The sequence below is a fragment of the Hibiscus syriacus genome, unplaced genomic scaffold (genome assembly GCF_006381635.1).
Source record: "Hibiscus syriacus cultivar Baekdansim isolate YM2019G1 unplaced genomic scaffold, ASM638163v2 tig00000773_pilon, whole genome shotgun sequence".
Lineage (NCBI taxonomy): Eukaryota > Viridiplantae > Streptophyta > Magnoliopsida > Malvales > Malvaceae > Hibiscus > Hibiscus syriacus.
In genome coordinates this window covers 647,148-719,236 of record NW_024061823.1, presented here as the reverse complement: position 1 = coordinate 719,236, position 72,089 = coordinate 647,148, and the positions used below count along the sequence as shown (strand labels likewise).

Below are 72,089 nucleotides of genomic sequence, written 5' to 3'. Positions count from 1 at the left end.
TTATTTTGTATTCTCACTAATCTGGTTATAGGGAAATTACTCGGTTATTCCCAACAGATAATTATCTCGTAATGCTTGGCTCTGATTTGCATTTTTTCGGTGGTCTTTTGATAGTTTAAATTTCTTTGTGTTGTTCTTTGTCGTACTCATTGCTCGAGTTTTTCTAGATGAGATTTTTATCTTTTCCTTGTATGGTCCTTATATGATATTGAGTGGCTAATTTCTTAAAGATTTAGGATAATATCTCAATTATGTACCTAACTTATGATTTTATTGTAAATTTTATTGTAATTTTAGATATTTTCTATTATTAATAAAATTAGTTTTTGTATTTGAAAATATATATATTTCTCGTTCAATATAATTTCATATCAAGTCAATGATGGTGTTCAAGATTCTTAAGAGTAATAATTCTACATATGATAGTTCATTTGACAAAGGAAACCTTATTAATTTGTATCTTTGACCTTAAGGGATAAACAATGATGTACTCATTCAAATATTATTTCAATATCAAGGCAAGGGAATAATTGGTGTCCAAGATTCGAAGGAGTAATAACCTTCTACATATAATAGTGAAACTCAATTATTGTGCATCTTTTATTATTTTATCCCTTATTTTGTGATTAGTTTTACTACATTAGTTGGCGATGTTATCTTAATCAATATTATATTTTGCTTCTTGTATTAAGAAAAGTAGTGTGAAAAATAAAAATACATTAAAGCTTTCTCAATTCAATTCTCTTCTTGACATCAGAGTAGGTTTGATCTCTTTATTTTTTTTCTTTCATCATGAAATCTTTGTCTCTAAATGTTTGCAATGAAAACAAAATCATTGTAGACCATATATGAACCTTTAAATGCTTTGGTCCAAGATATTAAACCTTCGCCATAAACAATGTCGAACATTCAAACCCAACCTATCCAAAATGGATTTCTCAATTGCCACTTGAACTGGTCTATAGCAGCGTTTAAAAGTGCCGCTAAAAATGTTGTCGTCGTAAAAAAAAAGCGTCGTAAAAAACGCCATTAATTCAAACACCGTAACTATTAGTGGCGTTTTCTACTAATAAACGACTCTAAAAGTCAAGTTATGTAGCAGCATTTTTACTAAATACCGCTAAAGGTAGGTTATATAGCGGCATTTTAGTATACAAAGGCCGTAATATGTTCTCCATATAGCGACGTTTTTGGGCACAAACGCCGCAATAGGTTTGATATTTATAGGCATTCCCGCAACGGGTTCGTTATTTAGCGGCATTTTTAGTCACAAACGCTGCAACGTATTTGATATTTAGTGGCATTTTGGGCACAAACGTCGCAATAGGTTGGTCATTTAGCGGCATTTTTACCTAAAAATACCGGTAAATATATCTCCTTTAGTGGCGTTTATACCCTACAACGTCGCTAATCGAAACTGGTTTTCAACATATCTTATTCCTTTTTGTAATAATACATAAAACAACATAAATAAATCAAATTTTACAAACATCCAAGTTAAATATAATGTAGGTCAACATTTTTCAATAACATAAACAAAGCATTAACCTAAAAAACACCTAGGATTAATTCTTCGTTTGATTCTGTTGCATCATCTGCTTCATAGCTTCAATTTGATTTTGAAGTTCTTCATATTTTTTCTGAAATGTAGCTTCTCTCTGCTTCTATTGCTGCTCTCTCTGCTTCTCTCGCTGCTACTCTCTACTTCTCTCTCTCGCTTCAGCTTCGACTTTCATTTGAGTAATTTTCATCAACTTGACTTAGTTTTGTTTTTTAATCGATTAACTTCTTGTTGAGAAGACTACCTGTGATGGCATGTATTGAGACGAGTTGGATCCAAAATATTTGGTTAGAGTAACGAATGATCCCTGACAGCGAACTCGACCATATCTTTCAGGACCGAAAACTTCAGCAATAACTTGATTTTCAATCTCGTCCGCATTAATAAAAGCATGGGATGAAGCCGTAGCTTCATACTCTACCATTTTATCGCTCAATATTTCCTGATAATCAATTAAAAATTTAGAACAAATTCAAACATTATTTAAAATAAATATTATATTATAAATATAACATAATGCAATTTTATTTCAAGTAAATATACTAATTTCTGCAGCTTCAAAGCCATAGAGCCATCTTTTTTTGTATGTGTCATTTCGAAGAGCTTTATTCATCCAAATCTATTGTCGGATGTGATTTCCTACAATGTAGAATATAAATTGATACTTACAAAAAAGTAATAAATAATAGAAAAAAATGTTAATTACTATATGCTACCAACTTAAAATGATTATATGAATAATCATAATTAAAAAAAGAATATATATTCATGAGCTACACGAGCGAAGCTCTTCGATCTAGCAGTGTGAGTAAACTTTTTTTGTTGTTTGCTAGCAATACCAACATGTTCTTGATTCTACAATTTGAACTCCACATGACTTATAAAGCCAATAATATAGTGATATAATATTATTTTTAAAGTGCGTTATACCTATCATTTCTTTTAACTCCAAAACCTGAATGTATCTTCCCATCGAGATCTGAGCATTCGAGGTGGGACATTTTGCAACTTTCCTTCAAGGTTGAGATTGTTCTTAAAATATTTATTTTTTAAGAAACTATTGTGGTATCTCCATTTCTTTCCTAACGTTTGCTTCAAATAATCATTTGAGACCTCTAAAGAAAATTTCTCCTATAAATTACACAAGTGTTGAAAGTAAATATATTTTACTATTGAACTACAATGAATTATTTATTACAATGAAATTATTACCTTAATGCAATCCACAACCTGGTTTTTGCTACTATTCGGCATCTCACGCCATGACTCATAATTGATTGGTAGAAGACTTGAATTGCGTGCAATAATGCCTAGGTAATCTGATAACACGTGCTTCTGTCCCAATAGGTTGACCGACATCGTACTTGAAACTCTCACGCGGTTCCCAAGAGGAAGTTGGTATAATTTCGTCATTATCGTACGTCTACTCTTGCACCTTTGACCATTTTCAGCTACATAAGAAATAATTTAGTGTAGGTTTTCAAAATCAAGTCAATAAGAAAATCAGTCACCATTTAAATAAGAGTCTAACATTACCTTCAATTTCTAAAGTTTCTTCAATTGTATTCGGAACTTCTGTAGATCCAACACCAATCGACTCTTCATTATTTTTTCTTCCCCCTCTTGAGGAGCTCGAACAATCCACAAATCACTTAATTTTCTCCTAGGCATAATATATGCAAACAAACAATAATACTAGTAACTATCAACAACAATATTATTATATATATTCAACGACATAAACATATATAAATGATAACATTATAAATTAATCAATTAAGATATAAAATCTAACTACATTGTTATGTCATACCAATTTTCATAAATATCTTCATCCATGTCATCCCGAACCCATTAGAATTGTGAACTAGTACTAGTAATAGATTCATCTAATTTTGTGCTACAAAAGGCAAAGTTTCTGATCTTGTTCCAACATCATCTCTACTTCTATTCTAAATAATTCCTAGAACTATATTCGGAACTGATCTCTAATTCAAGAAGTAAACTATCAATTAATATATTTTTAATATATAAAAATTGCATTAAGTGGCATTCTTTGGAATCTCAAAGTCTTCAACAGATGCAAACAGAATTATAAGAAAACAAGAAGACCAAGACTATTTTTCAGTAACAGAAAGTTCTTTTGAAAAATAACAAGCAATTATGTGGCAACAATTTATTAAACATCCAAATGCTAACAATCCAAATGCCGAAAAATTGCTGATGCATTGTGACACATGGGCATTGTTGGGAAGATTTGTGGGATTTAACATGTGTGTGACAATTGGTAAATTAACTTCTTCTTGGTTCCCTAAGAAATAGGAGATAAAATCACTTATGTTCCATTCATTAGAAATCCGTTCCGTTACAGTTTCGTCTTGGTTCATTTTATCATCTATTACATTGGGAGAAATGAAAAACAAGAAAATAAATGAAAATCAGTATTATTCAGAGTTACTTGAAATTATATTCACAAAATTGCATCTTCCTGCTTGCATTGAGTTCGGCTGTCACAATGACTCATACAACTAGCCATCATAACATGTTTGTTTGATTGAATAAATTGGAGTTGACATAATGATTAAATGATATCTAGTGTCCTAACTAGTGTGTTTACCGTTTTCGTCTGCTGCTATCATCTTTCCCAAGATGTTTCACCTAGTTTTTGGACTTTACTTTGTATTCCCACTAGTTCTGTCTTACACCAGTTTATGTATCTTCTTTTCAACTGATAGAGTAAGAATTTTCAATTGGAGACTTTTAAAGTTGGTTACAAATTTCATCCTTCATTCTGTCCTGAGGCTTCTAAAGTAATTGTTTTTGTTACTGAATACTTGTTTGGTGTCTTGTTTCGTTTGAATTTTATTAATTTACAAAATCGAGAAGGTGTGGAAATATGTGAACTTGCATGCTATTTAAAATAATTCTGCTTCTCCAGTCTGCTAAGATTAGAGAAATCGAAAAGTTGAGCCACTACAATAGAGTCCATCCCTCTGTCTAAACCTTGTTTTGTTCACTTTCTTAACGCAACAGCCATCCCACGAATTTACAATCAAAGCTCTTTACTTTTGAATAATAGGAAACAAACGCAAAACTCCCAAGTTCAACTAATATTCTATCTTGACATTAGGGAAGCTTGAGTTTTCTCGGAAAAATACCAATAAACAACACAAGTGTACCTGGATTTTGAGCCTTGAGGAGCGACTGGCAATGTGACGGTGGTGACTGGCGGCGCGACGGTGGTGACTAGCGTGCCGATTTGATAAAGATGCTCGCTGAGGATGGAGGAAGAAAGGTTTAGGAAGAAACACTTAGGAATGGGGGGAGGAGATTATGCATCCCAAGGCGGCGTTGTTGCGGAAGACGGCTATTGGATAGAGCAAAATCGCAACTGATAATTTGAGAAAATAAAAATGAAGATAAAAGAGACACAATATTTACGTGGAAACCCCTAAACAGTATAGGTAAAAACCACGGGAAACGGTAGAAGAATTTCACTATGAGAAAAATAGGAATTACAACCTCTCTCGATCTACCATGGAGAATACAATGATAATTCTCTCTTGATAAAAAGGAGAAAACAAATCTCAAAACTCTCTAAATTCTCTCTAGTATTAGAAGAAAGCTAGAAAGCTTGGGATGATTTTGAAGCTAAATGAGCTAGGATATTTATAGTCGAAGTCTTAAGGACAAATTTGTAAATACCCTAAAGTACAATGACTAATTTAAGCTTTTACCATTTTTTTTTCAACAAATTAGTTGAAACTTTTGACAATTTGCATTGGATGAATTCGGTGCATTAATGCACCGTTTTCCTTGACTTTTCAACAATCTCCCACTTGAAGATTTGATTGGAACAATCATATCTTCACACCATTCTTTCTACCTTGTACCTTCATGTTGCTTACATCTCTGACATGCCACAGGAGGATCGACACCAGGTAAATTATCAGCATTAATTGCCTTCGTCATGAAATCTGCTATGTTGTCTTTGGTATGAATCTTCTGCATATCTATCGTCCCTTCTTCCACCTTTTCACGAATGAAGTGGTACTGAACTCGTATGTGCTTTGTCCTTGAATGAAATGCTGGATTCCTTGCTAGATGCAAGGCGCTTTGACTGTCACAAAACAGAGAGACATACTCTTGATTGTGCCCAAGCTCCTCCAATAACATCTTCAACCAAATTGCTTCTTTACTGGCTTGTGTAGCTGCTACATATTCTGCTTCTGTTGTGGATGTAGCCACAACTGATTGCAATTTTAAAACCCAGCTTACAGCTCCATCAGCAATTTTGAACACATATCCTGTCGTAGATTTACTTTTATCTAAATCCCCTGCATAGTCAGAATCTACATACCCATTGATTAGTAAGTTTGATCCTCCGTAACATAATGCAACATTTGAGGTCCTTTGATGTATCTCAGGATCCTCTTTACTGTATTCCAATGCTCTTTGCCTGGATTCGCCATGTACCGACTAACCACTCCCACTACTTGTGCAATGTCTGGTCATGTGCATATCATAGCGAACATTAAGCTTCCCACTGCTGATGCATACGGTACTCGAGACATCTCCATCCTCTTTTCTTCACTGCTAAGATTCATACTGGAGGATAATTTGAAGTTAATAGGAAGAGGGGTAGAAATTGGCTTACAATCTTGCATGCTAAATCGTGACAAGATTTTCTTCAAGTAATTTTTTTGTGAAAGTCAAATCTTCCTATTACTTATGTCTCGGTGAATTTGCATCCCTAGAATCTTATTTTCTGATCCAAGTCCTTCATTTCAAATTCCCTAGCCATTTGTTCCTTCAATTCTTCAATATGATCTTTGTTGGGTCCTGCAACCAACATGTCATCCACATACAATAGCAATATAACAAAATCGTTATCACAAGACCTCTTGAAATAAGCCCAAAGGTCTGCATTAAGTCTGTTGTATCCAAGGCACATAATGAAGGAATCAATCTCTTATACCAACACCTCGGCACCTGCTTTAGACCGTACAGAGATTTGTTCAACCTGCAAACCAAGTTCTTTTTCGTCTTCTTCAAAACCTTCAGGCTGGAGCATAAATCTCTTCTTCAAGATTTCCATGAAGAAAAGCTGTTTTAACATCTAGCTGTTCCAGATGTAAATTCAATGTAGTACATATTGCCAAGACTACTCGAACTGTTGTTAGTCGAACCACAGGAGAAAAAATTTCATTGAAATCAATACCTTCTTTCTGAGCATATCCTTTGACCACCAGTCTTGCACGATACCTCTGCACTTGATCGTCACCATTTCGCTTGATTTTGAAAACCCATTTGTTACCAATTGGCTTCCTTCCTTGTGGTAGTCGCACAAGATCACATGTATTATTTTTATGAAGGGCTTCGATTTCTTCTTGCATCGCCATCATCCACAGTGAAATATCTGAGCTGTTTATTGCCTCCTGGTATGTTGATGGCTCACCATCATCTGTTAAAAGGCAGTAAGCAATATTTCCTTCTATAATATAATTGAGTACCAATTGGGACGTCTTCTCACATGATCTGATTGATGAGTTGTTGGAGCTTCAGAACTCTCTGGTTCTTGTTCATCATGTGCTGGTTCTGCTTCAAAAGAATCTCCTTGTTCAAACTCCTTTTCCACATGTATCTGTGTAGTCTCTGACTTTTCAACGCTATCATCGTCTTCTTTTCTTTGTAGCTTGTCTTCTACAAAGATAACATCTCTGCTAATGATCACTTTGCGGGCAGTGGGATCCCACAAGTGATACCCCTTTACTCCATCAACATACCCCAAGAATTTGCATTTCCTGGATTTTGGATCCAACTTTGAAATTTCTTGGGAGTTGTACATCACGTACACTATACTTCCAATACATGGAGGTTTGAATAATCAGCTGGTTTATCAGTCCACATCTCTATTGGTGTCTTCAGCTCTATTATAGTTGATGGAGCTCGATTCACCAAATAACAGGCGGTATTGACTGCTTCTGCCCAGAATGATTTTTCTAGGCTTGCATCCCTCAACATTGCTCTTGTTCTTTCTAACAAGGTTCTGTTCATCCGCTCTGCCACTCCATTTTGTTGAGGAGTGTTCACCACTGTGAACTGTCTTTTGATGCCTTCTTTCTTGCAAAAGTCATCAAATTCTTCGCTTGTGTATTCTCCTTCATTATCTGTTCTTAAACACTTGATCTTATTTCCAGAATCAAGTTCCACCCGCGCTTTGAATTTTTTGAAAGTTAAAAACACATCTGACTTCTTCTTAATAGGGTACACCCAACACCTCCTGGAGTAGTCGTCAATAAATGAGACAAAGTATTTTGCTCCGCCTAGGGATGTAACTGGTGCTTGCCATACGTCAGAATGAACCAATTCTAGAACATTTTTGCCTCTAGAATTTGACGTGTTGAATTTTAACCGGTGCTGCTTACTTGTTATGCAATGCTCACACAAAGTAAGTGATACCTTTGTTAAGCCTGGAAGTAGCTTTTCCTCCACAAGAACTTTCATTCCTTGTTCTGACATGTGTCCAAGTTTCTGATGCCATAGCATTGAAGAATCTGAACTACATGAGGCAACGAGGCTTCTACTTCTAGCAAAGTCTCTCCCTTCAGCATGTACAAGTTTACAGCTATCTTTCTCCTTTCAGCACCACAAGCGCTCCACAGAACACCTTCATGATTTCTTTCTGTGTTTCAATCTTGCTTGCATTATTATCCAACAATCCGTAGGATAATAAATTTTTCTTTAGGCCTTTCACGTGCCGCACATCTGAACAACTTTGATTGTTCCATCGTACTCTTCAATTTGATGGTTCCCACGCCAATGATCTCTAAGGCATGATCACTGCAACTATACACAGATCCTCCTGAGACAGGTTCATACTGATGGAACCATTCTCTTCTTGAGGTCATGTGATATGTTGCTCCGAATCAATGAGCCATATGTCTGCATATCTCTTTCTACATTCCACGGTGGTTGACGCTTCACAGCATAGAGCATCTCCATCATCTGAAGTGTTTGCAGTATTGCCTTGTGGATTGGAGTTTTTATTTAGACTCCAACAATCATTCTTCAAGTGACCTTCTTTCCACAGTTGTAACACTTTAAATTCTTCTTGCTCCTTGACTTCGATCTACCATGTTTGTGACTGTTGCTTTGGCCACGTTCTGTTGATCTCCCTCTCATTGTTGTCAACGCTTCTGCTTGTTGCAGCTTTACTTCTGTCTTCCTTGTTCTTGCGCCGATTTTCTTCTTGTAAAACAGCTGCAACATCATCGAAGACTAGATGGTGACATTACTGTTTGTCAAGTTGATGATGAGTTGATCGTACGAATCCGATAAACTTTGAAGTAGAAGTTCAACACGTTCTTGTTCTCCTAGTTTACAGCTTAAGGATGTAAGCTGAGAAAATAAGGTGTTCAGTGTATTTAAGTGCTCCGTCACTGAAGTAGATTCTGGCATACGGAGAGTGTACAATTTCCTCTTAAGGAAAATTTTATTGTGCAGCGATGTGGCCTCGTACAATTTGGTGAGATGATCCCATATCCCCTTAGCTGTCTTCTTCTCCTCGATGCTTGACAATACTTCATCTGCTAATGCTAGATGAAAGTTTGCCATAACATTCCCGTCCATCTCGTTCCATTTGATGTCATCTACGAAATCCACCGGCCTTTTATTGATAGCCGCTAGACACCCGTCTTTCCTGAGGATGGCCTTCATCTTCAATTTCCACAATGATAAATTTCTCTAATTGAACTTTTCAATGTCAAATTTTGTTGCCATAGCTTCTATTATTGATAGCTCCCACTATTTCACTATCGTGAATAGTTCTCTAGAACCTCAAAGAATGGTAATACATTTTTATTTTCTTATGTTGGAGGATCCACCTTTTGGCAACCACAAAGACAATAAGCAGATATTACACACTCAAATCTGGCTCGGATACCAATTGTTGCGGAAGACGGCTATCGGATAGAGCAAAATCGCAACTGATAATTTGAGAAAATAAAAATGAAGATAAAAGAGACACAAAATTTACGTGGAAAACCCCTAAATAATAGGGTAAAAACCACGTGCAACGGTAAAAGAATTTCACTATGAGAAAAATAAATTACAACCTCTCTCGATCTACCAAGGAGAATACAATGATAATTCTCTCTTGATAAAAAGGAGAAAACAACTCTCAAGAAACTCTCTAAATTCTCTCTAGTATTAGAAGAAAGCTAGAATGCTTTGGGATGATTTTGAAGCTAAATGAGCTAGGGTATTTATAGTCGAAGTCTTAAGGACTAATTTGTAAATACCCTAAAGTACAATGACTAATTTAAGCTTTTACCATTTTTTTTCAACAAATTAGTTGAAACTTTTGACAATTTGCATTGAATGAATTCGGTGCATTAATGCACCGTTTTCCTTGACTTTTCAACAGGCGTTGTAATAACAAACGCCACTAACGTGCACCTCTACTGTGGCGTTTCAACAACAATCGCCACTAAGGTACGGATCTATTGCGGCGTTTTAATAACAAACCCTACTAAGGTATGCCTCTATTGCGGCGTTTTTATAACAAACGCCTCTAAGGTATAGCTCTATAGCGGCGTTTTAACGACAAACGTCACTACGGTTCGCCTCTATTGCTGCGTTTTAGTAACAAACGCCACTAAGGTTCCTCTATTGCGGCGTTTTTATAACAAACGCCACTAAGGTATAGCTCTATAGCGGCATTTAGTGACAAACGTCACTACGGATCGCCTCTATTGCTTCGTTTTAGTAACAAACGCCACTAAGGTTCCTCTATTGCGACGTTTTTATAACAAACGCCACTAAGGTACGGATCTATAATGACGTTTTATTGACAAACGCCACTAATTTTGACATTTACTGGTGTTTTTTTTTATAAAAACGCTGTTGTATGTGAAATCTTCCTAGCGTTTGCACTATAAACCCGCGAAAAGCACCGTTATAGACCCATTCTGTCGTAGTGTGCAAAATCTAGATCATCACTAAAATTTATTCTCAAGTTAATCCGAAGCCTTTTTTTCTCATATCATTCCATAGCCTTCTACGGAACACAAAAACAACACCGATCACTTGTATCTGGAAACCAACCTGACACCTTCACTTCCATTGGTCGTGGGTTTCAAGCAAAACAATCTTATGGTCAGTCTAAAGATTAGTCAGGTACTGCTAATCAACAACACATACACCGTCACCCGAAAAATGTAGAACGATTACTAAAGAAAGAGATTAATACCGAGATGCTACATGTTAAATTTGTGAAAAACGTAATCATATTACCAAAATTTGCTAGTGATTAACAAAGAAGGCAAGTCACAATCATGAGCAACCAAAAACGCTTGCAGCACTTACACTGGGTAACTCGATCATTGATATAAGATGAACTTTGGGCACTGATGCATCAAACCAAATGACTGGCCAACAAGGTGTGTTAACGCATATTCATAGATATGATGGAACTGATTTCTTCATCATTGGCGATGGACCTTCTTTTTCCAATAATAGATATTGAAAATTTTTCTATCGAACAAAAAAATATGTATTACCTCTTCCTAATGTTCTTTTAGTGTTCAATGTTAAAAAGAATTTACTTTTTTAAGTAATTATCTTCTCAATTTCCTATTGATAGTGAATTTTTTATGTTAATTCACTATAAGCTTTGTTAAGGTTATGCATAAGAATGAAGAAAATAAAATTTATGACATTTATTAATTATCATTGAAAAAGAATGAATAATTTACACACAATAAATTCATGTATAAAAGAATAGAGGGAGAGATTTTTTTCACTGAATTGACCTCCAAGATTTATAAGCAACTTTGAGGTCGACCTAAATCAAATGCTTTTCCTCCAACATTGATAGAAGATGATTGAGCAGTTTTCTTCAAATATATCAAATTGACATATTTTAATCTTATTCCGGTGCATGGATTTGTTATGACCCTAGTATGATTAGAGAAGAAAAATAGACGAAGAAGATAGAAAAGAGATAGAAGGAGAATAAAGATTGAGAGAAAAGAATAGATTCAAAGAAGTTTAAAATTCATTCAATCAAGCATGGCTTTCTCCTCCTATAGTACATGGTTTTATAATTACAGTGTACTAAGGCTAACGATGGCTTGACATTTAGGGCAAATTCTTCACATGGGCTGCCAATTGAATTATTGTCGGGCCTTCTTTCTCTAACTTCATCTTATCTGCCAGCGTATCAAGTTACCTATTTTCTTCTCCTCAGCTTCAGAATTTTTAATCCCTAATTACCTTTTCTTCTCTTTTGTAATCCCTAATTCATTTTCTGAATCCCCAATGCCCCTTCGCCTCGTGCTTCTCCTCTTCTTCCCCAACCATGATAGGATTCTTGGGACTACAATCAAATTTGATAGCTACTGGGGTGGATGATGTTCCTCGAATATCTTGGTATACGATATCATCGACTTGTACTCCAGATATCTGGCATCATTGCAGCACATAAGAAAGCTTATTCCTACCAATTACGGTAAACATAAATTCGGAATAAATAGAATTTAGAATGGCTTTATTGTATACCTGGTTTGGACAATTTAGATTGTGAGGGCAGTAATATGATCAATTACGATGGGATTTTGTACATTTACCATCAGAGAATCCATAAACCGAACCCTTTGAACGAATCCTGTACCAGGTCTAGCCCATGACTTGATCCTCAGCCAGTTCTGAGTGCCCAAAAATATTATCTTAACAGTTTGGACCCCTTCCTCTTTCAAGTCTTTTGCTAAGCTACCAATGCTGCATAGTGCAAACAAATCAATTATATATGGTTTGAGAAGTTAGTAGGATACAATGCTTAGTTTTTATTGTAAAAATTATCAAAAGTACCTAATGCCATGACCACGACCGCAAGTGACTTGTTCGATCCATAAATTCTTGGTACCGGGACCAATGGAGATGCAGTCTTCACCCGTTTTAATGGAGCATTTTATGATGTTGACATTTTTGGATAACTGCACATGGATACCATCGGTGTTGGGGCTATTACCAGCGGCCATGATCTTAACCCCTTGGACGTGCACGTTTTCACATCCATTGATCACGATGTGGAACATTTGGCTACTTAAGGATAATAAGCTACGGATCCTGATGTTTTTGGAGTTGGTAAAGCTTAACGTCTGCTCTCGCACACAAATGAAAATCGGTTTAATGAGAATGAATGAAGGTCTACTACTTTAGAATGATTTACGAATTCAAAAATGAATATTGAAAATAGTACCCTGGCTCCGGCAGGACAGTTGGTGTGGGAATGTTTGCAAGCCCAAAGAGATGTTCCTTTGGCATCAAGTGCACCACCAACGATGGAAACGCCGTTGATTCCTTGGAAGCTGAACCATTCGGTACTTATTCCGAGTACTCGATAATCTAGAGGGGTGACCAGGGTGCCATCAATTCTGAAAGTGATCTGAGGGCTTTTGCAGATACCTCGGAAAGCCATAGAACCGAGCAAGTAACGCCCTTTGGGTACATATATATATATATCATGGTAGAGTCTGCCGAGCCACAGGCTGCTTGCCATGCGATGAGGAATGCCTTGGTGGAGTCTGTTTTCCCATTTGGCTTAGCCCTAAAGTTTAACACATTGTAGTTTTTTGTTGCAGACGTTGAATTTATGGCAAAGAGAATCGCAACATTCCACAAAAAGGTCGAGTGCTATTCATGGTTTGAGACGATGATGTAGATCAGAAAATTGAGTGAATGAAGCTGAAGGTGAGTTGTTAATTAGGTGAATGAGGAGCGTCTCGTAGAAAATGGATATTTATAGTTTTGCAGATTCATGATAGAGACTAAAAGGAGTACGGATGGATTAAAGAAAGCAGCAGCGTTTTGTGTTGGTATGAAATACCGCTGCTTGCTTGGATTCAACTTCAGCAGCAATTACTTACGTTCCTGCTGAATGCATGTACATATATCATCAGCAAGCGTCTTCCTTGTACATCACACCATCTATTGCTTTTTATTCTACAGATGCTTCATCCAACTGCTGAATTAAAAAAATCATATATTTCGAATAATAGGAATAATAATCAATCGAAACTAAAGGCAGGCCCGTTTACTTCATGCTGAATCAATTGTAAAGCCTTTCATTTGTTGCGGAAGACGGCTATCGAATAAAGCAAAATCACAACTGATAATTTGAGAAAATAAGAATGAAGATAAAAGAGACAAAATTTACGTGGAAAACCCCTAAATAATATAGGGTAAAAACCACGGGCAACGGTAGAAGAATTTCACTATGAGAAAATAGGAATTACAACTTCTCTCAATCTACCAAGGAGAAAACAATGATAATTCTCTCTTGATAAAAATGGTAAAACAACTCTCAAGAAACTCTCTAAATTCTCTCTAGTATTAGAAGAAAGCTAGAATGTTTTGGGATGATTTTGAAGCTAAATGAGCTAGGGTATTTATAGTTGAAACTTAAGGACTAATCTTGTAAATACCCTAAATTACAATGACTAAATGTGAGATTTTGCCATGTCACTTTTCAACCATTATTAGTGCCAACTATGAACCATTATTGTTGCCAACTTACAATGTATTATGAACCATTATTATGCATTATACAACTATTATTAGTTGTATGACAACTAATAATTTTGCATGACAACTAATAATCTCTCAGTTGAAGATTTGATTAGAATAATCATATCTTCACACCATTCTTTCTACCTTGTACCTTCATGTTGCTTACATTTCTGACAGGCCACAAGAGGATTGACACCAGGTAAATTTATCAGCGTTGATCGCCTTCGTCATGAAATCTGCTATGTTCTCTTTGGTATGGATCTTCTACATATCTACCGTCCCTTCTTCTACCTTTTCACGAATGAAATGATATTGAACTCGTATGTGCTTTGTCCTTGAATGAAATGTGGATTCCTTGCTAGATGCAAGGCGCTTTGATGGTCACAAAACAGAGAGGCATACTCTTGATTGTGCCCAAGCTCCTCCAATATCATCTTCAACCAAATTGCTTCTTTACTGGCTTGTGTAGCTGCTACATATTATGCTTCTGTTGTGGATGTAGCCACAACTAACTGCAATTTTGAAACCCAACTTACTGCTCCACCAGCAACTTTAAACACATATCTGTAGTAGATTTGCTTTTATCCAAATCCTCTGCATAGTCAAAATCAACATACCCATTGATAAGTAAATTTGATCATTCGTAACATAATGCAATATTTGAGGTCCCTTTGATGTATCTCAGATCCTCTTTACTGTATTCCAATGCTCTTTTCCTGGATTCGCCATGTACCGACTAACCACTCCCACTGCTTGTGCAATGTCTGGTCTTGTGCATATCATAGCGAACATTAAACTACCCACTGCCGATGCATACGGTACTCGAGATATCTCCATCCTCTCTTCTTCACTGCTAGGACTTATACTGGAAGATAATTTGAAGTTAATAGGAAGAGGGGTAGAAATTGGCTTACAATCTTGCATGCTGAATCGTGACAAGATCTTCTTTAAGTAATTCTTTTGTGAAAGCCAAATCTTCCTATTACTTCTATCTCGGTGAATTTGCATCCCTAGAATCTTGTTTGTTGATCCCAAGTCCTTCATTTCAAATTCCCTAGCCAGTTGTGCCTTCAATTCTTTAATATGATCTTTGTTGGGTCTTACAACCAACATGTCATCCAAATACAACAGTAATATAACAAAATCGTTATCACCAGACCTCTTGAAATAAGCACAAGGGTATGCATTAAGTCTGTTGTATCCAAGGCACATAATAAAGGAATCAAATCTCTTATACCAACACCTCGGTGCCTGCTTTAGACCGTACAAAGATTTATTCAACTTGCAAACCAAGTTCTTCTTTTCTTTTTCTTCAAAACCTTCAGTATGTAGCATGTAAATCTCTTCTTCAAGATTTCCATGACGAAAAGTTGTTTTAACATCTAGTTGCTCTAGATGTAAGTTTAATGTAGCACACATTGCCAAAACTACTCGAACTGCTGTTAGTCGAACTAGAGGAGAAAATATTTCATTGAAATCAATACCTTCTTTTTTAGCAATACCTTCTTTTTTAGCACCTTTGACCAGTCTTGCACAATACCTCTCAACTTGATCTTCATAATTTCGCTTGATTTTGAAGACCCATTTGTTACCAATTGGCTTCCTTCCTTGTGGTAGTGACACAATATCCCATGTATTATTTTTATGAAGGGTTTCAATTTCTTCTTGCATCGCCATCATCCACAGTGAAGCATCTGAGTTGTTTATTGCCTCTTGGTATGTTGATGGCTCACCGTCCTCTATTAAAAGGCAATATGCAATATTACCTTCTATAACATAATATGAATGCCAATTGGGACGTCTTCTCACACGATCTGATTGACGAGTTGTTGGAACTTCAGAACTCTCTGGTTCTTGTTCATCATATGCTGGTTCTGCTTCAGAAGAATCTCCTTGTTCAAACTCCTTTTCCACATGTATCTGTGTAGTCTCTGACTTTTCAGCGTTATCATCGACTTCTTTTCTTTGTAGCTTATCTTCTACAAAGATAACATCCCTGCTAATGATCACTTTGCGGGCAGTGAGATCCCACAAGCGATACCCCTTTACTCCATTAGCATACCCCAAGAATTTACATTTCCTGGATTTTGGATCCAAAATTGAAATTTCTTGGGCTTTTTACATCACGTACACAATACTTCCAAATACATGGAGGTTTGAATAATCAGCTGGTTTACCAGTCCACGTCTCCATTGGTGTCTTCAGCTCTATTGCAGTTGATGGAGCTCGATTCACCAAATATCAGGCGGTATTGACTGTTTCTGCCCAGAATGATTTTTCTAGGCCTGCATCCCTCAACATTGCTCTTGTTCTTTCTAACAAGGTTCTGTTCATCCGCTCTGCCACTCCATTTTGTTGAGGAGTGTTTGCCACTATGAACTGTCTTTTGATGCCTTCTTTCCTGTAAAAGTCATCAAATTCTTCACTTGTGTATTCTCCTCCATTATTTATTCTGAAACACTTGATCTTATTTCCAGAATCAAGTTCCACCCGCGCTTTGAAGTTTTTGAAAGTGAAAAAAACATCTGATTTCTTCTTAATAGGGTACACCCAACATCTCTTGGAGTAGTCATCAATAAATGAGACAAATATTTTGCTCCGCCTAGGGATGTAACTGGTGCTTGCCATACATCAGAGTGAACCAATTCTAGAACACTTTTGGCTCTAGAATTTGACGTGTTGAATTTCAACCGGTGTTGTTTACTTGTTATGCAATGCTCACAAAAAAAAAAGTGATACCTTTGTTAAGCTGGAAGTAGCTTTTTCTCCACAAGGACTTTCATTCCTTGTTCTGACATGTGTCCAAGTTTCTGATGCCATAGCATTTCAGAATCTGAACTACATGAGGCAACAGAGGCTTCTGCTTCTAGCAAAGTTTCTCCCTTCAGCATGTACAAGTTTGCAGCTATCTTTTCGCCTTTCAGCACCACAAGAACTCCACGGAACACCTTCATGATTCCTTTCCGTGTTTCAATCTTACTTGCATTATTATCCAACAATCCGTAGGATATTAAATTTTTCTTCAGGCCTTTCACGTGCCGCACATCTCGAACAACTTTAATTGTTCCATCATGCATCTTCAATTTGATGGTTCCCACGCCAATGATCTCTAAGGCATGATCATTGCAACTATACACAGATCCTCCTGAGACAGGTTCATAATGATGGAACCATTCTCTTCTTGAGGTGTGATATGTTGCTCCCGAATCAATGAGCCATATGTCTACATATCTCTTTCTACCTTCTACGATGGTTGACGCTTCGCAGCATAGAGCATCTCCATCATCTGAAGTGTTTGCAGTGATGTCTTGTGGATTGGAGTTTTTATTTAGACTCCAACAATCCTTCTTCAAGTGACCCTTCTTTCCACAGTTGTAGCACTTTAAAATTCTTCTTGCTTCTCGACTTCGATCTACCATGTTTGTGACTGCTGCTTTGGCCACGTTCTGTTGATCTCCCTCTCATCGTTGTCAACGCTTCTGCTTGTTGCAAATTTACTTGTATGTCTTCCTTGTTCTTGTGCCGATTTTCTTCTTGTAGAACAGAAACTGCAACGTCATCGAAGACTAGACTGGTGACATTACTGTTTGTCAAGTTGATGATGAGTTGATCATATGAATTCGGTAGACTTTGAAGTAGAAGTTCAGCACGTTTTTATTCTACTATTTTATAGCTTAAGGATGTAAGCTGAGAAAATAAAGTGTTCAGTGTGTTTAAGTGCTCCGTCATTGAAGTAGATTCTGACATCCGGAGAGTGTACAATTTCCTCTTAAGAAAATTTTTATTGTGCAACGATGTGGCCTCGTACAATTTGGTGAGATGATCCCATATCTCCTTAGCTGTCTTCTTCTCCTTGATGCTTGACAATACTTCATCTGCTAATGCTAGATGAAAGTTTGCCATAGCATTCCCGTCCATTTCGATCCATTTGTTGTCGTATGTGAAATCTATCGACCTTTCACTAATAGCTGCTAGACAACCGTCTTTCCTCAGGATGGCCTTCATCTTCAATTTCCACAATGAGAAATTTCTCCCATTAAATTTTTCAATATCAAATTTCGTTATCATAGCTTCTATTACGGATAGCTCTCACTATTTCACTATATGTGAATAGTTCTCTGGAATCTTCAAAGAATGAGTAATACCTTCTTACTTTCTTATGCTGGAGGATCCACCTTTTGGTGGCAACCACAAAGACAATAAGCAGATATTACACACTCAAATCTGGCTCGGATACCAATTGTTGCGGAAGACGGCTATCGAATAAAGCAAAATCACAACTGATAATTTGAGAAAATAAAAAATGAAGATAAAAGAGACACAAAATTTACGTGGAAAACCCCTAAATAATATAGGGTAAAAACCACGGGCAACGGTAGAAGAATTTCACTATGAGAAAAATAAGAATTACAACTTCTCTCGATCTACCAAGGAGAATACAATGATAATTCTCTCTTGATAAAAAGGAGAAAACAACTCTCAAGAAACTCTCTAAATTCTCTCTAGTATTGGAAGAAAGCTAGAATGTTTTGGGATGATTTTGAAGCTAAATGAGATAGGGTATTTATAGTTGAAGCTTAAGGACTAATCTTATAAATATCCTAAATTACAATGACTAAATGTGAGATTTTGCCATGTCACTTTTCAACCATTATTAGTGCCAACTATGAACCATTATTGTTGCCAAATTACAATGTATTATGAACCATTATTATGCATTATACAACTATTATTAGTTGTGTATGACAACTAATAATTTTGCATGACAACTAATATCATTTGCATCAACATATATATGCTTGCTACGTTTTCACTCCAAATGTTCTTATTGCTGCAACTTTCTTAAAACTTTTCCATTCATAATCTCATGGTTGCAATTATTGTTCAACCTCGCAATTTCCCTTTATTATTTTCTTTTCATATCATATTTTCCTAGATATGTCAGTGTTTTTAGAGAAGTAAAATTTGATTGAAGAATAAGGAAGATGAAGAGAAGGATGAGGAAAACTTAGGAGGGAAATTGAGGGAGTAAAAGTAGCTTCTCCCCTGCACGATTACATCATCTCTTTAGTTGAATTCAACCTTTGAATCGACAAAGGAGTTAATTTCTTTCCAAGTCCTTATTTTGTTTCCAACCCAAAAATGTCTTTTTTATGGCTAAATGGGCTCCCCAACCTAAATCAAAAGGCCCAACTTAATCCAAAGCTTCTTAATGGGAACATGGATCTCTCTAAAACCCACTCGAGTTAACCCAAAACTATTAACTCAGGATTTGAGGCGTTATAATTCTTCCCTCCTAAAATGAAATTTCATCCTCGAAATTTACCTAAATAGAACAAGTGTGGTATTAAAGTTACATACCCTCTTCAGGCTCCCAAGTTGCCTCTTCAATGCTAAGGTTCCTTCAAAGAACTTTCACTAATGGTATATGCTTGTTCCTTAATTCTTTGACCTCTCGTGCCAAAATCTCAAAGACACCTCCACATTAGACAAGTCTTGATTCACCTCAATTTGCTTTATCGGGATGATGTGAGAAGGATCAGAACGATATCTCCTAAGCATCTACATATGAAACACATTGTTGATGCAATCTATTTCATTTGGCAAGGCTAATGAGTAAGCAATGGGACCAACCCTCTCGAGCACCTCATAAGATATAATAAAACATGGTGTCAATTTTTCTTTGTGCCCATAATGAAACACCTTTCTCCAAGGATATAGCTTAAGGAAAACTTTATCGCCCACAATTAACTTGATCTCTTGACACTTCAAGTTTGCATAAGACCCATGTCTATCGAAGGCCTCTTTCAATCGACCTTGGATTAACTAGACATTTTCCTTGGCTTCTTTGATCAAATATGGACCAACAATCTTTCTTTCATTGAGTTTTGTCCAATATAGAGGAGTCCTACACTTCCTCTCTTATAAATCTTCATACGAAGCCATTTGGATGGTCAAGTGAAAGTTATTATTGTAGGCAAACTCCACCAACGGTAGGTGATCTTTTGAACTACCCTCGAAGTTAATGAAACAATATGTGAGTATATTTTTTAAAATCTAAATTGCACGTTTTGACTGACCATCGGTTTGCAGGTGGAAAGCGATGTCCACATCTCAAAAAGACTTCGATATATTGCACTCCAAAGGTCTATCCCACCAATAGTTCATGTTAACTAGTATGCCATCCTTAGAAGCCTTCACCCAAACAAGGGCTCTCAATTCTGTATAAAATAACACGTCCTTCAAACTGGCAGAATTGTCCTTGAACATGATATCATTACGCATAAGCCAGATACTACATAATGTTGACGCCATCGCTATCGTCCAAAGATTTCACTGTAAACCTGTGAAAAGGAATAAAGAATAAAAAAAGCACGGTTTTGAAAGATTTTCAACGTCCACCAAGTCCACCGCTCACCAACAACAAAACAGCCTCCAAATTATTCAATAAAGTGCAACCAACAAACAAATGATTTGCATTTTCTGGGATTAATCCACAAAAAACACAACTAGGCTCTTCATATTCAAAAAATCCTTTGGTAGCCTGTCGGTCTTCAGCATCCACAAAAAAATTAACTTAAGGTTGAACTTTCGACTTACACAACCTATCAAAGTCAAAGTTCGGCTCCTCCACCCCAACATTAACCATCTGTTGCGTAAGAATCTTCACCGAAAATAATCTAGCTATATCATGGATTCAAATCAATTTATCTGCCACACCCGAGAAGATTTTACACCCTCGATTACTTTCATTAATTCCTCAACCATAAGCCATTCCCTATCAGCAAGGTCCTAGTGAAAATTGTATCCCACTTCACGTTTCCACGGTCAGCCCCCCTCGTTAAATTGGCTACTGACACTCCTTAATAGAAGATAATCTATACAGTCAAGAAAAAAGGTCAGCAAAGGATTTTCTCCGCACCACCAATCCTCCCAAAACAGAGTGGTTTTGTCGTCTCCAATTTGCCACGTAAATGACTCATTATTCATCCAACAAGACACCCCCACCTTCATCCAGTTCTTAATAATTCTCCTCCAAACAATCGACATTCTCTTCAATTTTGTACTATTAAGCAGCCTAGATGCAGTCCCATATCTTGATTTAATAACCCTCCTCCATAGAGTCGATCCTTCTGTAGCAAACCTACATCCCCATTTTGTCGATAAAGCACTATTTTTGGCTTGAATGTTCACTACTCCCCCACCACCCTTACAACGAGGTAAGCTAACTCGACTCCAACTAACCTGAGGCATCTTCTTTTTCTCGACTTAAACGGGGCCTCTATAAGTATGCTACACATTCTATTCACTGTTTTTCTTCTTCTAGACTTTGGTTTATGATTACACACGATCAATATGGATTTACTTATTACAACGCAAGCCGGATGTTATTTTTGTTGTTCCTAGATTCATTTGTATGATAAAAGACATTTTGACTTTGATATAAAGATTTTAGCTCTGCTAATGCTCTATCTAAAATTCACTGAATTGTTTTCAAAATTAAGAATTGTTTATCACTTATCGTATGTTGAAACTCCTCAACAAAATTCAATTATAGAGAGGAAACATCAACATTTATTGGTTGCGGTATGACCCTTGTATTTTTAGTCAAGAGTTCCTACTTGTTTTTGGGGTGATTGCTTGCTCACAAGACTTCCTTCACTTATGTTAAATAACGTGTCTCCCTATGAAATGTTATATTGTCAAACTTCAGATTATGGACATCTAAAAATATTTAGTTGTTTATGTTTTGTTTTTACATTACGTGTGTTGAGTTAATCGATCGACGAATCGACCAAGAGGGGGTGAATTGGCAATAAAAATTTCGGTGAAGCTTTTGCAGAAAATAGAAAATAATTGCAGAGCGATTTAGAGTGGTTCGACTTTCTCAACCAAAGTCTACGTCCACTACCTTAGCTATCCACACTAAGGATTTTCCACAAATTCACTAATTTGTCTTTCTTTTGAGGACAAAGAGTAACCTTACAGATCCCTCAAGAATTATACCTCAAATTCTTGAGAACACTCTCTCCCAAAGAGAACAATACAAATTTCGCAAACTTACAGAAAAACCTCACAAGGCAAGATGTTTGCACAATTCTAGAACAAAGAAAGAACACTCAAGAATAATACAATTGAGCACAATAAGTGTTCTTGAAAGCAAAAATGAATATTGAATGAAATAGGCTTAAAAATGCTCAAACATGGGGTTTGATTTGTAAAATCTTAAAATTCATTTATACTTAATTTGTTATATCGAAACATCAAAATGTTTTCAACAATCTCCCCCTTTTGATATAACAAAACATTTGAGTAATTTTAAGATTTTCAAGAAAATCATTTTTGAAATCAATTTTGTAAAATTACTCCCCCTTACTATAACACTTCTCCCCCATTTTGTTAAATTAAAAAGACTCTATAAACGTTTTTAAACAAGGTTTGTTTTTTTTTAAATTAGCCAATTGATATTTAGAAATTTAAAGCTTAAGCTGCTAAGAACACAATCAAGAGAAATGTTAGTCATTAGTTTTATAAAACAATATTCATAAATAATGTGCAATGGTAAATTGGTCATATTAATCTAAAATGTAGATAATGCAAAAATTAATAAACATGAAGCTCAAAATGAAAATTCAAACCAAACCAAATATATATATATAAGCAAGTAAGTTCAAATATCCAAAGCATCCAACATCATCCATAACAAACAAATTTAAACATAACAAGCCAAAAACATATCAATCCAACAACATCAAAGTGTTTTATCAATCCAAAACATAAGACCTAAGTTCAATCCAAGCAAAATAGAGCAGAGCAAGACAAGGTCAAGCATCTGTATAAGGATCGGGAGGAGATAGATGTTCCCATATATTAGCCACATCTCGTGAAAGAGTATCGAGTCTATCGTCCACAACATTGAAATGATTATTCATTGCTTCATGGGTAGCTCGAATCTCTCGTTGATTCTCCAAATGTTGAGGCTCCATAGCAGTGAATTGAGACTCCAATGATGTAAACCTCATATCCAATATCTCCATGAATGAGCTAAAGTATCGAGACATTGAACTGTCTTGATGTGTCGGCTCGTCCTTAGGCTTCATCATCAATATCTTGCATGAATAGTTGAAGCTCAGGATCATCATCATCTGCCGGTGTCGGAGGAGGTGGAGCTCATGAAGTACTAGCTCCTGGTGTTTGCTCAGAGGTTCGAACCCATTGGTTAGTTTCGTATCCTTTTTCCATCCCGATTTCTTTAAAGAAGTCAAGTTAATTTGGTTTTTGAGAGGGAAGGCTACATCAAGTTGTACACTAAGCTCGGCTTTGATAAACAAGTTACTTAGAAGACAACCGTAAACAAGAGTTTCACAAAGCTTTTTATTAGGGATAAGGTTTATGGTTTCAACGAGTTCGACAAATTAATCTGAGGTAGGATAATTTTCCTATTATTTTGGATACAATGTATCCACCAAAGGTCTAAGGATCTAAAAGTAGAGTATTTGCCTCCGGATGGTCTAAACCACCAAGAGATTATCAGATGAAGAAAATGATCTTGGTGATCTAACACACTCGCACTAGACCTAACCTTATAAGGAGAACCTGCTGTTTCCTTTTCATTATATAAGCCGTCATTATCTAATCCTAATGTGTTAGCAATGTATTCGGAATCAATATGGATGAATCGACCTAGAAGATAGGATCGAATTCCTAATGTTTCAGTTCTAGCTCGGTTTTGAATACAAATGGCATTGGAATAGAAAATTCGAACGAGTTGTTGGTAAATTACTGGTTCGAGATGAAAAAGTTTATCAAATTTCCAAGCTTCGAGAGTAAGAAGATATCTAAAGTTTATTTCTTGCATAGCTCGAATAGAAGGAATACGTTCTTCCCGAATTTTATATGACTCAAAATAATGAGAATACTTAAAGAAGAGATTTTGTCTACGACCAGGTTCGTTAAAGCACGAATTTTGAACAGTCATTTTGGGATCATCAGGATTAGGAATTTGTTGAATATGAGGTGGATTAAGAGTTGAGTTAGGTGGATGGTTTGAACGACTAGAGGATGTCCTAGGGCATTTTTGAGACATGATTAAGAAATCAGAAGAGTAACCTGCAAATTTAAAACATATGTATGCAATATAATCAATTCCCAAAACTCAAGTGAGTCCTCAATATTTCAAGGTTCTCTAATAATTCTAATTGGCAAATTTTGAAAACAATGTTTGAAAATCAATGTGTAGTTTTCAAAAAAATATAATTAAATCAAAAATAACAATTTTAAAATCAAACAATTTTTTATTATTTCGAAAATTTAAAAAAAATGATCAAATCTTGTGTTTTTTTTAAATTAGTTGTAGATTCTTGTTCTAAACCAAAATCTAAGTAATGCCAGATCACTATTTCATCCTAGAACTAATCAAAACTAGTCCTAAGTTCAAATTCAATAAAATAGAGTTTTAGAAAAGTTACCTTGAAATTGGAAGATTGAGTGAGAATGTAATGTTGTTTGCACAAAATTAATGATGCCAGTAGGTTTAAGAGTTGAAATCTGAGTGAATATGACTTGAAACGGTTATTTTTAAACAAAGATAAGTGTTGGGTTTGAGAGAGAGAGGGGGGCACACAGTGAAAGAGAGAAGAATAGAGAGTTTGGGTACAAATGGGGTTTTGGGGGTTTTTGTAACCAGAACCTGTGGAGGGTATCGGTACCCTCATTAGGGGTATCGGTACCCATTCAAGGATAGTATCGGTACCAATACAAAGGGGGTATTGATACCTAGCACGCAAAAAATTAAAAAATTATGTATTTAAGCACTCAAAATGCTAAATTAATTTGCTCTAATGGTATTGGCAACTCATATAATGAAAATTAACTATGTTCAATCAATCAAATCTATCTTTAATCATATTTGAACATATAATTAATTTTCTCTAAGAATCAAAAATCCCCTAACTAATAACAAATAATGCAATCAAAAATATTATTTTTATAAGCATTTTTCATTTCTAATTAAAAATGCTAAACTTATTTTAAACACTAAGTGAAGATAGGTTAGTTAAACCTAATTCTCTTCTAAGTGTCCAAAATCTTTCTTTATCTAAAGGTTTTGTAAAAATATCCGCTAATTGATGCAAAGTATCAACATATTCTAGAACTATATCTTCTTTAGAGACATGATCTCTAATGAAATGATGTCTAATTTCAATATGCTTAGTTATAGAGTGTTGGATGGGATTTTTAGTGAGACAAATAGCACTAGTATTGTCACACTTGATAGGTGTGGTACTAACTTCAATTCCATAATCTAAAAGTTGTTATTTCATCCATAAAACTTGCGCACAACAACTACCGGCTGAAATGTATTCTGCTTCAGTGGTAGATAATGCAACATAATTTTGTTTCTTTGAAAACCATGAAATCAACATATTTCCTAGGAATTGGCAAGTACCGGAGGTGTTTTCCTATCTATTTTACATCCTCCATAATCCGCATCAGAGAAGGCATGCAAGCTAAAGCTAGAGTCTCTAGGATACCAAAGTCCTAAACTAGGAGTGTCCTTAAGGTATCTAAAGATTCTCTTAACAGCTAGTAAATGTGATTCCTTAGGGCATGATTGAAATCTAGCACATAAGCAAACACTAAACATAATGTTCGGTCTACTTGCGGTTAGATAAAGTAAAGATCCAATCATTGACCTATACATTTTAACATCCACACATTTACCTCCTTCATCTTTGTCAAGCTTTGTTGATGAGTTCATTGGAGTGGCATGAGGTTTCTCATTTTCCAATCCAAATTTCTTGAGCATATCCTTGACGTAATTTGCTTGATTGATGAAGATGTCATCTCTTCTTTGCTTGATTTGGAGTCCCAAGAAAAATGAGAGCTCCCCCATCATGCTTATCTCGAATTCACTCTGCATTAGCTTAGAAAATTCTTGGCAAATAGCATCATTAGTAGAACCAAATATTATATCATCAACATAAATTTTTACTACTAATAAATCTTTTCCTTTTCTCTTTAAAAACAATATAGTGTCAACCTTCCCTTTCGAAAAATCTTTTTTGATTAAAAAATTTGACAATCTTTCATACCAAGCTCTAGGAGCTTGTTTTAAACCATAAAGTGCTTTTGTCAATTTGAAAACATGATATGGAAATTTTGAATCTTCAAAACCAGGAGGTTATTCCACATACACTTCTTCTTTTATAAAACCATTTAAAATGCACTTTTAACATCCATTTGATATAATTTAAATTCATTGAAACATGCAAATGCTAATAACATTCTAATTGCTTCCATCCTAGCTACGGGAGCGTATGTTTCATCATAGTCTATGCCCTCTTCTTGAGTGTAGTATTGAGCAACAAGTCTAGCCTTGTTCTTCACTATATTACCATTTCATCAAGCTTATTCCTAAATACCCATCTAGTACCTACAGTAGATTTATTACTAGGCCTTTCAACTAATGTTCATACTTTACTTCTCTCAAATTGATTTAACTCTTCTTGCATAGCCATAATCCAATGTTCATCATTTAATGCTTCTTTAATATTTTTAGGCTCTATACATAAGATAAATACAACATAATTACATATATTTCTAAGAGAAGATAGAATTGTTACCCCTTTGGATGGGTCACCTATAATTTCACCATCCTTGACATAGTTGTACTCTCTTGGGTAAGAGACATCCCTTTCTTCAATGGTTGGATTCTCGAGAACATCATGAGTTTCCTCATCTTTTGTTTCTTCCTTTGATGATGGTTCTCCAGCATTATGTCTAACGTCATTTGTGTTTACAATACCTACATCATCATTCACACAAGAATCCTTCCTCGGAAGGGGATTATCATCGAAAACAACATGTATAGACTCTTCTACCACTAAAGTTCTTTTATTAAATACCGATAAGCTTTAGAATTTAAGGAATAACCTAGAAAAATTCCTTAATCACTTTTAGCATCAAATTTTCCAAGATTTTCTTTACGTTATTTAAAACAAAACATTTACATCCAAAAGGATGAAAATAGCTAATATTAGGCTTTTTATTTTTGAAAATTTCATATGGAGTTTTCTTTAAAATTAGCTTAATCATTACTCGATTTATAAAATAACAAGCGGTATTTATGGCTTCCACCTAAAATATTTTGGCAAATTGTTTTCACAAAGCATGGTTCTAACCATTTTTTCTAAAGTTCGATTTTTCCTCTCAACAACTCTATTTTGTTAAGGAGTTCTAGGTGCTGAAAAATTATGGCTAATACCATTTAAATTACAAAAATCAGTAAATCCAAGATTTTCAAATTCAGTACCATGGTCAGTCCTAACATTAGTTATGGAATAACCTTTTTCATTTTGGATTACTTTTGAAAACGTGATGAATTTTTCCAATGCTTCATCTTTAGTACTTAAGAATAGAACCCAAGTATATCTAGAATAGTCATCTACCAAAACAAAGCAATATTGTTTTCCATGCAAGCTAACAATCCTAATTGGCCCAAAAAGATCTATATGGATCAATTGTAATACTCTACTAGTTGATACATCATTAATGGACTTAAAGGAAGTTTTTATATGTTTTCCTTTAGCACAAGCATCACAGATTTTATCATTATCAAATTTTTAGCTTTGTCAACCCTCTAACTAAATCTCATTGAATTAGTCGTTGTAAAACACTCATGCTAGTGTGTCCTAGTCTCCTATGCCATAACCAACTATCATGCTCATCCTTAGCAACTAGGCGTAAATTAGTCATATTAATAGAATCTAAATGCACCATGTAAATGTTTTCTATTCTATAACCAATAAGCATAATCCGATTAGATGTAATGTCAATGACTTTACAACCATTAGTTTCAAACAAGACATTGTATCCCTTATAGCATAATTGACTAATACTCAATAGATTATTCTTTAATCCATTCACATATAAAACATTTTTAATTTGTATGGAAGAGGTATTACCTATAGTACCTATACCTTCAATGTGACCTTTTAAATTATCACCAAAATTCACCTCTCCTCCATTTTTGGCATTAAGCTTTATGAACTGGCTCTTGTCCCCGGTCATGTTTCTTGAGAATCCACTATCAAGGTACCATGAATTTGAATTTGTTTCTTGTGCCTTGTAGCAATGCTCCTTTTCCTACAAACATAGATTAATTTTTTATTTTTGGTACCCAATTTCTTTTGGGTCAATATTCATTAGTCTCTAAAATCTTAGTCCCTTTAGGTATCCACTTGTGTAGGATATCCTTATCTTTAGTAGTAATGAGTTCTTTAGGAACCCATATACTTCTAACTATTTTTCCATTAAATGTTATTTGGGGACTTCTATGATTGTAGTTTTTAAAACTTTTTCTAACAAAGTTGAATTTTGAATTTTCTACTTTTTCAAAATGTTTTGTTCCAACTTTATTAAAAGAAGCTTTAAGATCATCAATTTTCTTTTGATGATCATCATTTACTCTTGAAAGTAAGTTATGCAAATAAGTATTTTTCTTTTCAAATTCATCTAATTTGATTTGCAATTCTTTGATCTTACTTTCAAGATCATTGTTGGCTTTGGACATAAGACTATTTTCATTTTTCAATTTTGAAATATTATTTTTGTATTTTAAAAATAAAGTCTTATAATCCGAAGCCAACACATTATAATCCTCTAATATCTCATCATAAGATAAATCATCTGAATCAAATGAGTTAGAGGTTACCTTAGAATTTTCCCCGATGGCCATCAAGCACAAGTTTGTCACTTCTTGTTCCTCTTCATCAGAACCTTCTTCATCACTCCATGTAGCCACATGAGCCTTATGCTTATTCTTTGATTGACCTTATTCTTCAATTGTGGGCAATCATATTTGACATGTCCTGGCTTTTTGTATTCGTAGCAAATGATAGGGTCTTTCTCTTTCGGTTCATTTTTGAAGCCTTCGTTTCGTTTGAATTTTCTTCCTCGGTTAGACCTCATTAACTTTCTAAACCGTTTGGCAAATAATGTCATTTCTCGTCATCGCCATCTTCATTTGAATCTCTCTCATCTCTTGTAGATTTGATAGCAACTCCAACGTTCTTCTTCTTTTCCATCTCCTTCTTTAGCTCATTAATCTTCTCGAGGTCTACCTCATCTTGAAGCAGCATTTCATGAGTAAAGAGTGAACCAATTAACTCTTCGAGAGTTAAAGACTTTAAGTTCTTGGCCTCGATGATTGCCATTTTCTTTCATTGCCAAGCTTTTGGAAGAGAGTAAACTAACTTCCTCACAAGCTTCTCGTTCGGAATGATCTCTCCATATGATTTGAGACCATTGACAATCGTTGAAAATCTATTCGTCATAGCTTTGATATCTTTATCTGGTTTCATCTTGAAATTTTCATAGCTATGAGTTATGAGACTAATTTTAGATTCTTTTACCTCGTCTGTGCCTTCATGAATGACTTGTAGTTTATCCCATATTTCTTTGGCAGTTGTACTAGATGAAACTCTCCCGTATTCATCTGGTCCAAGAGCACAAAATATTATAAGGATGGCCTTTGAGTTGAGATGGAACATTCTTGTCTCTCATTCACTCCAAAATCTTGGATGAGTGAAGGTTTAATGTATCCGTCTTCTATGACATTCCATTCTCATGTCACTTGCTTAAATGAAGTACATCATTATATTCTTCAAATAAGCATAATTAGCTCCATTGAAGAAAGGAGGCTTGTTAACAGACATTGAATCGAGAACAATTTCGAAGTTTGAAGTATCGGCTATTGATGACTAGAATATCGATGTAACTCTTCCCGAATCAACTCAAGAGTAAACCTTCAAATGAGTGAGGCTTTGATACCAATTGTTGAGTTAATCGATTGAAGAATCGGCCAAGAGGGGTGAATTGGCAATAAAAATTTTGGTGGAAGCTTTTGCAGAAAATAGAAAATAATTGCACAGCGATTTAGAGTGGTTCGACTTTCTCAACCAAAGTCTATGTCCACTACCTTAGCTATCCACACTAAGGATTTTCCATAAATTCACTAATTTGACTTTCTTTTGAGGACAAAGAGTAACCTTACAAATCCCTCAAGAATTATACCCCAAATTCTTGAGAACACTCTCTTCCAAAGAGAACAATACAAATTTCACAAACTTACAGAAAAACCTCACAAGGCAAGATGTTTACACAATTCTAGAACAAAGAAAGAACACTCAAGAATAATACAATTGAGCACAATAAGTGTTCTTGAATGCAAAAATGAATATTGAATGGAATAGGCTTGAAAATGCTCAAATATGGGGTTTGATGCTTTCTCTTTGATTCTCTCTCAATTCTTGTTGATTGTTATTGATCAATGGCTCCTAAGCTTGTTTAAATACTCCTTGGATCACCTTTGAACGTTGGGGCTCATTAGTGGAGTCAATAGAGCCTTTATTGTGTGAAAACAATTAATAAAACAGTTGAGGAGCATGGGTGGTATCGATACCCCTTAATAGGGTATATTTACCAGTAGTGTAAAATTTAAATATTTCAACCGTTAAGTGACTAGGGGTATCAGTACCATCTGGGGGTACCGGTACCATCCGAGCATTTTGTTTTTCTCGGAGCCAAAATTGGCATGGGGGTACCGGTACCATCTGGGCAATCTGGTTTTTCTTGAAGCCTTTTTATTTAAAAATTATTTTTGACTTGATTAAGGCTCAAAATACTATATAATTTTTGTTTTAAAAATATTTTGAGATTAAAACATAATTTTACACGTTAAGTAAGGATTGATTTTGACATTTGAAAAAATTGGAGTAATATTTTGATATTCGAATAATTGAATCGAATATACTTAGAAAATGATTTGTAAAATCTTAAAATTTATTTATACTTAATTTGTTATATTGAAACATCAAAATGTTTTCAACAACGTGCTCATAGGGATGAATGTTACGGAATACGGCTATCGGATAGAGCAAAATCACAATTGATAATTTGAGAAAATAAAAATGAAGGTAAAGAATACATTAATTTTACGTGGAAAACCCCTAAATAAATAAGGTAAAAACCACGGGTAACGGTAGAAGAATTTCACTATGAGAAAATAGGAATTACAACTTCTCTCGATCTAACAAGGAGAAAACAATGATAATTCTCTCTTGATAAAAAGGAGAAAATATGTCTCAAGAAAACTCTCTAAATTCTCTAGTATTGGGAGAAAGCTAGAATGATTTGGGATGATTTTGACTAATCTTATAAATACCCTAAAGTACAATGACTAAATATACAATTTTACCATCCACGAATTTCAACAATTTCAGCTCTATTTTTTCATACTTTTGGTGCCACCGAAAGCTAACGAAATTGTATGTGCACCGAATTACATGCTTAATTTGACTTTCAACAATCTCTCACTTGAAGATTTGATTGGAACAATCATATCTTCACATCATTATTTCTACCTTGTGCCTTCATGTTGCTTACGTCTCTGACAGGCCACAAGAGGATCGACACCAAGTAAATTTATCGGCATTGATCGTCTTCATCATGAAATCTGTTATGTTGTCTTTGGTATGGATCTTCTGCATATCTACCATCCATTCTTCTACCTTTTCACGAATGAAATGGTACTGAACTCGTATGTGCTTTTTCCTTGAATGAAATTCTGGATTCCTTGCTAAATGCAATGTGCTTTGACTGTCATAAAATAGAGAGGCATACTCTTGATTGTGCCCAAGCTCTTCCAATAGCATCTTCAACCAAATTGCTTCTTTACTGGCTTGTGTAGCTACTACATATTCTGCCTCTGTTGAGGAGGTAGCCACAACTGACTGCAATTTTGAAACCCAACTTACAGCTCCACCAACAACTTTAAAGACATATCCTGTAGTAGATTTGTTTTATCCAAATCCCCTGCATAGTCAGAATCAACATACCCATTGATAAGTAAATTTGATCCTCCGTAACATAATGCAACATTTGAGGTCTCTTTGATGTATCTCAGGATCCTCTTTACTGTATTCCAATGCTCTTTAACTGGATTCGCCATGTACCGACTAACCACTCACACTGCTTGTGCAATGTCTGGTCTTATACATATCATAGCGAACATTAAACTTCCCACTACCGATGTATACGGTACTTGAGATATCTTCATCCTCTCTTATTCACTGCTAGGACTCATACTGGATGATAATTTGAAGTTAATAGGAAAAGGGGTAGAAATTGGCTTACAATCTTGCATGTTGAATCGTGACAAGATCTTCTTCAAGTAATTCTTTTGTGAAAGCCAAATATTTCTATTAATTCTGTCTCGGTGAATTTACATCCCTAATATCTTATTTACTGATCTCAAGTCCTTCATTTCAAATTCCCTAGCTAGTTGTACCTTCAATTCTTCAATATGATCTTTGTTGGGTCCTGCAACCAACATGTCATCCACATACAACAACAATATGACAAAATCGTTATCACCAAACCTCTGAAATAAGCACAAGGTTCTGCATTAAAGTGTTTAACATCTAGTTGCTCTAGATGTAAATTCAATGTAGCACACCAAACTACTCGAACTATTGTTAGTCGAATCACAGGAGAAAATATTTCATTAAAATCAATACCTTATTTTTGAGCATACACTTTGACCACCAATCTTGCACAAAACCTCTAAACTTGATCGTCACAATTTCGCTTGATTTTGAAGACCCATTTGTTACCAATTGGCTTCCTTCTTTGTGGTAGTGGCACAAGGTATCATGTATTATTTTTATGAAGGGCTTTGATTTCTTCTTGCATCGCCATCATCCACAGTGAAGCATCTGAGTTGTTTATTACCTCCTGGTATGTTGATGGCTCACCATCCTTTGTTAAAAGGAAGTATGCAATATTTCTTCCTATAACATAATCTCAGTACTAATTGGGACGTCTTCTCACATGATCTGATTGACGAGTTGTTGGAGCTTCAGAACTCTCTGGTTCTTGTTCATCATGTGTTGGTTCTTCTTCAGAATAATCTCCTTATTCAACTCCTTTTCCACATGTATTTGTGTAGTCTCTGACTTTTCAATGCTATCATCTTCTTCTTTTCTTTTTAGTCTATCTTCTACAAAGATAACATCCTTGCTGATGATCACTTTGCGGGCAGTGGGATCCCACAAGCGATACCCCTTTACACCATCAGCATACCCCAAGAAATTTGCATTTCCTGGATTTTGGATCCAAATTTAAAATTTCTTGGGAGTTGTACTTCATGTGCACAATAATTCCAAATACATGAAGGTTTGAATAATCAGCTGGTTTACCAGTCCACATATCCATTGGTGTCTTCAGCTCTATTGCAGTTGATGGAGCTCGATTCACCAAATAATAGGCGGTATTGACTGCTTCAGCCCAAAATGATTTTCTAGGCTTGCAGCCCTCAACATTGCTCTTGTTCTTTCTAATAAGGTTATGTTCATTTGCTCTGTCACTCCATTTTATTGAGGAGTGTTCGCCATTGTGAACTGTCTTTTGATGCATTCTTTCCTGTAAAAGTCATCAAATTTTTCACTTGTGTATTCTCCTCCATTATCTATTCTGAAACACTTGATCTTATTTCTGGAATCAAGTTTCACTCGCGCTTTGATGATTTTGAAAGTTGAAAATACATCTGACTTCTTCTTAATAGAGTACACCCAACATCTCCTAGAGTAGTCATCAAAAAATGAGACAGAATATTTTGCTCCGCCTAGGGATATAATTGGTGCTTGCCATACGTTAGAGTGAACCAATTCTAAAACACTTTTGCCTCTAGAATTTGATGTGTTGAATTTCAACCGGTGTTGATTACTTGTTATGTAATGCTCACACAAAGTAAGTGGTACCTTTGTTAAGCCTAGAAGTAGCTTTTGCTCCACAAGGACTTTCATTCCTTGTTCTGACATGTGTCCAAGTTTCTGATGCCATAACATTGTAGAATCTGAACTACATGAGGTAACAAAGGCTTCTGCTTCTAGCAAAGTTTTACAAGTTTGATGTTATCTTTTCGCCTTTCATCACCACAAGCACTCCACAGAATACCTTCATAATTCATTTTCGTATTTCAATCTTGCTTGTATTATTATCCAACAATCTGTAGGATAATAAATATTTCTTCAGGCCTTTCACATGCCGCACATTTCGAACAACTTTAATTGTTCCATCATACATCTTCAATTTGATGGTTCCCATGCCAACGATCTCTAAGGCATGGTCATTGCAACTATACACAGATCCTCCTAAGACAGGTTCATAATGATGGAATCATTCTCTTCTTGAGGTCATGTGATATGTTGCTCCTGAATCAATGAGTCATATATATACAAATCTCTTTCTACCTTTCATGGTGGTTGATGATTCACAACATAGAGCATCTCCATCATCTGAAGTGTTTGCGGTATTGCCTTGTGGATTGGAGTTTTTGTTTAGACCAACAATCCTTCTTCAAGTGACCCTTCTTTCCACATTGTAACAGTTTAAATTCTTCTTGCTTCTCGACTTCGGTCTACCATGTTTGTGACTACTGCTTTAGCCACGTTCTATTGATTTATCTCTCATGTTGTTAACGCTTCTTCTTGTTGCAGATTTACTTGTATGTCTTCCTTGTTCTTGCACCGATGTTTCTTATAGAACATCAACTGCAACGTCATCGAAGACTAGACTGGTGACTATTATTTTCAAGTTGATGATGAGTTGATCATACGAATCGGTAGACTTGAAGTAGAAGTTCAAACACGTCTTGTTCTCCTATTGTACATCTTAAGGATGTAAGCAGAAAAATAAAGTGTTAAGTGTATTTAAGTGCTCCGTCACTGAAGTAGATTCTGGCATACGGAGAGTGTACAATTTTCTCTTAAGGAAAATTTTATTGTGCAACGATGTGGCCTCGTACAATTTGGTGAGATGATCCCATATATCTAGATATCTTTCTCCTTGATGCTTGACAATACTTCATCTGCTAATGCTGAGAAAAGTTTGCCATAGCATTCCCATATATTTCGATCAATTTGTTATCATCTGTTAAATCTACCAGCCTTTCACTAATAGCTGCTAGACAACCTTCTTTCCTCAGGATGACCTTCATCTTCAATTTCCACAATGAGAAATTTCTCTCATTGAATTTTTCAATATCAAATTTTGTTGTCATAGCTCCTAATACGGATAGCTCCCACTATTTCACTATCGTGAATAGTTCTCTAGAACCTTCAAAAATGAGTAATACCTTCTTACTTTGTTATGTTAGAGGATCCCCTTTTGGTGGCAACCACAAAGACAATAAGTAGATATTACACACTCAAATCTAGCTCTGATACCAATTGTTGCGGAATACGGTTATCGAATAGCAAAATCGCAACTGATAATTTGAGAAAATAAAAATGAAATAAAGAAGACACAAATTTTACGTGGAAAACCCCTAAATAATATAGGGTAAAACCACGAGCTACGGTAGAAGAATTTCACTATGAGAAAATAAGAATTACAACTTCTCTCGATCTAACAAGGGGAAAACAATGATAATTCTCTCTTGATAAAAAGGGGAAAATAACTCTCAAGAAAACTATTTAAATTCTCTAGTATTGGGAGAAAGCTAGAATGATTTGGATGGTTTTGAAGCTAAATATGTTAGGTATTTATAGTTGAAGCTTAAGGACTAATCTTATAAATACCTTAAAGTACAATGACTAAATATGCAATTTTACCATCCATGAATTTCAATAATTTCAGCTATATTTTTTTCATACTTTCGGTGCCACTGAAAGCCACCGAAATTGCATGTGCACCGAATTGCATGCTTAATTTGACTTTCAACGAAGAATTCTCTGAAGTGCTTTGTCTATTATTTTTATTGGATATCCACTTGGCATGAAAGGGTACAAGTTTTATGTTCTACATACTCGAACAATCATGGTGTCTCGAGATGTTGTCTTTCAAAAACAAGTGCTTCCTTTGAATAGAGGGGGATTTTTTCACTCAATTCATCTCTAAGATCTATAAGCAACTTTTAGGTCGAACTAAATCAAATGCTTTCCCATGAACATTGATACAAGATGATTGAGCAGGTTTCTTCAAATATGTCAGATTGACATTTTGTAATCTTATTCCGGTGCAAGGATTCTTGGGACTACAATCAAATTTGATAGCTACCGGGGTGGATGATGTTCCTCGAATACCTTCGTATGTGATATCATCAACTTTTACTCCAGATATCTAACATCATTGCAGCATATAAAGAAGTATAGTCCAAGGATTTACGGCAAACATAAACTTGGAATAAATACAAATCGATGGTACAATTTAGAATGATCTTATTGTATACCTGGTTAGGACAATTTAGATTGTGAGGACAATAACTCTGATCAATTATGATGGGATTTTGTACTTGTACCATCAAAGAACCTATAAACCGAACCCTTCGAACAAATCCGTTACTAGGTCTAGCCCATGACTTGATCCTCAGCCCGTTCTGAGTGCCCAAAAATATTGTCTTTTTCACTGTAACATTTTGGACCCCTTCCTCTTTCAAGTCTTTTCCTAAGCTTCCAATGCTGCATAGTGCAAACAAATCAATTACATATAGGGTTTGAAAAGTTAGTAGGAGATACAATGCTTAATTTTTATTGTAAAAATTATCAACTACCTAATGCCATGACCAGGACCGCAAATGACTCGTTCAATCCATAAATTCTTGGCACCGGGGCCAATGGAGATGCAATCATCACCCGTTTTAATGGAGCATTTTATGATGTTGACATTGTTGGATGACTGCACATGTATGCCATCGGTGTTGGGGCTATTACCAGCGGCTCTGATCTTAACCCCTTGGACGTACACTTTTTCGCATCCATTGATCACGATGTGGAACATTTGGCTATTTATGGATTTTAATCTATGGATCCTGATGTTTTTGGAGTTGGTAAAGCTTAATGTCTGCTCTCACACACAAACTAAAATCAGTTAAAGAGAAAGAATTTGGTCTACTACTTTAGAATGATGTACGAATTCAAAAATGAATATCGATCGAGAATAGTACCGTGGCTCCTGCAGGACAGTTGGAGTGGGAATATTTGCAAGCCCAGAGAGATGATCCTTTGGCATCAAGTGCACCCCCAACGATGGAAACTCCATCGACTCCTCGGAAGCTGATCCAATCGGCATATTTGCCGAGTACTCGATAATCAAGAGGGGCCACAGGGTGCCATCAATTCTGAAAGTGATATGAGGGCTTTTGCATAAACCTCGGAAATCCATAGAACCGAGCAAGTAACGCCCTTTGGGTACATATACCATGGTGGATTCTGTCGAGCCACAGGCTGCTTGCCATGCCATGAGGAAAGCCTTGGTGGAGTCTGTTTTCCCATTTGGCTTAGCCCCAAAGTCTAACACGTTGTAGTTCTTTGTTGCAGACGTTGTATTTATGTCTAACATGACAAAGAGAATCACAATCATTTCACAAAAAGGACGAGTGAGATTCATGGTTTGCAACTCAACAGAAGATTAAGAATCCGAAAATTGAGTAAATCTGAAGGGGAGTTGTTAATTGTAGAAAATGGATGGAGAGTAAAGGAGTAGGGATGGATTAAAGAAAGCAGCAGCCTTTTGTGTTGGTATCAAATGCCGCTGCTTGCTTTCAACTTCAGCGGTAATTAGTTACGTTCCAGCTGAATGCATGCACAAATATCATCTCCCGGTACCGTCTTCGCTCTACATGACACCATCTATTTATTGTTATTTTCATTCTACATATGATTCATCTAATTGTACCGCATGTTAGAAATCAAACTTATTTTTAATAAAAAATTAAATACATGTCAGTTTAATTAATTAAATATATAATTGAGTTTATAAACTCACATCATTAAATGCATGTAACTGTCAGATAAGGTATTTTGTTTAATCGGTATTATTTACTATCCGTATTATATATTGAATTAAAAAAATTATATATTTCGAATAATAAAAACTCGTCCAGTAACCTTATTTTTCTATAACCCATTAGGTCTGTATACTCTTGCTAGGTTTTTACTCCAAATATTCTTACTGCCGCAGCTTTCTTAAAACTCTTCCATTCATAATCTCACGGTTCCAATTATACATTATTTGTGTCCAATTTAGATATGAAGGAGATAGGATATACTTGAAAGATTAATCACATAAAAGTTATGTCGATTATAATTTTATATAATTTAAATAGTAATGATGCATTATTAGATGCCGTTGCTTATAATATTAGAATTATATTAATATTACGGTTAACGTCACAAGAACCTATAGGATCACGCCATATGGTTGAATAGAGCGATTTATAAGGTACGTGTTTATTTTACATAATTAGAGAGTATGGTTAAAATTAATATATGAATTTCACAATGGCGCATGATAACGATATTCTCTGGTGCACGTTAGCAGGACTAATGGAAACTGAGAATTTCGTCGCGTCGCTGGTGTTTCAATCGTCCTTCCATCTGCAAATCTCCTGCTTATATTCTTTCTTCTCAATTGTTCGTTAGTTTCCTCCAATGGATTGGAGAAATCTGTTTGGATGCTCAGTTGGACAAGATTTGGAATTTTTCCCTCCTTCAAGCCGAGAAGGGATCCGCAAAGATCACTGCCAATTTATGGAAAAACGCTCTGCAAGGTTCTCAAGTTCAGGTCAGTAAAGTAGGAATAAACCTCTTCATTTTTTCTTTTAAATCCGAAATTGCTAGAGACTGGGTCTTAAAAAACAAGCCACTGATTCTCAGAAAATGGGAACCAAACCTTAGACGACTCAATTTTGATTTATCAAAATTCCAGTTTGGGTTAAACTGTTTAACGTTCCCTTGGAACTCTATTCTCGTACTGGTTTAAGCTACATCGCAAGCGCAATAGGAGTCCTTCTCTCTATGGACTCCATTACAGCTTCAAAATCAAGACTGGAATATGCCAAAGTTTGTGTTGAAACAGGGGTAAACGATGAACTCCCAAAATTCATAGACGTTGTACTTAGAGATGGGCAAGCAGTTTCTATTTCTGTTGATGTACCCTGGATACCATCCTGCTGTAGAAAATGTATGGTATTCAGTCATAGTGAGAAATGTTACCCCGGATAAACCAATTTATTCTCCGACCACAACTCAGTTTTGGATTAAAAAGGGAGCTTCACAAACAATCTCAGAAGCCTCGACAGAAGGAAACAGAAGCTTCACATGAACCAAAGAATACTGTCTTAAGTGTCAAGCAGATGCATAGCATACACAAAGGCGTAAATGGCAAGGAATCAGTTTGTACAGAATTTACTAAAGTCCCAAATGATTCTGTTGTTGAAAACACAGTCCTTTACGACCCTGCTGCCAAGAAAGAATCTACTGCAAATCTGGTTGGATGTTCCAACAGTGTGTTCAATGGACCATCTACTTCGAATGAAGCAACTGTGGCCACTCAACCTACTGTCCTAACCGATTCTGCTGCTGTGAATGAGTCCACTACTTCTGATCAAGTAGTTCCAAATGATGATTGCCAGGACACCAACATCTCATCAATTGTTAAACAAGGAAGAAGCAAGCAGATCAAAGACAACTCAAAAGCTGTCCTGGCAGGATCAAAAAACAGATACGCCATCCTAAATTCAATTGACGAAAATTCTGCCACAGAGAGTCAATCAAGGAAAGTACGCACTGCTGCTTTAGGTGTTACAACTCTGCTCAACGAACTCAAAAAGAAGAAGAATGACCACTTAGATAGATCAAAAAACTCAACAACAAAGGTAAAGTGGGTGGTTTGACCTCTTCTCCTCAATGAATATCAATATCAGTTTTTGGAATGTTAGAGGTCTAAATAGCCCTCTAAAACAAGACAAAGTACATCAAAGAGCCTATCAAAATAAAGTAGATGTATTATGTTTGTTGGAGACCCGTGTAAAAGTGGAAAAGTTAGTGGGTTTACTGGAATCTAAATTTGCTAAGTGGAACGCTTGCACAAATTATGAATTCGTTCAAAACGGGAGAATTTGGATTCTGTGGAAAAAAGACTTCGACCTTTCAATATGTGATGCTTCTGATCAATGCATTACTGTCAAAGGTTCTTTTCAAGGAGCTCCTATGATAACCAATATGGCATCTCCCTTGGATAATAGGAGGGGACTTCAAAATCATTTTGAATGCGAATGAACCTCTGATCATGAGTTACTTGGCCCTGACTCATCTCCCGAAATGAAAGACTTCCTCGATGTCACGCAAGAACTATCTCTACAAGACCATCCTTACTTTGGTCCATTGTTCACTTGGAGTAACAAGCAGCAAGAATCTTTCCTTGCAAGGAAACTTGACAGGGTGCTCTTCAATCCCTTGTGGGCAAAAGAATTTCAAAATTCATTTGTTGAATTCCTTGCTCCAGGACCTTCAGACCATTGTATGGCTTTAGTTGGCTCAACAAAGAGATGCAAGCAAACATACCCAAACAATTCAAATTCTTCAATTTCTGGACTCTTCATCTTTGCTTCATTCATAAGGTTCAACAGTCTTGGCAACAAGCTATTCAAGGTAATCCTATGCAAGTCCTTTTCTACAAGCTAAAACGTCTCAAAGGTTGCCTAAAGAGACTTAATACATATTTCTATAGTGACATTTCAATCCGAGTCAAGCAAAAGAAATCAGAGTTGGAATTGCAATAATTATCAACTTTAAGAGGAGATGACGTACTCGAGAAGGAGCTTACTCTACAAAATGAACTAAAATCTCTCGAAGAAGCCGAGCTTATGTTCTTAAAACAAAAGGAAAAAGCTCAATGGTTAAAGGAGGGAGACAGATGCACAAAAATTTTCCACTCCATCGTTGCTGCCAAAAATAAACGGGATACAATCAGAGTGCTTGTTGATGAACGAGGAAGTAGGCTTGAATCCTTTGGCGATACGACCTCTGAGGTGATTAATTACTTCAAAAGCCTTATCGGTACTAATGATCACATTGTAATTAACCAATTATGACCCTGTTATACTAAAAGATCTGTTGCAATATAAATTGCCAATTGGAGTTGCATCTGATCTGGTCAAGGAAGTATCTAAAGAGGATATTAAAAATGCTATTTTTAATCAAGGAAATGATAAAGCTCCAGGCCCAGATGGCTACACCCCATACTTTTTCAAAAAAATATTAGAATATGGTTGAAGACGACGTGATGAGTGCAATTCAGTACTTCTTTCAAGAAACTTTGATGCTGCCAGCCTTCAATGCTACAACAATTGCCTTGGTTCCTAAAATTCCAAACCCAAGTAAGATTCAAGACTTTCGACCTATCTCATGTTGCTCTGTTGTCTACAAGTTAATTACCAAGATTATAGTCAACATAATGACCAATCTGCTCCCAGAAATGATTACTTTGAATCAATCCACTTTCATTAAAGGACGCAGTATTATTGACAACACTCTCCTCGCTCAAGAACTAATTAAAGGCTACGGAAGGAAATCAATTTCCTCAAGATGTTGTATGAAAATTGACCTAAGTAAGGCTTTCGACTCTCTCCATTGGGGCTTCATTTCCGCAATCCTATCTGCTATGGAACTTCCATCTATTTTCATCGATTGGATTAAAGCTTGTTACTCAGAAGCAAGATACTTTGTCTCTTTTAATGGCAGTCTGATTGGCTACTTCAAGGGTGCAGGGGTATAAGGCAGGGTGACCCCCTATCTCCTCTATTATTTTCCCTCTCAATTAATGTTCTATCCATACTTCTTAATTTAGTTGCGACACGAGGTATGTTTGGCTTCCATCCTAAATGCAAGAAGATAGGTCTTACTCACTTAATGTTTGCAGATGATCTCCTAATCTTTTATAAAGGAACTGTGGAATCTGTTATAGGAGTCATCAGTGTCCTAGATAAATTCTATGAAATGTCTGGACTTCAGCTTAATGCGGCTAAATGTGAATTTTACGTGCTGGTATCCCTATTAATATAAAACTATACACAGAATCACGGGCTTCACACATAGAAGCTTACATGTGAGATACTTAGGGATACCTCTAGTAACGAGAAAACTTTCTGAAAAGGACTATGGAATCCTCATTGAAAAAATCAAAGCCATGCTCCATCACTGGTCAGGAAAATACTTGAGTTATGCAGGAAGGCTCGAACTTATCAGAGTTGTCTTATTTAGTGTTGCTAACTACTGGTGCAGGCAATTATTTTTACCACAATCTATTATAAACAGGATCGAGCAACTATGTTCTCGTTTTCTCTAGAAAGGTTCATACAAGGCTGCTACTGGCGCTAGAGTAAGCTGGAGATTGGTATGCACCTAAAATCTGAATGAGGACTCGACTTAAAGGACTTAAAAACATGGAACAAAGCGTGTATGATTCAGCTCATTAGAAACATCTTAGCGGGAGAGAGCTCACTGTAGGTTGCTTGGATCAAATCCTACGTGTTAAAAGATAGAGACCTCTAGCACTCAGAAGGTGGAACTAATGCTAGTTGGAGCTTCAGGAAACTGCTAAAACTTAAAAAAGAAACACAAACTGTTTTTTCTACAGGAGCAATGACGACTCGCGTCATTTGGGATGAGATTAAAGTAAAGATGGACAAATTTATTTGGCATAATCTAATTTGGTTTCCTCTTCACATACCAAAACACAACATGATTGCTTGGATGGCTATCTTGGACAGACTGCCAACTAGGAATAGGCTTCAACGTATGGGCATTATAACCGATGGCTTGTGTGTTATGAGCAATGAGGACCGGGAGACAAGAGACCATATATTCCTAGAATGTCCTCTGGCGGTTTCTCTTTGGAAAGCCATTCTGCAACTCTCCGGATTAAGGTCACCTTCTATGTCCTGGAACAACTTCTTAGCATCGGCTTCTCATGCTTGGAAAGGTAAATCCCTACTTATCACAATTTTGAAACTTGCATGGTGTGCATTTCTCTATTCTCTATAGGATGAACGAAACAGAAGGTTGTTCAAAGGAATCTCCAGAAATGCAACAGAAATTCTTAAAGCTATCAAGGAGATTGTCGGAATTCAACTTAGAGGTCGGAATATTAATAGACTTGATAATGTTAATATTACTCTTTGTAAGAAATGGAGTATTGAATAACCTATACTATGTTTTGTGAATAGGTTGTTCTTGACTTTACGTTGTTTCTCCATTGATGATTATTTTGTAGCAGAACACTGATCCTTTTGGGTAATAAATTTTTCAATTATCCAAAAAAAATTATAATATTGGGTAAAGTACATAAATGGTCTCCTGACTATAAGATATCACTTTATTAAGTCACTCAACTATTAAAAGTTACAAAATTGTCCTCCGACTATAGAGTGTTACTTTGTTGAGTCCATCGACTATTAAAAGTTACAAAATGGTCACCTGACTATTCACTATGTTTCAAACTCGTCGTTTTTCGTTAAAAATGGATGGTATTTTGAGTTGAACGTAAACTTGTTGACGTGATATGATAAAATTAATACCATAATCTCAAACGACTATTGATGGAAATAATTGATAATTTTGGAGCTTTGAATGAGAAATTGATCTAAACGTTATTGAGGAAAATGTGGAACCAATTGTTGGTTAGTAAATGTGCAGACGTGCACGATGTGGATAACGTGAATGTCTGAACCGGTCTAGCTCTTTATGGATTTGCGAATATTTTAACCCAAAGGTGAAATAATGTTTCCTCAAATAAAGCATATCTTTTCAAAATCTATTTTAGAATTAAAATGACAAATATTAAAAAGGTTACTTTAATCAAAACAATAATTTTGGAAATTGCTTAATTTCTTGATTCTCATTAATGTTTCATTAGGTAAAAAATTTTCAATTGTTCACAATGTGAACTCCCTATAAATATCGTGTTAACCTACTAGGTTAAACACATTTTCAAAACAACTCAAAAACCAATTCAAAAGAATTATTTTCTCTAACTTTTGGTGATATGCTAAGACAAGAAATAGTTCATGATCTCGATAGTTGTGCTACTGTGAGCTTGTCATCTTGTTGTTGTATCCTGGGAGACACGAACAAAGATATCAAGCACCAAGGAGTGGCCGAAAATCTGTCTTAAGTAAACTGCATAGTTGCAGGCCTCAACTCGGTTCCAATTGTTGATTATATACTCCTTTCGATTATTAAATAGAATAATTTTTCTATGTTATATTTTTATTTCATATGCACAAATTTTGCGATGAGATCATGCCGAGGTGTTGATCGTCCTTTGCCACAACTTGTTGAATCATCATGAAAAGAATTTACGAATATGTTTCTTGGTTATATTTGGTTTTATCGCTACATACCAATTATTTGGTATTGCCTGTGTTGAAGGTGACATGACACCATGGTACAAATTAATGTACTTTATTCATTTTGTTTTAATTATTATTTCATTGTATCATCACAGATTGTTATACCTCTAACAATCTTAAGACAAATTCTATCTTCTACCTTTTTGAAAAATCTGAGACGATTAGGAGATCTTAGGAAAAGCGTGAAAAACAAATAAATTCGTTTTCATGATTTATCATGTCGTTCATGTCGTTTTTATGGGTTTGCTTCTTAAATAATAAAACATTATCCTATTAATATTCAAATTCTAAAGATTTCACACAACAATTAATTCAAAATATTCAAATAGATATATCGTATTTTAAAAAATTAATTATCAAATTCATCAACGAATGCAATCCATTTTCCCAACAATAAATTAGATAAATTGTGATATTTTTTTAAAGAAAAACCTAAATCAACTTCACTCTAACATAGATTTCAAACAAAATTTCCTAAATTCAGACTCGATTTCACTTGTAACTTCTTAAATCCCTATTTCAGCTTTCGATTATGAAAATGCAGCCCTATTTTTACTCGATCTATTAAAATCCCTTAAACTATTTTAAGTTTACAAAAAATCATAATTAATATTTTATCTAAAGTTCTAGAATTAAAGTAGCATTAAATGTTTTTACTAACATATCACGTCAATTAACTAATGGCTGTTAATGTCTCTTACTAACATATCATGTCAATTAACTAGCGGTTGTTAATGTTTCTATGACCAAAATTTAATAAAATGATAACGTAAGTGATAAAAAAAATTTTGAATTCAGTGAAAGATATACAAATATCAAATGAAAGTTATCAATCGTATAGTTTACCTAAAATTTAATTATCACCTATTAAAATTTGAGTGGACCAAAGGATCCACATCAGCTTCTATGATGGAAATAGATAATTTTATTACGAAAAAATTCATGTATACAATTTTTTTTGACAATATAGAAGTTACTAGTTTTATTAAAAATACAAAATTGTCCAAATTATAATAAAAATTTACAATCACAATTATAAGTTAAAATATATAATAAGAACATTTTTTATATCATTAACACAAGCAAACTATTCACTTAAGATCACAAAAGATATTACAAGAAAAAAAGTTAAAAACCTAACAAAATAAACTCGAATAAAAAGATAGATATGAACATATTTGACTGTATTGATAAACGAATCACAAAAGGAGATCAAGCTATTGAAAGACCATCGACAAATTGTAAATCAGAATTAAGTGACGGGAAAAAACTATTCACGAACGCAAATCATGTATTCAAATTCAATCTGATAGTCCAAAGTAGGAAAGTTAACATGCTAACAAATAAGCCTAATTCAATCTGATAGTCCAAAGTAGGAAAGATTAACATGCTAACAAATAAGCCTCATCTTAATTAGTCGTGACGATGTCAAATCCACCTCTGAGAAAAATGATAAACAAACATAACGAGCAAACGAGCAAAACTTGTCAAAAGACAGGAAAAACGTGCCATAAAAATATAGAAAAATGTGGTATACATATAGAGTTATTAAAAATTAAACAAAATAAGTCCAGGTATACAATTAAGGATAAAAAGAATATTTGTATGACATTGATAAATTAAATATAGTTCATGTAAAAAAGGGTATTTAATCCTTTCATTATAAGATTGATTTTTATATAAGATATCATCTTTTTCCTTTTATTCTTTTATAAATCATTGTAAGAAATTGTTATAATTGTAAAAAATTTACACTGAAACTTTTAGAACCTATCTAAATTTTTCTATATGTTTTATTAATGATTTAATATATGTTAAAAAGGGTATTTAATCCTTTCATTATAAGATTGATTTTTATATAAGATATCATCTTTTTCCTTTTATTCTTTTATAAATCATTGTAAGAAATTGTTATAATTGTAAAAAATTTACACTTGAAACTTTTAGAACCTATCTAAATTTTTCTATATGTTTTATTAATGATTTAATATATGTTTTATAAATCATTGTAAGAAATTGTTATAATTGTATAATTTCGATAATTTTCTATATGTTTTATTGATGATTTAATTTTTAATATAACTTCCCAAATTCATATCAACCTATCTACATTTTTGTATCTCTATGTATACGCGCGCACATATATAGCAGACCAGAGAATGAGAAATAACAAGGCTCATGAGGGATAATATTTGTAGAATTATAGTCCATGATGCTCTGAACATTTATTGAGAAGGAGTTCTTGTCTGAGAGACAAACTTTTTTTTAATTAGTCTTTCACGTTACACACACTCGACATAGCTAAATCCATGGCAGATGAATTCTAGGGTCCTGCCTAATAAGCATTTTCTGGCAACTTACTGCTACCTTCATCTGACAAAATACTCAGAAAACAGCTGATGAAACCTTAAAAGTATCCACTTTAGTCCCCCACCACAATATTACCTGCACACCCATACAAACCAGCTTGCTAAGCTAGATGAAAGTTGAAGCCTTTAAAAAATATATTGATGGTGATAATTCTTACACTAATTGAAGGGACATCTGGTCCTGGTGTTGGTAATGATTAGTGGGTTGTAAAGCATTGACTTGAAAGTAGCTTCGAGAATCCAATGGCTGAGAAGCCATGGCCTCAAAGTTAGATCCTCCGGGCATCAACTCCATGTTCTGCATCTTACTCTCATTCTCAGCTATCTGCATGGGATTAGGTAATGAGCTCCTCAAAGCTTAGGGATGTAAAATAGACAAGACAAATCGTAAGTTATTTGAGGTAAGTCTGAGAATGTTTTTGCTCGAGTTCAAGTTGAACTTAATAATTCTAAGTTTGAGAACTTCGAGTCGAGTTGAGATCAGCAGTGCTCGAGCTCGATAGCTCGTTTACTATCCTACTAAAGCTCATCAAGTGAATAAAAGAAAAACTGAAAAAGAGAGATACCCTTGCTCGGAGAAGTTGATTATTATTCTTCAAGTCAATCTCCTGAAGTGGATAAATTTATCAGAACCAAATAACATATTAACATGAGAAATTTGAATATTTTAATTTGAAACTCTTACCCTTTTCTGCATATACTCGATTTCTGCAAAAAGCTGCTCATTCTGGTGGAATTTTGCAGGAAGAAAATCAAACCAGATAGGGAAATTTTTTCATATATGTATGTATGTAGTGTGTATGTGTGTATATATATATATATATATATATATATATATAATAAAGAGAGAGACCTTTCTGGAACGGATTTTGCTAATTCCTTTTTCTAAGCGAGACTCCAAGCCCTTTAGCTCCTTTGTAGACAATCCTCCCAGCGACTCACCTATCATATGCCTGGAAACTTACATTGTTGCAGTTAAAGAAATTGGGATTCTAAATCAAAATATTGCATGATGGAACTGGTGGAATGAAGAAAAAAGAAGAAGAATTAATAGATTACCTGTTCATTTTCTGCAAATTCCTGATTTCTTTGCGTAGTTTGTCAGATTCTTGCTGGTAGAACTGCGGTTTACAAACGGCTTTGCGTTAGTTTAACTCATGCAATCTATAACTAGAGTTCAGTGTATGCATATGAAGATAGGGTTTTGTACACTGGTACACATAGGTACCATGTATTTTGGTATACCATTTTAGGTATTTTTGTTTATTTTTCAAATATTTATATATATTTAGAGTTTAGTTTTTATTTTTTGATAATATATATTATATATACATAAAAAAATACAACTCAACCTTGTAATATAAATATATTGGATAAATTACAAATTTGATCACCCAACTATTATTGCATTTCTATTTTTATTACTGAAAACTTTTTTGGGTATTTTCGTAAATTAACATTGACTTTTCTCATTCTATCTTCTCAATAATTATTAATTATCTGAGTTTGAACGAAATTAGTAACATGATCTGATACAAATTAGATTATTAGTCTCTAAAATTTATACATTTTATTAATTGTGTCTCTTGTTGCCGGCCTAACCACGTCTCTCCGGTTGCCGCCATGGCTGCCACGACGGTTGCCATTCCACGTTTCTATTTTCAATATTTTTGTAAGCATTATCACCATTTCTATGATTATTACAGCTCATATTCAGTGACGTTATCAAGTCGGTCAATTTCTCCTTTATGTGACTATGATTATGATTGATGTTTTCATTGGGACATGTACAAAGAAACAAACTAAGAATCTTAGAGAGAAACAAAGCTGAAGTTTATGTAATAAAGAGGGTTGCTTCTTATAGTATAATTCTTTATATCTAAGTTCAATAATAACTTTGACAAGGTACCTGAGTATTAGTTTCAGAAACTGATCCTGTAAGGGAGGAATCGCAAGCTTTTTTGTACCTGTCAATTGTTGCTTTAACACTGCAAAAACCAACGTTAATTACATTACAAATAATTAATAATGAGCATCAGCTAAGCTTGTAAATGAATATGAACGAGGATATATTCATGTTCTTTAGTTTGATTAATTTAACAGAACAAACACGAATAATTAAATGAACAAAATTTTTTGTTTGTGTTTGTTCGATAAAAAATATAGTTTATTTGTGTTCGTTCATTAAAATGATAAATAAACACAAACTAATGCAAATGAACATAAACAAGTATAAGTTTAAACTATTTGAGGTTTTTTAATCTTTCTTAAAAAGGAAGGGATAGTGAACTAGGAAATACATATGTGAATAAATTTAAACAAATATGAACGAACAAATTATCAAATGTTCACGAACATAATGAAAGAACGAACCTTTGTTTATCTTCGTTCATTTAATTAAATAAATAAAAAAAAAATTTTATATTCGTTCGTTCAATAAATAAAACGAATTTAATGTAGAATGCTTCAAAAAGATTTCCGGAACATTTTTACTGCACTAATTTAAGGATTATATCATTATACCTAGAGGCAGCTATTTAGCATTGTTTTGAAAACCGGACCGGACTGGCCGGTTCAACCGGTTCAACCGGGAACCGTTGCCTAGTCCGGTTCAATCTAGACCGGTTGAAAAGCTACTAGTGAACCGGCCGGAACCGCAAAACCGTTCAAATCGGATAGGCTGAAAATCGGAAAAACCCGGGAAAAACAGCCAATTTTGTTTTTTTTTTAAAAAAAATTAAACCAAACGTCGTCGTTTGTTAAACGCGCCAAGTCAAACTCGACTCGAACTTGAAAAATTTAAAAGTAAGCTCAACTCGATTCAAACTCACGAGCTAAAAATTATGAAGTTTAACTCGAATTCGAAATATAATATTGAAACTTAAACTCGAAAAGGCTTGAACTCAAAAAAAAAAATTAGAAGCTCGATTAAAGCCTAAAATTCGAGCTTGATTGAAGTGAAAGAATAGTTCACTCAATGCTTACCAAAAGGCTCCATGATTTTGAATGTCAAATTAACTCTATTATTTATAAAAGTTAGTTGGGATGATCTTTTATGTTTCTTAGCCATGTGAGATTGTTTTTTTAAAAAAATTAAACCAAACATTATCATTTTGTTATGATTTTTTAGCCTCAAATTTATTTTTAATTATAGTTATATAATTATTATTATTTAATATGTTTACCTTAAATATTATGTTGTAGTTAATTTGAATCATTTTGTTTCACTTGATTTTATGTTTTTAACTTATATATGTTATGACTTGCTTTGAATATGAATTGTGATATAAAAAAATATTTTTTATTAAATATTTTTGATATTTTTATTTAATTTTTTAAATAATTATGACGTCGTCCGATTCTTCCGACCGATCGAACCGATTCGACCGATTGAACCAGTGAACCGATAGCATGGCCGATTCGATAACCGGTCCGGTTTTGAAAACCATGCTATTTAGGCTAATAATTAAGCTTAATTGGTCAAATCAACCAACTTTCTTAGTTAACTGAATCGAATACGAAACCATGAAGGAGAAAGACAAGTTTATTTATTTGACAAGACCCCGAGGCAGGCGGTATCCGTTTCCCTACAATAACTTTAATGTTGATACCTTAATTTCGTCGAGCCAGTGATTGGCTATCTAAGCCACGCTGGCATTGTTCTAACAGTGTGATTGGCTCAGAGATTTCCATCGTCGAGACTCGTGCCAGGTGTCAGAATCCCATTACACCATGGATAATGCCCTTGAGTCGTACGTTATTTTAGTTATTGACCACTTTGTTTTACAGTTTTAATATTATCTTTAAAGGGTTTCAAGCGAATAAGTTGAATAGTGATTTTAATCAACTTCTGTCCCTGTCTGAAAACTGCGAGTATTGCAATAGAAGCAGCCATAGTTTCCATTTTCATGGAAGAAAAAAACAGACCGCTCAGAACTCTCCCATTGGCTAGCAGTTGTGTCGTACGTTGTCTGTCTGAAACAACAGTGAAGTCATTATAACGATGACCCTTTCAGAAGTTTGAGCTAAACTTTCATGGCTTCAACAGAAGCTTTTGTGAAAGGAATTTTACCCTAGAGAGAGAGAGAGAGATCTATGAAGAAGAAGAAGAAGAAGAAAGGGCTTTTGGTTATTTTATCTCTGTCTGATTAAATCATATAAATTTTGTGGTTGAACTTGAAATAATATATATACATATAAGTATATATGTATATAAAACAGAACAGTTTTGGACATATGTCATAAAAACATTTGTCCGTAGTCAAGAAACTGAAAAAATCGTGTGTGACGTGACCAAAAGATTCTTCAACTAAGACAAAACACCAACCTTATCTTGGTATGGGGTCATCAAAACCCTAGATAGATTTCAACTGTGCCAAAAGGAAATAATAAAAAAGAGGGGTAAATATTTACAGATTTGTGATTGGTTGAGGAAATATTACTTTACCTAAGGGTTTACTAATTACAAAGTCTTATGTTGTTAATAGCAAAGATAAAATAAGAACCCTAATTAGGTTATATGTTGGACTATGAACCCTAAAAAAGATGTGATTGATTGGAAAATGCAGATTTAGGGATGTTCAAATCAAGGTTTCTTGGGCAAAAGTAGTTTCCACCTTCTTGATGCAACCTAACTGATATGCCATAACAGATGTCAAAGAGTTGGGGGAGTATTTTTGAGCTAATGAGAATTTGACAACTTTGGCCATTTACTTTAGTTCCCATGGTTGAAACAGGCTCACCCAAGAGAAAAGAGAGATTTTTTAGCCCTAATCCTATGCTTCAATTTGTTTACTACTACAAACATAGTGTTCTCATTTTCAATCTCTTGAACCAGATATGTGTTTCAACCAAACTGGGAACTCAAGAAAAGTCCATAAACAGCCCAAAAAACCCAGATTTTATGCAAGTAAACAAAATGAGGAAATAGAAGAAACAAAGACATGTAAATCTTAGTTTGAATCTAAGCTTTTGTACCAACATATGTTTAAAAAAACCCCACCTCAGAGATCTGTTTGCAAAGCCAAAATCTTGAACCAGATTTTGCATTGTACTTTGCAAAATAAAGTAGGGATTTTGAAGCTGGAAAATCCCAGTTTGATCTAAAGGGAACACTAATAAAAATTGGGCTTTGCTTCTTTGAAAAAGAAACGTAAAAGGGCCGATGAGCTGAAACTGAGGGATACCTGTTATTAGCATACTCATAGAGGCGACCACGGTTGGAGAAGACAATCAGGGCAACTTCAGCATCACAAAGAACTGATAATTCATAGGCCTTTTTGAGCAAACCATTGCGCCTTTTGCAGAAGGTAACTTGACGATTCGTCGTGTTTTCGATCCGCTTGATCTGGATCTTTCCCCTCCCCAGTTTCTTCGAGTTCTCTTGGGATTCGTTGGGGTACACCATGCTTGCTAACTGAGAAAACCACACACAAAAAATACCCTTGATAAAAACTACGCAATGATACCTTAAACAATACTAACAAAATGTTTTACATGGAACACAGTCTTTGCAAAGCTTTAAATAACATATATTTCTTTAGCAAAAAAGAAGAAAAAAGAATTCTAAGTCCTGAAACGCCAAAAGAAGTGAAGCAGTGGAAAATCATTAAAAATGGATTATGTTTCAGTTTATAGCCTACTAACCTGGAGAAGAAGAAAAAAGAAAAAAGAGGAGGAAAAGTATGATAATTGATTAAGAACAGCAACAAAAGGAAACTGGGTTTTGAGCTATAATTTCTCTGAGCAGAAGAGATGCAGAGAAAATGGAGGCAGGAAGGGCTGAGAGGTTTCTATTTATAAAAGAAAACAACCACCTTTTTATTAACACCATAAACAAACCAGCTAATTATTTTTCCATTTTTAACACAAATACATGTAGCTTTTTAGTTGTATATGTATCTGGTTTGGTATCCTTTCTGCCCTTGTTCTTCCTCTTCTAAGCTTCGAATTATATCAACGCTAAAGGGTCAATAAAATGAAAAGGTTAAAGCTGGGTATGATTCTTCCTACTCCATTAATAAATTAGCATATTTTTTATTTTTGTTCTAAATTGTTTAAATGCTTTAATGCGAGTGAAAAGAGGGTATTGAGCATTGCATTTGAGAGAGAAAGGGGCCTTTTGAAAGGGACATGGAATTGCAGAAGCAAATAAAATCACAAATTAAGTAGCATTTTAGAGTTATAATATTATCTGCTTTTAGTTAATATTTGCTTAATTTTTACTTTAAAAGTTTTTCGGTCGATAAAATGATAAGATATATTATATTTTTACAGAAATAATTTATTTCGAATTTGAAAAACGACATTATTATGAGAGGATTTGATAGATTAATCTTTATAAACTGTGAAATAGAAATGAGATTAACAATTTAAAGCTTAATAATTCCAAACCTAACTTATTGAACTTATTAAACACATGATTTTGGACCACAAAAAAGGGTTATATCCATGATTGATGTTTGCTTGGACAATGATTTTTGAGAGGGAGATTCACTTAATTATTTTATATTTTTATATATACATAATCTTGTTAAAATCAAAATTTATTAGTTCAATAGACTTCGACTTTTTAAAGAAATTTTCTCGTAATACAAAGATATAAACAAATCAAACATATAATGTGATGATTATTCAAACACAACATATATATATCACTAAAACTAATACATCTCCAATCCCATTGACACCTTGTTTTGCTAAAGCAAAACTCAATTGATAATAAAGGCTCAAATACCCTGCAGTCATTGGTGCTCAAACTCGAGACTCATCCCTTTAATCACTGAGATCGTTTGGTTCGTACAAAAAAAATTATGAACGAAAAAAGTACCGAATTTTATAGTTTGAATGTGTAAACTAAATAAAGGAAACGATCATGAAAAATATGAATCAATTAATTGATAATTAAGTTTGATTTTATTATAATTCTAGCGATTTAAGATTATTTGGTGATTAAATTTATTTATGTAAGAATTCATATTACACATTGTATCAATTTAGTAACTATTTTAAATCAATTAAAAAACTTAGTCTTCCAATCCAGAGGTGTCACATGTCATTATATAATTGGAGGTGACACATGTCACAACCTGTGTAAAGGGACCAAGGTCCCTGGGCAAGCTTTTGCCGCTGGGCCAAAGCCATGTGTTTGGTTCTAAAGTGCACAATCTTTTATACATTGTGTTTGATATATATATATATATATATTATATATTATATTAAATTGTTAAAAATCTAATAAATAATATATTTCACATGTATATTAAATTATAGTTAAGGTAAGACTTAAAATAAAATGAGTTTATGTGTTTTTTACAATTATTTTTAAATACACACACAAAATATATATATTAAATTGTTAAAAAATCTAATAAATAAATTATATTTCACATATATATTAAATTCTAGTCAATGTAAGACTTAAAAAAAAATGAATAGTAACAAAATTTAATTAATTGAATTAATTAAATTTAATTATTATGTCAATTTTATTAACGGCCACGTCATCACCTTTGTTAAAATTAATGGTCAGTTGTGTATTTGATCACTTTAAATAGTTTGGTGTTTGTTGATCGTTTTAAACATTGATGGTCAAAATAGTTGATGACCGTAGTTCGGTGGTAACCCGGTAGTTTACCCTATAAAGTAAGGTTCAACCTTTATAATTATGAGAGATATTATTTAAAGAGAAAAATATACTATATGAAGAAAATAACACAAACAAGCTAATCATATATAAGAAGAAATTATTTGGAAAATAGTAGCATGTTGTTGATAAGGAATGAATAAATATCTAAATACTACAAGTTTTCTCATACATGTAAATATACTGAAAAATATTAAAATAAACAATTCTCTACTCTTAGAATATCTAAGAAAGATCTCATATATGTTCAATTAGGTTATCTGTTCAAGTTATTTGATTTAAATCATTTCGAGTTTTGTTTATTTTGAATTTAAGTTATCGAATTGTTCTAAACTGGATTAAATTGAATTAATATCATTTTCATATTTAAATCATAATATATGATTCCAGTGAAATCAAATGTAAAGGAATCATTTTGCATCCCCGTTATATTGAAAAAATAGTATTAAAATTTTGGACTCCTATTTTAAATTTCTAAATCCGTCAGTGCAAACCAGACTGGTTTAAGTGGTAAGCAATTTGATGTCGCTTAAGCAAGGTCTTAGGTTCGAGTCATGTGTATGCAAAATCCCCGTTAGGAAACTCACCCACCAAAACCAAATATGAGACTCGGGTCGATCCAGATTATTAGGACGAAGATTTGGAACTAGAAGACAACAAAAAAAAAAGTACAATAAGGTATTTGGAAAAAAAACTAACCTGGGTTAGGAGCATCAACTTTAGTAACCAATCTTACTATGCTAGTCAATTGGGATGCCATAGCATTAACTTTAAAGTAACCAAAACGAACAGATATTCCCTTAACCTATCACAAGACAATGCAGATGGAGCCATTTCTTCCAACATCCTCACAGCAATAAATTCAAGAGAAAACCCCAATTTTCCAAGCTAATAGCTTCAAGCCACAAACTTTGAACAGGGATTCACCTATTTATTCATTAATTACACCCCTCAATGAAGCAATCCAACAAACACCTGGTATACACCAAACCGAATTTGCTTGTTTTGAAATTCAGAAGAACGCATCTACTTGGGAAGTAGTCTATTTCTTTACTATATAAGTATATAGGTCAAGCATTTAACTTGGTTAATTTAAATATGAGACTAATAGTGTTCTAAAGTTTATAAGCAACCCATCGTTTACTATTTAAGTATAGGTCAAGCATGCAAGCGCGTTCCTTGAAAACCAACCTTTTTCACCTCTTCCAACTATATTATATTGATGCGTGCTCAATAATCACATAAAATGGTGACACAGAATAAGCTACTTTAATGATTAAACGTTTGAGTATCAACGACTGTAAGATATTTAAATATTTATTGTCAATGATTGAGGTTTATTAAAAACACTACAACTTATAATCACCCCAGATTAATAAAAAATGGATTCAGAATGAATTTGTGATAAAAGAAATGTTAGGATATGTTTGATTCTATAAAATATTTTATTTTCTATGTTTGTTTTTTGTTTTCAGGAAATCGTTTTCATTTTCAATTTTTTAAAAATCATAAAACATGTTGGATAATATAAATAAAACTTGAATCTAAAAATAAATAGTAAAAATGTATTTGATATCTAACTTTCAAAAATATAAATGAATAAATAGTATTACAAAAATTAAACTGAATTGTAATTAATAAAAATTTTCATTACATTAATTTAACACGTGAGTTATGTAAATATAAAATAATAAAGTTGATAAGAAATTTTATAATACAAAATTTATTTTAGTTTATAATAAAATATAATGTTAATATTGGACATCAATTAATTTTAAAAATATACAAAAATATTTTTTATAAGCAAGAGTACTCAAAAGTGTCATAAAATAAAAATATGTTTAATGGTATTTGAGACCCTCAAATTTTAGGAAAAATTATTAGAATTGTCCCTAAACAATTTTTTTGTACTAAAAAAATTAATCTAACCCTTAGAAGAGCGGAATCATCGTTTATTGTAATGACGCTTAAATGGCGGTTCATAAACTTATATGACAATATACAACATTAACGTGGTAGTTTACGATATTATGGTGACGGTACATGATAAATGATGATGTAAGCCATGAAAATGATAACATTCTTCAACGAAATTTCATGAAATCATATGTATTACATACAGCTTGAAGCCATGGATTTTAATTTCTTTCTTCTTGATCAATGTAGGTTGGTATATGAGAAACTCTCGCAAATTTTCTTATTTTCAAAAGTAGAAAGCTGCATTGATTTTTCTCTTTCTCACACTCTCAATATATGTTTGTGGATGCGGCAACAAATATTCTGCCTTCATCTACATCATGATTAGAGATGGCAATGGATCGGTTTAGGGGGGGTTTTATGTCAAACCGACCCGACCCGAAATATGCATCATCCGCCCGAACCCGACTCGATCCGAAAATTTTATATCTTCCACCCGACTCGACCCGAAAAATAGGGGTGTGGAACAATTAATGTTTTTTCAATATTAGGTTAACGGTTAATTCGGTTCAAAATCCGTTAATTAACCAAATTAACTGAAATTATTAAATATTATGTATATATATATATTATAAACTTGTTTTAAGCTTAAACCCATTAAAAATTAATACCTGATTATTTTTTAATTACACTAGATTCATTAAATTATCAATACCTAATCACTTTGTACTCAAATAAAATATACATATTATATTTAAATTTATCTAATTATAAAAATTATAAAAAAATCAATTAATTCGGTTAACCAACCGCAATAACGAACTTTGTTTGGTTCGGTTAATATTTTCAAAGAAAATTTCGGTCGGTTAATGGTTAAAGAAAAAAAAAGTTCGATTAATTGGTTCATAATATATGATTATAATTGAATTAACCCCTTTACAAGCTCACCAAATACTCTTCCTATCTTCTCATCTTTCTCTTCTTCATTCTTTCTTAAAGTGAGGAATTAGAGAAATCCAAGCTTAACTGAGTGAATCCAAGGTAAGATTTCAACTCCTTATTCTTCAAGCTTCAATAGAAGCTTAATTTCATTAGTTTTTTTGTGCATAAAACCAAAAATTTTTGAGAGGTTTGTGAGAATCTATGGATTCTAGCTATGTTTGGGTTATAAGGAGTTATTTAGAATGTATCCAACCTCTATATGGATTAGATCTCCTTTTCTTACCTTGTTTAGTGAAGGAAGTGGGAGAGAGTTCCAAATCAAAGGCAAAGAAAAGTGAACATTGGTTGAGTTGAGGAAAGTTCTAGCCACCAAAAGAAGCAAGGTATCACCTTTACAACTCTTCTATACTTTAGTGAGTCATTAGAAGTTCAGATAATTTAAATGTTTGAGTTGAGCATGATAAGCATTTTCATGGTGAAAATCTTGTGTTGAGTTATAAATGTTTTTAAAGCCCCTATTATGACCTTGTTGATCAAATAAAAACTTTAAGCATGTTGGGAACCTCAATAGGGTCTTTGGAATTGAAATATAACATTTTAGTATGTGTTTTTATGACTTCTCAGGTAGAATATCAATACTACAGGGATATTATCGATATCGTTTTTCGTTTTGGGTAAATTCGTGAGTTTCTAGGAAGAGTATCGAAACTTTGGGTCATAGTTCGAAACTCCCATTAAGTTTCAAAACTGGTAGAGAAAAATGTTTAAAAGTATCGATACTTATAAAGTATCAAAACTTTTCAGAAGTATCAATACTCTTGGGGCTAGTACTTTCAGTCTGTTTGGGCAAAAATGTCAGTTTTAAGGGAATTAGCCTCGTGGTACCCCCAACACTTCTTTTTATCATAATTAAGACTACAAGTGAGAATATTAATGATATTAATTTACACTAAACAAGATCATTCGGATGACAAAAATAACCTTGGATGATGCTCGGGAAACGATCAGGACACCCGAGTTCCTTTAGAAAATGCTAGCATTATCTAAAGTATAGATTCAGTATGAACGCGAGGCACTTAAAGCTAACTAGCTGGGTAAGGCCAACACTCAAGGAGTGGGATAGAGGGGTTGACCGATACAGAGATTTCGGGCAACCAACCTCGGTAGACTAGAAAGGTGTGTGAACTCTGAGATGCAGAACCCTCAGCCGCACCATAATGTCTACCATAGAGTAAAGATGCAGTAAATGAGTATACTCACTATTGCAGTTATTAGTTAGCTTGAGCATGGCAAGAACATTTTTAGTATGACTTAGTTGTTAGTGTGGCACTAGGCTAGTTTAGCTCAGCTTTTGGAATTTTGTTTCCTTACGTAGGTAGTCGACGAGCTGTCCGAAGACTTTTTGACAGCAGTGATCTAGACCCCAATAGTGCATAGTACATCTCGAGTTCATCTTTAGAGGGCATGTATAATTGTAAATCATGATTTGTATTTTTCTATAAGTCGTAACTCATTTTAAACTATGGTATGTTTGATTTAAATATTATTTTGGGAGCTCCTAATGTAAATTATTTTAATTAATTTTAGTTGATTTATTTTAGCATGATGATTACAGATGTTCATTTTTAAAACGGAAAAATTTAAAAGAAAATTTGGTTAGCCACTTCGGTGGTTCTGTGTGGCTTTCTGATCGATCAACTGTGTGTCGTACTGGTTTAGGGTGTTACACGATCAGTGGTTGATTTAACCGTTTAAACACCCCCTACCAAAAATATGTACCATCCACCCGACTTCCGATCCGACCAGAATTTTTAGAGTAAATCCAACCTGGCCCGGCCCAATCTTACCCCTTAAAAAATCTGACCCAACCAAAACTGAACTCGATTTTTTATAAAAAAAATCAGATCCTATCGAGTCGAGTGGTAGGAACCAGTTAGATTCGAGTTAATTTGCCATCTTTAATCATGATACATTGCTTTTTTACTAAAAAACTTAGTAAATAGAATCAGTCAAGGGCAAACTATATCATTGACAATTTAACTATTTAGTGTAACACCCCAACCCGTATCCGACCCGAATACGAGTCCGAGATGTCACTTTGACTTTTTGAAACCATATTCTTGTAAAACAACAAAACATTTGAACTTATAATAAGAAAATACGATAATATTTATTGAATTATGTCCGTTATAAAATTTTAAAGCAAAAACATATTTATGAATAGTATTATACGTATGAAGTATTATATGATATGAACAGTATCGTGAACAATACCGAATGTTAAAATTTTTCCAGATTGCTTCAGGGTATCAATACCCCTGCTATAGGTACCGATACCCTGTTACGGTACTGCTACAGTGACTTTCGTAAAACGTTCATAAAACTCGTAAAAATTTAACCGTTCATTACTATACATTTACCATGTACATATATACTTTAAAAATTTTACAAAATTCAATCATATAATTTTATAAAACCGATTAGAGCATATCGAATCCAAATCTTTGTTTACATGCCAACCACTATCATTATTACAAAGTACATACTATACATTTATTTTCTGATATCTTTGGAAAGGAGAAACTGACATGTCTTGCATAACTTTTATCAATCTTCCTCTTCTCGAACATACGTGTGAAACAATCACACTAGGTCGTTGACTTAGTGAGACATAAAACATATAAAACTATACATTTCATGTAACAAAATGCATACATATACTATACCTTCATCATCATAATCTCTATTTATCATATGATTTTGTACTTATCATTTATGTATCATATACATACATACATCATATAATTCATGTAACATATTTCATCACCAAAAGCATATACTAAGTATTTCTATACATCATGGAAACATATATCATTTCACAACAAAGCACACATAGTATATCAATTGATTTATTTACTCTCTTTAAATCCCATGTATTAGCCCATGTATACTTTTGAGAACTTAAGGTATGTTAGTACATTGAGGTTGTGCACCACTATGCTGTCACTACAGCTTGTATAAACGTCCCGAATGACCTATCCAGAGGTCATAAAGAACCTCGAAAACTGTCCATAGGTCCCTAAGAACCTAGGTAAACTGTTCATATGTTCCTTAAAATAGGTATACTGTCCATATGTCCCGAAAGACATAGGTAATTCTGTCCATATGTTCTGTAGAACATAGGTAAACCCTCGACTCTTGGTATGCCAACTATACCACTAGCTCTCATATTACATAACACAGGCATTATCATTTATAACATTTCATATCACTTGTTCTTTCTCTTCTGTCACATACCACATGTATGTGCAACCATATATCTCATATCATATCACATGTATCACAAGTGCATGTATTCACGTAGACGTTTATATGGCTTATACCATTTCTTATTTGTTTATGTAAACTAGCTGTCATATCATGTAACATATATCACATAATCATATAGGCTCATGGTTTTATCACCTATCTGTTTTTTCACATATACACTTTTATATCACATAACTCATATCTTCTTATCACATAGCTTTTTTATATCATTCACCTCATATAACTTATTGTCACATAATCTCATATCACCTATATATTCACATACTTCAATATCATTTGACTTATTTCACTTTATTACATTAAAAGATAGACATATAGTCTTATGTGCCCTATCAATAGTATATGTCCATATAATCTCCTTTACCTTATCAGTAAATCTACTTATTTTATCTCACCTTTCCATTTATTTACATAAGCCACATAGCATTTAAACATATTCATATAATCATACATACATTTCATGTCATTCATTTCATTCTCTATATCCTTATCACATAGCTTATTTTTTCTCATGTTCTTATGTAAGCACATATGTCATGTCTTGTTTACTTATGTTCATATATATATCACACAACACATAGAACAACATGTCAAACATATCATAACATTTTAAGAGTTACTTCTTACCATAGTAACTCCATCACTGACTCATCGCAAGCCAATGTCTGTTCTATAACAAAGCACAAATTAAATTGCACTCACCTTAGCCTTGCTTAATTACCAAATTCACTTCTACGATTTTCTCTCTTTGAATCAATCCTAACTTTGCGGTTCTTCCTGAATTTGCTTGTGCTTGATATCTATACATATAATATTCAAATCAAAATTTCAATTACTATGATTCGATCCTTCATTTCTTAGAGTAAAAGAACAGCTCAATTCTATTTTCTCTTTGGGTAGTATCAGTACCCCCCATAGAGTATCGGTACCCCCAGCATAATCTGTTAAAAACCCAGAATTTACTGTTTAAACCCAAAATATCATCTTTTCACTCAATTCTTCTATTTTAAGCCCTATCATACATTAAACTCAACTACAATTACTTAAACCAACTTATATCCATATAAACCATCTTTATCTTCTATATCTCCTCATGATTCTTAAAATTAAGAATCTTACTAAACTTTCAACTTTATTATAAATCCTTTCTAACTTCAAAAATCTCTTAATTAAGTTGATGACAAGTCAAATTTAGTTTCAAATTTAACTTATCAACTATTTTCCAAAAATTCACTTAAAACCCTATTTTCTTGAATCTTTCATAACTTCTTCATCTTTTGATTTTAAGATAACTTAAGCTTTCCTTAAGCTTAGTTATCATCTAATGATCAAAACCTAACCTTTAAATCAACTAATTAGAAAACTTACCTTTGCAAACTTGGCTCTCTCTTTCTCTCGTGCATGAAGAAGAAGAAGAAGTGGAGAAAATATCTCCTCATCCTTATCCCCACCTACATATATATCATTTTTTATCATTTCCAAGTCAAATGATCATTTTGCCCTTTCATTCTTTTAATAATTACTAACAACTTTCATGAAATAACTCCACATAAATCATTGAACTATTCAACTATTCTACTTTTATCCCCAAATTCTAAAATTTTACAATTTAGTCACTAACCCGGTATTGAGGATGTTACATTTAGTCCTTTTACTTTTGTTATCAATCTTTCTATTTTGTCAAGATATTTAACTATCACGTTAGCATTTCCGTCAACTGTTAGCAGTTAGTGGCTTAATTGACAACAATTAAATAGTTAAGTGGTATGATTGACAAAATTGAAAGATCGGTGGCAAAATTAAAATGATTATAAAGTTAGGTGGTCAATGGTATAGATTACCCAAAAAATATATTTAAGTATTCTTAAGATATGTTTATTTTATCAATAAATTTAAAAAATATATATACAAATTTCTTAAGGTCTCGTACCTCTTCCCCTCTCTTCCCCTCTTTTTTTCTTTATAACTTGTGTCAATTTCTATAGATAAAATAAGTTATTTCTTCTTTGATTTTGTTTAGCCAGCATACTGGTTGTCAACCGTTTGTTGTATTTTCTCTTTGTTTTTATAGTTTTTTTAATAAAAATAGTTTTGTCTTTGTGACATGTTTATCTATGCCTTTGTGGAACATTTATCACTGTCTTTTGGTAGTTTTTAGATCGTTTGACCGTTGTTTTTGTTTATCTTTTTTTCAGGGTTGGATTCGACATCGCCACAACTCATCAAGATGACACTTATTTGTTATCATGTTGATCTTCTCTGCTTTGGACCCTTGGATTGATTTGGATACGTTTTTGCGCTCGTGGCTAGTTTCTCACATCGTTTGACTCAGATTTGTGATTTGTTGATCGTCTTTCAGTAGTTTCATCCCCTTTTATGGTTCGTTTGTCGATGCAATTAGATCTGTTCGTATCTTTATTTTGTTCGAGCATTGGTTAGGTTTTTTTAAACCTTTTCTTTTTATGGTCCTTGTGTTATCTAGTGGCTAGTTTTTGTGTCAATGGTTTTAGAAAAATACCCTAATTATAATTTAGTTTACGTTTACGGTTATGCTCGTAAATATTTATTATAATTTTTGGTATTTTCTTATTTTTAATACAACTAACAACTTTCTATAAAATAAAAATGTCTCGTACCACTTTCCATCATTTTAGTTAAGGTCTCGTCAATAAATTTGTGTGATATTTATAAATATAATATTAATTTTTTTTTATATTTTATCAATCTATCTTAACCCAAAGGACATTATAGCATGTAACACGCTCTGATACGTAAATTAATAAATTTAAAAGAATATTACATGTATAATAATGAGTATGTATACTTTGAGGAGACAACTCTCAATAAGTAGAAACCAGGTTAAAATATATCCATCCATTCCATGGCTAGTCCAACAAAGAGAAATGATAATACAACACCTTCCTTTGATGTGATGATTTTATGGACAAAAAGGGAAAAAATGAAAAGTGGGGGACAAAAATAAAGTTATATTCCCTACTTGAGAATTTGTATAGGGTATAGGCACTGCTATATATGATAGGACGTAAATTTAGGGTACCAGTTGACATTTTTAATGATTTTTTTTAACTTTTTCTTATAAATTTAATGTTAAAATATTAAAAATAATGTTTGCAATTTAAAGTTTTAGAAGTTCTACAGTACGACACCTTTAATATATGATTAATAAAAAATGTTATTGATTTTGTTATTTTTTTAATAAAATCGATAAAAAATTACTTAAAACATTATTATTTCTGTCTAAAACATTAATATTTTTAACAATTTCGGTAAAGTGCACAATAATAATAAAACCAGTAGAAAAAAATAACAAAACTGGTAGCGCTTTACCAGATATGTTAATAAAACCGATAAAATATCCAATAATAACAAAACCGGTAAAAATAATAATATTTCTAATAATTTTTTACCGATTTTATTAAAAAATAATAACAAAACCGATAACTCTTTTTTTAACAGTATTTTAAGTATGTCGCAGGGATCATTTCCCACTTTATTATTGTTGACAACTAATAGAACAATACGAGTTATGGGAAAGAAATAAAGAACAATCAAAAACAAGCGATTAGCATGTTTAGCAGATAAAGGAAAATTCATTTTATATTGTTTGTCTTTTCATATTAGAGAATTCGAGTTTGAATAATCACATCTGCATAATGTGCGTATGTGTTATCAGTCACTGAAAGAGATTCTAAACAACCATTATCTTGGGATCATCTTATATTATTAAAAATGTTATGTTTTATCGAAATATTGATTAAATACAAACAAATTTTTAATATGAAAATTTTATTATTCTTAATACGTCCATCATTTTCTTACAATCCATTGAGCTTTTAAATTTTTGTTTTCACTCATTTTACCCTAATTAGATAAGAATTGATTAATTTTATTACAAAACTTTTAAATTTTGCTTAGAGTTTATCTTGATTCGATATGTAGCATTCACCATATGATCAATATAAAATCAAAATATATTACTTTTCTCGTATTTCTTAACTTTTTCATTATTTAAAATTTGAAAGAAAATATTCCAACTCCAGTGAATTAAAGGGAGTCCATAACTCTAGGTTTGACAAAAAAAAAGGTTTCAAGTTTTTTTTTTTACATAAATGTACCCAAAGTTTGAACAATTAAGGTCGAGTGATAAAAATATTTAGTGACGAAATTAAAAATTATTAGAATTGTGTAACTAAAACAGAAACACGACTGAAATTCAATGAAAATAATAATTTTGCTAAATAAAAACAGATGTTTAAAACTCAATTAAATTAAATCTGATATTAGTCTCAAGAAATGATAAGAGCCTAAATATTAATTTATTTTTAATTGGCAGCTTTTATTTTATTTTATTTTATCTTCAAGCCAAAAACTAACAACGCCCAGGGAAATAAAGAACAAACAACTGAATACTATTTGAACACTATACAATTTTTTTATATAAAAAAGCACTACATTTTATTATTACTATTTTTATAAAAATAGTATTAATTAACGTGATTCAACTGGAAAATGGATTATGGGGTTTTCAAAAGCTGTTAAATTCTCATCATTTTATTAATTACTATTTTTTTCTTTGGAAAAAAAAACTCACCACAAAAAGAACACATCTCAATTGTAGTATTTTTTTATGATGTGTAACGTTATGGTATTTTTTTATTTTTTTTTAAATATTTTATATTATTTTTTTTTTTAAAAAAGCCTCACAATCGCGTTTCTTCCCCCTTCCCCCCTCTCCTGCCAAGGCCAACTGTCACGGTCGACCAAACGATAAATGACCGGCCACCACATCTGATCAAACGGTCGATTACCACGATCGATCTAAGGGATTTTTATGGTTTTCTAAAACAAAACTTTTTAATTACACCGTTTTTGGGTCTTCGATCGGTTGCGAAAGTTTGGGGTTTTTGGTCGTGGGTGGTTGGCCGGCCATACATCGTTGGGAGTTCGACCGATTGACGGAGTGGTGGAGATCGACAGTTACAAAGGGATTAAAATGAAGTTTTTAAAAGTTTTGGGTTTTTTTAAGAATTAAAAGAATAATTTAGGCTTTTTAAATTATATTTTTTATGTTTTATTTTAAATAAATTTTTCCAAAATTACCAAAACATGACATGTGTCACTTAATAGTGATTTTTAACTGCGGTTGACATAACCTAAAAGTGTAACGGAGAAAACATAAGGTATCTATTTTTAGTGAAAATTTCTTTAGATACTAAAACATTTTTCGATGCAAAGTTCAAACCCTTATTTTTGTATTAAGCCTTTAAATTATTACGGTTCATAAATTTAAAGTTATACTTGTATAAATTAGATTAAATTGATAGTTAACTAATTTATAATTAACTATAAAAATTTAAATTAGACGAAGAGTCATACATAGTTGTTCAGTAAAAGAGAAAGGAAAAAAGAAGAATTAAAGAAAATGATGAAAGTCGAGAGAGAGAGAGAGAGAGAGAGAAGAGAGAGAGAGAGAGAGAGAGAGAGAGAGAGATCCACCTTTCTCTACCCTTACATGTTAATTTATATACATTTTTTAGTGTTAATGTCAGACATAGGGTGACGATAGTTATTGTTAGAACCGTCTTTCGGTTGGACTTGAAATTGGGCTTCGATTTAGATTAAACAAATTGGAGTCGCCACCGATCACTTTAAAAAATAATTAGGTGGGTCGGACACCATCTTACATGATCTGCGTTGTACCAGAAATGTGTCGGGTTCGGGAGTCGATTACGGCCAAGGAAGGATTAGCACCCCTAAACCGCCATTTCGATACCAATTAATTTATCGGTTGTCTTTAATTGCGAAAAATTGAAATTGAAATTTAAATTATTCAATCCGAATTGATTACCTTTGATAGAATGAGACTCTTCTAAAAAAATAGTCAAAAATATTAGTAAAAATAACATGAATAAAATAATAAAATCAAGGAAAATGAAAGTGAAATAAATAAAAGAATAAATCAAAATAAAATTAAATAAAAATAAAATATATGAAATAAATCAAAAATATATATAAGATAAAATAAAATAAAAGGAAACAAAATAAGAAGTAAATAATCAATAATAATAATAAATATATATATATGTATATGTATATAAAAATAATATATATATATATATATATATATATATATATATATATATATGAAATTAAAATAAAATAAAATAAAATAAAATATCAGAAATAAATAAATTATAAAAATACGAAAAGGGACCATTTTTAAAATAAAGTAAAATTGGAGAACAAAATTAAAATAGAAATCGGAGCTAAATTCGAATTATGGGCCAAAATGAATCCTTACAAAGTTCAAGGGACCAAAAGGGAAATCTGAAAACACGAGTATGGAGCCCAAAATGACGTAGTTTCATTCCAATTGTAAATACCCCAACACCCCTAAATCATTCATTCTTCCTCATTTTTACATTTCCCTCTCTCTCTCTTCAGTTTTGAGAGAAACAATTCCCTTGTCGCTCTCTCTCTCCAACCCTCACCGGATGGGATGACCGTCCCCCGTCCCTGCCGTTTACCGCCTCTCCAGCCACCGAAGGCCGAAAAAATCAAAACTCACCCAAACACTCGTCTCAACGTCCTAAACCCAATTCCGAAGCTGAAACTCCACAAAACAGCCCCAAATGGCATAGATCTAAAGAAAACCGTCCGATTTTCTCACCTTTCAGATGACCCTGTCTTTGGGTTCCAGCGTTCCGATGTGATCCTTTTGTTTTCGTCGAAATGCTCCCGTCGAAAGCTCTCGACTTTGCTCTGTTTTTTTTATTTTTCTTGGATTTTTGTGGGACTTCGGCCTTTTGTTATTTTGGTTTGGTTTTGCTTCGTGGTTTTGCTGATAATGTTGGCTTGTTTGTCGATGTTTGTGATGATGATGGTTTGTTGTGGTTTACTGTTGGCTCAGTTTATTTTGTGTACTCTCGTGGTTCTCTCGATGTAGATGGTTTCTGTGGTTGTATCTCTGTTGGTTTACCGGTTTCGCTTGGTTTACTGTTTTGTGGCCTCCCCCCATGTGTTGTGTCTTGGTGGGGGTAATTATACCCCCCACCGTCGGTGGTCGTTCCGATAATCATGATAACAGACCCGTTGTTGGCCGAGGATTTCAAGATGGGTCAGTCCTGATTTCCCCAGCCGAAAATCTCGATGTTGACCGGTGCGTGCGCTGCTGTTGGTGATGTTCAAGCTTCTGGAACATTTGATCCCGATTTGATCTCGACCGTTGAATTGGGTCAGATCCAACGGTCCAGATCTGGCTGCGGCGTGACATAAAATTTTAGGGTTTTATTTCTTTAGCTTCATTTGATCTTGGCCGTCCATTCATACCTTGATCCAAGGGTCTTCATTAATGTGGTGCCAGATCTTAAATATGGAAACCCTAGATTTTTGCTGGGCTGGTTGAGGCCCATTCTATAGACTGCTTGGACCGTATTTTTGGACCTGGACAAACACTTAATAAAAAATAAATAAATAAGAAATAAATAATAAATAATAATAAAAATAATAAAAAATAAAAATATTTTAAAAACATATAATATATAAATTTAAAAAATGTTTGAAAAAATATATATAATATATGGTTTTGAAAACATGTTTGAAAACATTTATACATTATATATATTTTTAAAATGTTTTTTAAAAATTATATAATATATAAATGTTTTCAAAAATGTTTTCAAAACTATGTATTATATAAGTTTTCAAAAACGTTTTAAAAACTATATATTATATTTATTTTCAAAACATTTTAAAAATATATATAATATATAAATGTTTTCAAACATGTTTTCAAAACCATATATTATATATATTTTTTCAAAAACCATTTGCAAACTATATATATAGATATATAAAATAAAAAATAAATGGATGAAAATGTCTACATGTCTACAGTTGAAAAATTGGCTCTGAAAGAATAATTCCCTGTCGAATTGAGTTGCGAATTATTCCTCCGTCGTGAAGTCGAGTCCATCTTGAAATGTTATGAGTTTGATCGTAGTTCGGAATTTGAATCGGAATGTGGCTTCTCGTTGTAGTCCTCCTCGGTCTCGGTTTAAAGACCTTGGTTTGAAAATTTGACTGGAAAATATTTATTTAACTCCCCTATGTGGTTGATAGGCCCTCGAGCTGAGTAAAATCGAACTCGAAAGGTCTTTGATAGCTTTTCTCGACTTAAGCTATGCTGCCAGAAAAACGTTTTATTGTCACTAAGGCACGGTTAACCCAAATCTTCTTCTCGGCTTGAAAACCTCGATTGTGACCGGACAGTAGTGTGATTGAGGTGACATCGAGCTGAATGGAATCAAACTCGACCAATTTGTTGACAGATAGCCCTCCTTGCCTTGAGATATGATGTAAATTTGGTTTGTCTCTGAGTTAAGCGTAGTCGAACTTGAAGGTCTTTGGTTGGCAGATAACCCTTCTCGACTTAAGTTATGCTGCAAATGATATGCCTTGGAGCTTAGCGTAGTCGAACTCGAAGGTCTTTGGCAGATATCCCTTCTTGACTTAAGCTATACTGTAAATGATATGTCTTGGAGCTGAGCGTAATCGAACTCGAAGGTCTTTGGTTGGCAGATAACCCTTCTCGACTTAAGTTATGTTGCAAATGATATGCCTTAGAGCTGAGCGTCGTCGAACTCGAAGGTCTTTTGGTCATAGATAACCCTTCTAGCCTTGAGTTATGCTGTAAATGATGTGCCCTCGTAGCTGAGTGTGATCGAACTCGAGGGTCTTTGGCAGATAGCCCTTCTCGACTTAAGATATACTGCAAATGATATGCCTTGGAGCTGAGCGTAGTCGAACTCGAAGGTCTTTGCTTGGCAGATAACCATTCTCGACTTAAGTTATACTGCAAATGATATGCCTTGGAGCTGAGCGTAGTCAAACTAGAAGGTATTTTGGTGACAGATAACCCTTCTAGCCTTGAGTTATGCTGTAAATGATGTGCCCTCGAAGCTGAGTGTAATCGAACTCGAGGTTCTTTAGCAGATAGCCCTTCTCGACTTAAGATATGCTGCAAATGATGTGCCTTGGAGTTGAGTGTAGTCGAACTCGAAGGTCTTTAGTTGGCAGATAACTCTTCTCGACTTAAGTTATGCTACAAATGATGTGCCCTCGAAGCTAAGTGTAATCAAACTCGCAGGTCTTTGGCAGATAGCCCTTCTTGACTTAAGCTATGCTGCAAATGATGTGCGTTGGAGCTGAGCGTAGTCGAACTCAAAGGTATTTGGTTGGCAGATAACCCTTCTCGACTTAAGTTATGCTGCAAATGATGTGCCTTGGAGCTGAGTGTAGTTGAACTCGAAGATCTTGGTGGTAGATAACCCTTCTGGCCTTGAGCTAAGCTGCAAATAATTTGTTTAAAAAATGGCTTTCCTTCAGGGTCGAAGCCGGTCATGATGCTTCAGGTGGTTCCTTTGAGCGAGTTTGAACCAAGTAAGACAATCTTTGGATGACTCCCCTTTTACGAAAAAGTCCACTGATAAATTCTTACAGTCGGATATCTTCCGTTGTGGAATTAAAATCTGACTTGAATACATTAACTGGAAACATGCTGCTCATTGTCAAGTTGAGCTGAACTGGATTTGATCTGAATTGGTTCTCGAACCTATCTGAAATTGGTTATGAGATCTGTAGATATGTCAAGTCGGTTGAGGTGTAGCTACTTGCTGTTGAGTTAAGCAACCACCATCAATCTTTAAATGTGTTTTTGAATCGAGTATCTTTCGTCTTGAAGTTGAAATTTGACTCTAAAAGCTGTAAAAAAATCATGTATGCAAAAAAATGATAAATGTGATGCTCTTAAGTATACCTAAGATGCATGCAACATGAATGAGTTATGTTTTATCTCTTGGATTGGAGTCCCGTGTTTTGCCTGCCAATCTGGTTCATGGAATCGATCATGCCCCATTATCTTTTCGAGCTTTTGGGTTTACATACCTTTCATATATGAGATTGTTCTGTTTGAAAAATGTTTTCCCCTTTTTCTTATTTTAGGAGGGAAAAGGATAAAATTTCTGTAAAATATTGTTCGCAATTGAATCATATTATAAACATGAGTTCAAAGAATATCAAAGGAATCAATAGCTCTTTTAATGCTTTCAGAGTTACAGCTCTTTGATAAATGTTCAAATAGATGAATTGGCTTTAGGTTGGCCTCCTTTCTAAGGTTCCGGAAGAAAAGCGTCATTTTTCTTGGTCATTGAACATGTTTTTTCTTTGGCTTTTCATTTTAATTAGATGCGGACAAAATGACGCAACTAACATTATCAATTACTAGACCTTATATTTCAGTTCTCTAAAATCTTCCATTTGTTCAAGCTTCGTAGGCTCCTCTAACAAAGGCAGTGCAGAAATATCGGTCTAAAAATGAAAATCTTGAGTTCTCGTGTGAATTTGACTGTAACAGGTGTTCCTTAACTCCCTTAGTCCACTTTACCGAAACTCCCTATTTAAATTTGCCATTGTCTGGCTAGCTGAATCCATAAAGCCGGGGCATTTTACTAATTGCTCTAGAGGGACAGATCAATATGAAAATACCTTTATCAAGTTAGCTGAATCTTATCCATAAAGTCGGGGTGTTTAACCAATTACCTTAGATCGACAACTCAAGCTTTATTATAGTATAATCACTTTTATCAGGCTAGCTGAATATTATCCATAAAGTCGGGGCGTTTAACCAATTGCTTTAGAGGGACAACTCAAGCTTTATTGTATATAAATAATATTATAATATGGGTATACAGGTCCAATTTCTTAAGTTTGTTAAGAAGAACCTATTATAGTCTAGGTGTTTTTGAAGGTCAAAAAATCTCATCGTTAGAGTTCAATTCCCAAGCGACTGACCTAAACTAGATTCACCTACTTGACCATTCCATCTGAGAAGATCATGATCATCATTGAACGTCTTAAATAAAAAAGTATAGTAATGTCATATGCAAAAGGATGCCCCATGTTGTCCGCACCTTATGAAAGGAAAAGGCTATATTGGCTAATTGCAAGAGCAGGGTACGACGTTTGAGTGTATATTATGGGTAAGGCCAAAGTCCTTGTTTTAAATCATGTTACTCCATCAAAGATCTGTAACTTTAAACCATTTACAGAGTTTATTAATTCAAATTATATTCAAAGAATTGCACGTTTGCAAATGTGATTCATTGCTTAACATCTTTAAAGTAACATAAATTTATTCGAATGTTCTTACACAAACTTGAGAGAGAGAAAAAAATTCAAACAAAATGTCTCAAATGATGAAATGGTCTTCCTCACTTGGATGCCCGCAAGTTATTGAAGTCGATCCAGTTCTGGTTACGCATCTTCTGTACGACTCTCTTGAATGCGTAACAGTTCTCAATTGTGTGCCCTGGGACACCGACGTGATATTCACAATGTGCATTCTCGTCATACCACTTGGGGTATGGGGGCTTCATGGGTTCCACCGGGTATGGTGACACTACGTGGATGTCAAGA

The 72,089-nt window shown here is 34.0% G+C and overlaps 1 protein-coding gene and 2 pseudogenes across 1 annotated transcript; all 3 read right to left on the bottom strand.

The window, feature by feature from the left end:
• Window positions 1-11,385: 11,385 nt before the first annotated feature.
• On the bottom strand, window positions 11,386-20,449 carry LOC120217369 (annotated as a pseudogene).
• A 15,651-nt stretch (window positions 20,450-36,100) lies between these two features.
• Window positions 36,101-37,558, bottom strand: LOC120217359 (annotated as a pseudogene).
• A 9,023-nt stretch (window positions 37,559-46,581) lies between these two features.
• On the bottom strand, window positions 46,582-52,569 carry LOC120218081 (agamous-like MADS-box protein MADS1). The gene is made up of 9 exons (XM_039215063.1): window positions 52,406-52,569; window positions 51,946-52,175; window positions 48,669-48,747; window positions 47,819-47,880; window positions 47,613-47,712; window positions 47,445-47,486; window positions 47,326-47,367; window positions 46,918-47,084; window positions 46,582-46,835 (listed from the first exon to the last, which is right to left on the bottom strand). Exons 2-9 carry the CDS (start codon window positions 52,164-52,166, stop codon window positions 46,832-46,834), a joined length of 717 nt encoding a protein of 238 aa, XP_039070994.1. The 5' UTR covers window positions 52,167-52,175; window positions 52,406-52,569; the 3' UTR covers window positions 46,582-46,831.
• Between the last annotated feature and the right edge of the window lie 19,520 nt (window positions 52,570-72,089).

Coding starts and splice junctions, on each gene's coding strand:
- LOC120218081 (XM_039215063.1), bottom strand. CDS start 52,166: ATGGTGTACCCCAACGAATCCCAAGAGAACTCGAAGAAACTGGGGAGG. Junction 47,881..48,668: donor TTTCTGAAACTAATACTCAG/GTACCTTGTCAA, acceptor TGTAAACCGCAG/TTCTACCAGCAAGAATCTGA. Junction 47,368..47,444: donor TCGAGTATATGCAGAAAAGG/GTAAGAGTTTCA, acceptor TATCCACTTCAG/GAGATTGACTTGAAGAATAA.